The 60,948-nt window shown below is 47.2% G+C and overlaps 1 protein-coding gene across 1 annotated transcript; it reads right to left on the bottom strand.

Moving 5' to 3' along the window:
- Positions 1-27,265: 27,265 nt before the first annotated feature.
- LOC146195360 (uncharacterized) lies at positions 27,266-48,026 on the bottom strand. Its single transcript, XM_084597792.1, has 5 exons — positions 47,837-48,026; positions 46,554-46,718; positions 44,144-44,332; positions 32,499-32,635; positions 27,266-29,133 (listed from the first exon to the last, which is right to left on the bottom strand). Exons 2-5 carry the CDS (start codon positions 46,708-46,710, stop codon positions 28,723-28,725), a joined length of 894 nt encoding a protein of 297 aa, XP_084453918.1. The 5' UTR covers positions 46,711-46,718; positions 47,837-48,026; the 3' UTR covers positions 27,266-28,722.
- Positions 48,027-60,948: the final 12,922 nt, after the last annotated feature.

Here is a 60,948-nt window from a genome sequence, read left to right on the forward strand (position 1 = left end):
CGCCGCATCTCCACACGTCGTAGAGGCATGATGGAGGATGACCTCTGCCGGCTAACACAGGCATTCCTCGTTAGCAGGATAGTATACTCCTATCCCTACTATCACCTTCGCCGAAAAGATGAGGAGGCAGTTAACAGCATCATCCGCTCGGTGTACAAAGCTGCCCTAGGGTTGCCACAATATGCTAGCACACGACACCTCCTCCAACTGGGGATTTACAACACTCTTTCCGAACTTATAGAGGCACACAAGACAGCCCAAATTCATCGCCTCTCCAGGACAAATCACGGCCGTCTCGTCCTTGACCGGTTAAACGTCAACCCAATAGGCGATCCCCATCCCACAGCCCCCCTCCCGACATGTGTACACAGCCGCCTCGTTGTCAAACCACTACCAAAAAACATGCTCCCTGGCCGACACGACGCGCGCCGTCAACGCAAAGCCAGGGCACTCGATGAAACCTACCATACCGATCAACACGCAACATACGTGGACGCGGCAAGGCAAGATGCAACAACATATGTGGCCTGTGCTACCACGCCGCAATCTACACTGATTTCCGCCGCCACGGTCCGTGCCCCCTCCCCCACCGCAGCGGAAGAAACAGCTATAGCGCTCGCCATCGCTGACCCGCGTACGCGTACAGTCCTTAGTGACTCAAAAAGAGCAATTCTAAATTTCTCGGCAGGCTACATCTGCCTTCCTGCTGCACGCATCCTGCGCGGCTGCACTCCCGACCACAAAATTAACCTAGTCTGGGTACCCGCCCACGCGGGCAACTCTGGAAACGATGGGGCCGACCAACTTGCCCGAGGATTAACAATCCGGGCGGTCGGTATCACGCATCTAGACGCACTCGCTGAAGCCCCCCAGACTTTCGCCGAAATTACCAATTTACACAAAGAGACGCGACGCCTTTTCCCGCCTCCCCACCCCGACCTCGACCGAGCGCAAGCCACCCTGCTGCGCAGATTACAGACCCACTCATTTCTTAGTCACTCCAGGCTATCACTAATTACTAACGGGGAATACGACCCCGCATGTCCAAATTGTAACAACGGAGAACCCGCCACTCAGGCGCACATCCTCTGGGGATACGTAAATAACCCGCCCCCAAGGGCCCTCCTGCCAGCTCCCTCTGCGGAAAGCTGGCACCAACTCCTTACCAAGCCAGACAGGAACACACAACTTTCACTCATTTCGTGGGCCCAGGATGTCGCCCCCACCTGGGGGCCACACAGGACCCATCTGCCCTAATTCACAACATCTGGGGCAAATAAAGTTGTCTCTCTCTCTCTCTTCTTCTTCAAGAATCCTGCGCGAATTTCTGCCAATGGGCATCCGTTGTACGCATTGTCAAGCTCTGATGACACGAATGCGGACACAGCTTCGGTGTTTCAGTGAAAGAAACTCTAACGGTGCAACAAGCACACTGAATGCAGAAGAAACTGCGTCCAGATTACCAGCTGCCCGTTCGGGACAACTGAGATTGCCTAAGCTTGAGCTTCAGAAATTCAGCGGCAACAAGCTCGACTGGCAACCGTTCTGGCAACAATTCCAGCAAGCAGTCCACGAGAATAACGGCTTGACTAGCATAGAAAAGTTCTTGTACCTGCGGACAGTGTTGACAGGAAAAGCGGCGGCAGCTTTGACCGGCGTCCAAGCGACGGAGAACAATTACGACTACGCTGTAAAGACACTCCAAGAGCGTTTCGGGCGTCAGGGCGTGCTCGTGCAAGAACACCTTACGCAGCTGTTAAGCCTTCCCCAGGTTAGAGCTCAGTGACGTGAACGCGCTGCGACGCCTCCACGATCATGTTCAGCGAAACATCGCAGGACTTGAAACTTTAGGTGTCAAATCGGACAGCTATGGTGAGATGCTGTGCGCGGCTTTGCTTCGAGTATTGCCGGCCGAATGGGCTGTTGAGTACCATAAGGCCCACAGCGCAGACAAGGACGTGCTCGACAGCTCGAGTCTCCAAGCCATTCTGCAATCAGTTCGCTTGGAAGTGGAGAGCAGGGAAAAGGTGCACAAAGAAAGCACGAACGCTCCTCAGCAAACGCGACCTGACCGCGCCAGTGAACGGCGTCCCAACAGTGTCTATGGCAAGGGCTCAGCGGCCAGCCTCCAGGTGGGTGCCAAATCGAGCAAGGAAAGATGCCCTTTCTGCGCTTCAGAAAGGCATGAGATTGCAGATTGCAATGTTCCGATATGAATTGATGAAAAGAAAACTGCGAAACGAAGGGAGGTGCTACCGATGTGCGCAAAGAGGGCACATGACGAAATGGTGTAAGAACTGGACACTACGTTGCGCGAAGTGTGGCCGACGACACATCACCTCGCTTTGTGATCCACCGGCACCGAACGCCGAGGGCAAGACCGCTACTGGGTTACACTCAGCAGCGTCTCTTAGCAACAGCAATAAAAACGCCGTGCTGCTTCAGACGGCGCAGGTGTGGGTCGACGGACCGAAAAGAAAACGCCTCGCTCGCTGCCTGTTTGACAGAGGCAGTCAACGATCGTTTTTATAACAGAGAAGCTCTCGCGAATACTGGATCTTGAGGTGACCGGTGAAGAGGAAGTGACCATATACACTTTCGGTGGCTCGACCAACGTTATGAAGAAAAAACGACGCTGAGTGAAGCTCAGGCTATGAAGCCAGTACGACCGCAAGGAGCACTGCGTCGAAGCCTTCGAAATTGGAAGAAATCTGCTCCGACCAACTGCTGCTTCCAGAAAACGCCCTTGAGATGAGTCAGGTGGCTGATTGGAAATTAGCGGATGTCACCATCTCACCAACTCGCCTCTTCACACAAGGCATCGATGTTCTAATAGGCTCTGATTATTACTGGACGGTTGTGCACGCAAAAGTAAAGAAAGTGCAAGGGGCCTTGGTTGCACTCAAGACTGACTTCGGCTGGACTTTGCAAGGACCGATACCACTGTCTGCTTCAGGTGTGTCGTGTTCCACCATCGTCGTTCTGCGCACCAGCATCTGTGACAAGAACGCCAAGCGAGGAGCAGCAGGTGAGAGAAGACTTCACTCGTTCCCTGACTTTGACCGATGGGCGATATGAGGCGAGCCTCCCTTGGAAGGCACTTGACCAAGGGCTAGCAAGCAACAAAGTTGTAGCAGGCCCGGCTGGGGCGGTGCAGTGGTAAGATGCCCGACTACTGTGCCGGAGTACCCGGGTTCGATCCCGACCTCGGCGGCTGCGTTTCGATGGAGGCAAAACGAAGAGGCGTCCGTGTGCTGTGCGATGTCAGCGCACATTAAAGATCCCCAGGTGGTCGAAATTACTCCGCAGCCCTCCACTACGGTTCCTTTCTTTCTATCCGCTTTCACTCTCGCTTTCCTCCCTTCTCTTACGGCGCGGTTCAGGTGTCCACAGAAACAAGTGTGACAGATACTGCGCCTTTCCCTTCCTGTGAACCAATTATTATTATTATTAAGAGAACGCCTGGCCAGGTTGATGCGGCATCTGAAACCCAACAAGAGCAGGCTAATGGTACATGATACAGCAGTCCGTGACTACCTAAATAAAGGCTTTGCTGGAAAGGTTCGAGCCGACGAAATCGACAGCACCGCGTCTCGAGTGTATTATATGCCTCATCGTGCTGTTTTCCGTTCAGAGAGCTCTACCACCAAAGTTCACATAGTGTTCGATACATCTTCGAAAGCACAAGGCTGCTTGTCACTTAGCGATGCCCTCAGCACCAGCCCGAGCCTAAACCCCGACCTGCTGCGGCTTATTCTGAATTTTCGATGCCACGAAATTGCATTGACCGCCGACATCAAGAAGGCCTTTCATCACGCACTGCGATTGCTCTGGTATTCTGCGTCATGTGAGGGCTCATCAGAGGGTGATATAGAGGTCTGGCGCATGACAAGAGTGCCTTTTGGCGCCACAAGTAGTCCCTTTATGTTGGCTGCCACCGTACGACATCACCTGGCTAACGTCTCCGAGGACCTCTCTCACTCCGCACAAATCTTAGGCAGCTGTCTGTACGTCGACGATTTGATAACCGGAGTCAGCGACGCGGAAGAGACGACGAAATTTTACGAGGAGGCAAAGCAAATAATGAGCTCAGCAAGAATTAAATTGCGAAAGTGGAGTTCCAACAACGATCTCTACAACAACGGTTCGATGCTGACGGCATTGGAAATGCCTGCGCTGATACTGCTACGACGACTTCAGCCATGACAAGTCAGTTGGGGCTCGAGTGGGACAGAGAAACCGACGAGCTGAAATATTCCCTGAAAATGGCGCTGGAGCTTACTGCCAACAGGAACACTAAAGGCTTCGTGCTCCAAGCCTCAGCGAGAACCTTCGATCCACTCGGTCTCCTGAGCCCAGTGGTACTTGGCTTAGATTGGGATGAGCCACTGCCACAAAGTGTGAGTGAAGAATGGTGGAAAGGGTCCAAATGACTTGAGGGGTCCCCAACATCCTGGTTTAACACAACGGCTGATATTTCGACCGAAAGAGCCGACAATGAAAGGAAAAGTAAAACGCTAGCGGTCAGCCATCTTGCAGAACAAGCACCTTTGCCGATGATATAAATTACGCGCTTCAGCAATCCTAATCGCCTACAGCGAGTCACAACTTGGATGCAACGCTTAGTTCACAACGGTAATCGGAAAGAGGATCGACTTGAGGCCCCGTTCAGCGCACCCGAAAACCAATAGGCGCAGAAATGTTTGCTCCAGGAGATGTTTCCTGGTCGAGATGAAAGAACGCGTTCCTGCATGATCCGTTTGCCAGGTGGCACTACAGTAAGACGGCCAATCAACGTTTACATCCGTTGGAAGCCAGAAATTAATGAGCTTGCGCTCGAGCATTCGGCGGGGAGGATGTTGAATATTCCTGGGGCCGCCTCCGCTACTGCGGTCTTCACGGCACGATATTTGGGCCATCCCACTGACAACGGGGGATTGACGTACACGGGCGGGAATCACGCATTCTTCACCGCGGGTTACGGCTGTGTGCGCGTGTGCTGCGTGGTGTAGTCGGTGAGTGGCGCGCGTCAGGAGCGCTCCCATCAAGGCAAAGAAAGACTCGGCGTATACGGAGCAGTGCGGTTGTGCATTGAGACGCTCTCCGACCAGTGTCCAGAGTGAGTGCAGTTTGGACAATAAAAAGTCATGTTGTTGTTGTTTTAAAAGTTCTCCCCAACGTCTTTGAATATCGAACAGCGTGTTTCCTACAAATAGGATTCTCCTTTTATTTGGGATGGCTCGGTGGTGGCTTGTCCGCCGCTTCGGTCCTGGTATCGAGAACAGCAGTTAGCCTCGAGTTGTGGTATTTTGCAGTGAACCATCCTCCGTTGTCTAGTGTCTTCTGTGAGGGGTTGGCAGCGTTCTCTTCGCGTGATGTATTCTCGTGAGCCGGTATTTTCTCTCCGGTTAACGACGCCGCGTTGTCAGCAGCCATCCTTGGCGGCTCCCGCGTGAGCTTGAGCAGCGTTTCAGCTCCATGCCGCTATGCTTAGCGCGGTGTTCTCCGCTTCGAATTTGCGAACGGCCAGAAGATGGTGAAATCTGGACTTACAGATGAAAATCTGTTATGAGCGGATTCAGGTGGATTGGGGGAAGCCAATGAAGTATCCCACGTTCTGTAACGTTGAGGTTTTCCGGGTAAAATGTGCCGTCGAAGCAGGAGCTCATGCGAAGCGCGTCCGCTCCATCTGGCCCCTAGCGGAGGGCGTATCTCCTAAGTGACAGTCACACGATGTGCCTTCAGAGCCTGGCATGCGAGGTAACGGGCTCTAAAGAAAAATTTAAAACCTAAGGACAGCTCGATTTTTTAATAAGGAAGCCGGTGATTTTGTTTGAAGGAACACATGAGTGTACGCGCACACACACAAACACACACATACACGAGCGCGCAATTGTTGCTTCCTTGAACTTGCACCACCTCGTTCTGTGTCATGGTGCGCCCAGCGAACTATTTAGTAACAGAGGGCGTGCCCTCTCTTCAACGGTATTGGAATCTCTATTTCAAGAAATGTAAGATCATTTGCCGAACTACTACGGTATACCCTCCGCAGACGAATGGAACTACATCATGGAACCCGCGAAGCCACCCGCTGATCTCCGCCGATGTAACCTAGAAACTGTGTGCCACCTCAAGCCGTGCTATGACCCGTGTGTGTTATCACCGTGAGCCACCAGGATTGCACTTCTTTTCGGCGGGGGTAATTGTAAACAGGAACATGATCTTCAGCAGCAGCTGCACCATGAGGGCATGGCAGGAGATCGAGTTGTTTGCATGAAAGGCTAGGACGGTCGCTTTTACAAAGTCTCTGTCGGATCCTATTCGCTACTAGAAACCCAGTTACATTCTATAATATTTCTCAAGGCCCTTGCTGGAATAGGACAGACTACGCAGCATCGCCAGATTTTACCACTTCTATAATATTTCCTAAGGCCCTTGCTGGAATAGTGTACACTACGCAGTATTGCCAGATTTTACCACTTGAAGTTGCTCTCATATATTTTTTTCTGCCTCGTCGATAACAGTGCTAAGTATAATCATGTAGTTAATTTTTTTTCTGCACCAGTGAATACCGTCTAAGTAGGTGGGACGCCAACGGATCATGTAAATAGGACAGGGACCTTTTATCTTAGCTTTCAACTTTCCTAGAGAGCAGGGACAGCGCCGCCGCGATCATGTTTTCCGTCGCGGTGGCACCGTAGGGCGCTAAGCTGCTGTACCAAAGGATGCGAGATCGAATCTCTGCATCCTTAGGCACAGCAGTTGAGCTACTGAATTGTTGAGAGAAACAACGCAATGATGCTCTCTAAATAAATCTGTTATTTCTTTGTATATCATAGTGGAAAGTTTCAAGACAAGCAATCATTTAGATACTTTTATGAAGACATAAGGTTGTTTCATAGAGATATCACGAGAATAGTGTCTTTATTGGTATGTCACATCGACGCCTCATGCAGGTTAGCAGATTAACATCCCAGAGATATTTCTCAGGATTCTTCTGATAAGCTCTGTGCCTGACCGCGCGGGCAAAAAGAAAGTATATTTACGAATAATATGATGTAACGAAAGGTAATACATGACTACTTGTGCGCAAAAGTATTTGCTGTCAATCCAAATAGAAGGCGCCCGCGTGCTGGGCGATGTGAGCAGGTGGTTTAAAGTCTTTTACAGTACGCCAACTACAGCGCATCCCCTCTGTTCTTTCTCTCTTTTTTCCTTCTTTCCTTTTTCCTTATTTCTTTGCCACACAGCGTAGCTGAGATGTCCACCGAGATGTGAGACATTTACTGCGCGTTTGTTTCCTCAAAACTATTTTATTTATTTGGCATCCCTGGAGTAGATCCTACACATAAGTGCATATAGCCATCTTCATAACGCTCGGACCGCTACACGTGACATGTTGCTGCTTCATGCGCTGCAGTTCCATCAGCACTTTTTTCTTGCAGTCTCACAGGAACTCTCAGTTTGTCGTCATGGTTGACTTCTATTCCATTTTCTTGGAAGTCCTATACCTTCACCACACGATGGCTAATGCGCTCAAGGCTTCGTGTGCGCAAGGTATTCCTGGGCATGGGCTGCCACAAAAGTTGTACAATAACAATGGGCCCCTTTTCAGTACATCAGGTTTCAAAAATTTTTGGGAAAGCTAGACATTGTGCATGTAACGCCAAGTCCCTATTGCCCGCTTTCTAACAGCGTGGCTGAAAGAGCTGTTCAGGAGGTTAAGAGACTGCTGATGAAATGCTCTCTTCTTGCGGTTGGTCAAGGCGTCTTGACCACCGTGCGGTTATTCAAGAAGTATTGAATGTAATTGTAACTCGTTACCCCCATGCTGTGTCTTAATTGATACTTGTGCTAATATGGCTGAGTGTTTGACTTTGTCGAATGCACTGTGTAAATGGAGCCCCATAATTACTTCGCTGTCTTGTGTCTTGTCGACGATTTCTTGTTTAAGATGTAGCATGGCGTCTTGAGTGGTGAGTCTGCGACGGAAGCCGATCATCGTATCCGGATATAGGCCTTCCTTCTCCTAGTATTCCTGCCACTGGTTGGCAACCACATGTTCCAGCACCCTGCCCACACAGAGATGGTACGCAGGTTACCGACGTCCGCTGGATTGCCAGATTTCGGAATTAATCGTTTTTGCCGTTTTCTACTGTCGGAGGAGCTTGCCCGAGCGTTAGCATTCGTTGTAATAACGGTTTAAGGCCTCGATTTATGCATCGTTGAGTTTACGGAGCATCTTGTTGGTAATGAAATCAGGGCTGGCTGGTGAGCCGGTGGTGAGCTCGTGCAGCGCTACCCGTACCTCTGACATGGTAATGTCTCGTTCGAGCCACGTAATGAACAGTCCCCTATACTGCGGGTGAATTCCTGATGGCGTGTCCGGCAGATACTTGGCTTCCAGGCTTTTGATAACGGCGTCTTTTTCTTGTTGTGAGGTGGTGTGCATGAGGCAGGCCAGGCGGTCGCGCAGGTGTGACTTGGTCTTGGTTTCGTTTAGGAGGTGCCGAAATAGATTACATGTGCAACCGCGATGCAGTTGTCTATACCTCGGTTACAGATTTCGTTCCACTGCTGATGACACAGGACCATGCAGTGATGTTGAATGACCCTGTTTAAGTCGACTACCTTCTTAATTCGCGATTCAGCCGTTGCCACGTCCAGCGCGTCTTTTCGATCTTTGGCCTCGATCAGATGGGCCAGACGGCAGTCCATGGCTACGACGTTCTCATCGGTTTCGGCGGTCTTGGTGGCAAAGTGCACTGCATCGCAGAGCTCTGCAGTCCAGGTTTCGATGTCTGTGATGTCTTGCGCTATGGCAGGTCGTACCTTAAGAAAACCATCCCAGTCGGTCCACGTGTGTGTAATGGTGTTGTCCCGAAATTGCTTGGATATCGCAATTTCAATGATGTAGTGGTCGCTGGCCAGATCGACGCCGGTGTTATGCTACTTTGTCCGTGTGGTCGTTCTTGGTGAATGTAAGGTCTGGTGTTGTTTCTCGTGCTGCGATGTTACCGATTCGGGTAGGATGAGCGGGATCCGTGATAAGTGTAATGTTGTGGTTCAGGGTATTCTGTAGTAGGTCTCGTCCCTTGGCCGTGTCTTTCACGTAACCCCACACTCGATGGGAAGCGATGAAATCTCCTCCAATCCCCAATTTGCTGCATTTGCATTTGGTGCTAACTGTATGTAGAAGGTTCTTGAATTTTTGTGATTGGTGCATAGGGTTACTCTAGACGTTAGCGATGAGCAGGCTGCCTTTTTATTGTTTGTTGGGGATGATTTCGGAGAAGGTGTAGTCGACCCTGCTGCGGCCGGTTTGAGTTGGTGCTCAATGAGCGTGAGCCCTTTGCAGACGAACGTGCAGACGACTCGTCCCTCCACTAGGCTAACGTGAGCGCAATAGCCAGGGAATGTGGGAGTCGCCGTCATCGTTTCTTGCAGCAGAATGATGTCGGAATTCTTGGTTACCGTGATGAGGTGTTGTTGCAGCACTGCTCTCTTGTTGCAACTGTGGCAGTTCCACTGCCAGACCGCAAGGCCTCGTAGCGATCCTAATGTGGCTTGGGGCTTGGACATGGTTGTGAAGTAGCTGGGGCTTGCGTCTGTTTTGGAGGTATGGGTGGTTGGCGAACAGCGCAGCAAATATGGGGCTGCATACTATGGGCTTGAGGGTCTGCTCAATTAAGTCGAAACGTGATTGTATGGTGCGGTAGGACGTGGTGATTAGCTCCTGCAGCAGCACCAGTCGTTGGTCGGTGACTGCAGCCATGCTGGCATAAGTACAGGCGAGCGCTTCAATTTTGGCTCCGAGGTGAGTTTCCGATTCGGTGAAGTCCTTGCGATGTCGTGATGACAAGCGTGCTCATTTCTTGGGGGTTGGGTCAGTGGTATTCTCTACATTGGGCTCGTCTTGTTTTGTGTCCATCGATTGTGTGTCTTGGACTGATGTGTCGGTGTTCTGCTCGGGGATCGCGACGGGTGTAAATGTCTCGGGTGACTGAGCAGGGCCAGTGATTGGCTGGACTCGCTGTGCTTGGAGTTCTTTCTTGACGTCGGCTAGCTCGTGGACAAGCCGGCACGTGGTTTCTAACAGTGTCGCGTTGGCTGCGCGGAGTCGTTCTTATCACGAAATTCTAAAATGTCCGCAATTTTTTTCTGACATATCTAGGTTTTTGTTATATACAGTTTTTGCTTGAAGACTCAAAAGAACGGTGCAGAACTAAAACCAGATTAAGAATTTATTGCAAGGGAAACCATCTTGAAAACATTTACAGCAAGTCAGAATTATTCGAGGTTATAAAATCGGTGAAACGTTTCGGCAACGGCAGCAGCCTCCTCCGATGCTGCTCGCACGAAGCGTCTACGAAGAAGCACGGAGAGGTGGTAGAGAAGGAGTCAACCTGGGGCACAGTCAAGAGCCGTATATCCTATTCGGAAAAGTTTGGAGGAGGGCGGAGCCAACAACCACCCAAATTTAGCGGCGACGCTTTCCACAAATTTTGTGCCGAGGCACCCGAAGCTTGCCTTGACGACCGAGCTAGCGCTGGGTGTCTGGCTAGCTTTTATCCAAGAAAATAACCGCAAATAACTTGCGTTTTTGAACGTGTTCACAGAGAGGCAGGTTTAAAGAAAGAATCTTACATGCGTCAAGGGCAGGCCTGTATTTGAGAGGGGCTGAGGCTGATAAAACTTTATTCACGATAAGTGGGAGGAATAGGGGAGGTCAGCTAGCGTGCCGCAGGCCGTAGAGACTTTTGGCCATGCCGGCCCATTCGATGGCCTTGAACTGAATTCCAGGGTCATCGCTGGACCTTAGCTTGTCCCAAGCTTCTTTAGAGGGATCAGGCAAGAGTTCTGATATGCACTGTGCGCGGCGGCTCGCAATAGAACTGCCACTGTGAGCTGCATCTCAGTGTGTACCACATTTGCGCCCTTCCAGTTTACATTAGCAACAAGAATCAAATAAAAACGCCTTTCAGGCGCTGAGATACGTACCTTCGGCGTTTTGTTTTGTTGGGCATTTATAGAACTGTTGTCGTTAAAGGTTTTGACGAAAATTTTTATTCGTTCACTTAACTGCATGCCTTCTCATTTTTCGCGTGTCCGATTTGACAACACCGCCAAGTGTAACATCAAATTTTTTAGGTTTTTTTTTAACACGTTCATTGCTGGCCAGTGAGAAAGTGAAGTAGGGTTGAGCACTGACCAAAATATAACGAATTGTACTTCAGCGCACACCAGCACCCGAGTTTTTAGAGATGTGCAGTGATAGAACATTTATCACTCGATTTTTCTTCGTAATAAAACCTGATGACTATGCATTTGAATGGATTATTTGAACTTTTCTCAGGCTCAATAAAGTCATTAGCAAATGGGATTATCGTGAAAAAAAAATGTACAAAGCAAAGCATGAACAAAAACGCTAATCAGTGAAACAGTCTTATCTGTAGTTACAGTGCTGGTAACGAATGATAATTGTGACTTGTCTCAGTGAGAGCTGCTCGACTCAATCGTCTATGGTCTGATTATTAATATAATTTGCAGTTTGTAACAGGTATTGCGCCACATTTTGCGGTCTATCGGCTGCCTATTTTTGTCGCATTCATGGCTTTTGCATAAACGAGATGGGCATGTTTATTTGCGTATTCACTTATGTAGTAAACCTAAAGGGCATTTCAATAGACTGCCGAATCTAGTGGGCTGATTTCAAGATATAAAAAACAGGCTGTTTGATGGCTGCCTTTAAAAAAGAAGTTACAAAATGGCACACACAAATTCGAGTTACAAACTGTGTACAATAATTGAAGTACTCATAAGTCTGTCCCTTTTTATATGAACAATGAAGACAATACTGCGTTCAGTTAGCAGTGTTGGTTGTCATTTGTATCTACCAAATTTCTCTGCTCTTGCAAAACAAAAGCCTTAACAATATTATCCAACTTAGGTTTAACATTGGATAACAATGTACTTTGAATAACAACATTATCCAGCTTGCACGAATAGCTACAAAGCTGCAAAGGTCGGTCACTAGAAGAGCACAACTGCCGACTGCAACTCTACAGGCACAACACTGCGAGGAGCTATGCACCATAGAGGAGTCTCGGTATAAAATGTGGAGCTAGCCATCATAGAGGAGCCTCAGCCCTAAATAGCGTCGGCGCGGCGGAGGTGCTATGTTGGCAGACGCCACTGCAGTAGTAGCCAGACTGGCGGCGAGATCAAGGAAGCGTCGAACTGTCTTATGGAGGATATATGGCTCTGGCACAGCCAAGTCTGCTCACTGCCGCCGTGACCTCACGCGTCTTGACGGAGCTGCGCAGAAACGGGAGGCTATGAAGCGCATATCACCGCATCCCGTGAAAAGAAGGAACGGTCGCGGCTAAGTGCCACATGTGTAATAGTTTTATTGTGCCGTTGCATTTTGATTGGATCTGTTGTTAGGACTGCATAATGCTTTGAAGTTCGTGCTCCTTTATCTGTAAGGTAATTTATTATTTCCCTAAATATAGAGATTGGGCGCCGTGGAAAGTGTTGCCGATTTATAAGAGTAAAGTTCTATGGCTCAACAAAGTAACGAAATAAAAGAGGCAAATTTAACGGGTCTTTATTAACGCACACGCTTGCCACATACGCACACATACACAGTGTCTAGAAAGCGCATGGAAACATTTATTGCTCATTTTTCAAACTTCTGCAATTTCTTTTTTGAGTCGACGTTTTTACTCTTCAGAACATCAGTCTTCATAGAAACGTAGTTTTTCAGAAGTGTTTGCTGCTGCTACAAATATGGCTAGTTGGCTAACTCTGTGCCAAAAATTTTACAATTCCTACTCCCCATTCGCTAGTTATGAATGTTCGCATAACAGCAAAGTTTGGGCAATTTCTTGTCAATAAAAATGCCAGCATAGTTTCTTTCACTCTTTTTAGCTTTTGAATATCATATAAAATGGAGCTTTATAAGGTCAATGCGAAATTAAAATGTTTTGGTCTAAAGTTAAAAAAAAATTGAAAAAGGTGGTCACATACCTTATCTCAAGCCTCTCGATATCTTTCGAGTGGAGCTTTGCTCGGGTCGACGCAAGCAAAGGAAACGTTAAGTAGAGGATATCGTTACAACTTTGCAGGTTGAAAATTTTGGCAATGGTGGACTAATATGCATGACAAGACACTCGTGAATTGGCAGTGACTGGGTCATAATTGTTGTTCCACTGCTCAATCTGAACTAGCAAGAATCGCCACGCTATACTGTACGTTCCCGGCGAGATGATCGAAATGACTCAAATTAATCGCGTTAATCACGGACGAAATCACCAATATAAGCAGCCGATGGTGCTGCTACAATTAATTTGCGCACATTACGCGTGTTGTATATGCGGCTGATGGCGTAAAGTGGCCATGACAGGGTCGACGCATTGCACGTTAGGACTTATTTTAATATTAGAGAAGTATGTGATTCGCTATACTCTCAAACTCTTCGTGCTTGGGGCAAGCTGTATGTTACAAAATAGGGCGTAGAAATCGGGATCAGGAAACCCATCTCACCCAGAGCAACCATCACATTTCAATAATGATCACATTGCGGAGAGTCGTGTAGCGGTCACGGGGCTGGTGCGAGCCAAAATAAAAAAATCACATCCACACAGAACGGAGCTACCGTTTTATTGTCTTAAGAGAAAGGAACGAGACGGGAGAACGCTGAAGCGGAGAACCGGAGAGAGAGTGTGTCCTCGGCATCTGACGGGAGCCGGTTGAGACCCGCTCTCCGGGCGGTCATCTCTAATGTCCGACTAGCGAGAGAGGCGCGGCGCAGAGAGACCCCCTGCAGCTTCGAGCTGCCAGCCAACCAGCGCCGTAAAGTCGCCTCTTGTTCCCCGGCTTGTGCCACGACGCTTCTTGCGCGCGTGTCCCACAGTCGCATAAACACTAAGCTACTGTGCCAAAGGACATGTCCTTTCCTTTCGTGAATAATTAAGTAGCGGTTATCCATTGCGCAGGAGTACTTCCAAACATGTTGCTATGTAAAGACTATAAGAGTATTGTATATTTATGTCATCAAAGCTAAGCCATGACCACTCATTGGGCTGGGCGTATGCGCCTTAGCTGATCAACGCACTGATCTGTTTTTTATATCGGTGACAACGATGGCGTATCATCGTAGAGGGAGCTTTTCTGGCCCGCAAGCCCAACAAAGCCGATCTGTCTTAAGCAGATCGGAGGGTGGGCAAGAACTTCAAGCCGGAAGAGGCAATGCTCTGAACAGGTGCACTTGTCGGTATCTCAACTGCGTAAGAGGCGCATCATTTAGAGCGTTTGATGGTAGGGGTGAAATACGGCCACACAGCACACTGTCTCCAAACCAACTCGCCCACTGGCCTCTTCTTGCTCAATCTCTACTAGTCCCCCTGGGCTGCTACTGAGTCATTTTGTTCGCAACAACTCTAAACAACTGTATTAGATAAACATACAGTTATAGTAAATGACTTAACACTAACCTGCCATGCACTTTCTCAAGAATTCAAGTGAACGCCGGCTCACCAGTCTATTCCGCGATCCGCATAGGCCTTGGTGGTGCGCTGGATTTAAACCTGAGATCTCGCCAATAGCGAAGAGCGTATTCACAAGTTCAACGGTCCATGAGATCGTCGAGCGCAGTCCTAGCAATGGGGATGCCAAATCAATGGCTACTTACAACACAGGAAGCGTGAACATCGAGCTGGAAACGCCGAAGAGACACTGCATGGCGAGCAATACTGAAGGCATTCGGTAGTACCGCTTCTCGACGACAGATGCGACCGCATTATTCAATGCAAATTGTCATCAGGTGTGCTTCTGGATTGAACAATTTAAAAAAAAAAAAGAGAAGCCAACCATATATAATGTACACTCTTGGTCAAAAGTCCTGAAGCGAACAGATTTTCGCCACAGTTGTTAAATGTAACCCTGAAGCCATCATTAAAGGCCGAATGAGCCTAAAAGTGTTGGAAAATCGTTTCTTGTCGCAGCAAGAAACTGTCTCACAGCATTTCACGGCAATTTAATTTTTACCGATTATAGGACAGCCTTATTTTTCGACAAAGACAGAAAAGTTCGCTGTGGTTTAGCTCTGGTTAACTCTAGCTGAATTGCGAAAGCAACGACTGCGCGGCTACACTTGTCGTTGTAGCTTGTGGTTAAACGTTTGATTTAGCTCTGTTGTATAGACAAGACAAACTTTTCAGGTAACGACTAGGCTTTTATTCTTTATACCAATAATGGCGCTGCGATGACAAGTGAACTTGGTTTCCACTTCGTTGATGACGTGCTCTGCATCTGCCGAGGCTCTTTTTAAAACCAAGTCTAAACTGCTTCCTCAATGTGTGGTGATTTCTTTGACGTTAGTGCTGGCTCAACTCGAGTAGCAACCGCTGCTCTGCAGGTTGAACGAAGGCGGAGTTCTTGTCTTTATTAAAGTACCCCGTCACGACAACTAACTTTTTTTCTCAGTTCAGCAAGGCATTCCGGTAGCCAGTACATCCAACACAGTTTCAATGCTGGCCTGGGGAGATGTATACACCCCGGTTACTACGACCCCCATCTCGCACAGTTTTACACAGCGATGGCAGCGGCGTCGACGGTGGCGCAATCTGTTGGAGCGCGTTCCATTGAACGCATCGAAGTTCACCGTCGTTTTAGTTTGTAGTGTTAAAGTCGTTTATTGCATCTAAATATGGGGGACGCGTAATCTCAGCCTTTAAGGTATGACGCGATGGCGACGCTACCAGCCCACATATAAAGCCCCGCTTTAGCCAAGCAGTATTCTGACATACGGATGAAACTGATACTGATACCGACATAGAGTTTCTTACTTTTACCTAGAGGGAAAGCTGTGCTGCCGTCTATGGGAGTTTACATGGAGTTTTCAGACGGCCAGTTCAGCCACCATGGGCGCTCAAAGCATCATGGACCGGAGAGCTACCGAGTGCAGAACTACAACTTTTGGCCAAAACTAATGAAAAGATAAACGTTGTTCTACCGTAAATAATGCCCTAAGATTGAATATTGTGACTATAAATTACAAAAAGAGAGAGAAACAGAATGCCAGTGTGAGATTTATCCAATATAAGCGATGGCTCTTTCTCCTATTGGCCTACTTTTGAGCAGCACAAATACCAATATTTCGCACTTAATAAGCAAACTTTGAAATAAAAAAATGTTATGAAAATATTTATGGTTGTGCAATCACTTAAGGAAGTTTTTAGTGGCATTTCGGGAAACAGAAACCATTATTTGGCGGTCTATGTACGCACCTTCAGATGATGATGATGACGAAAAAGAAACATCGCAGTAACGCCACTCCACGTACTCGAGAAAAACCGACTGTCCCGCAACAAGTAGCCCACCGGCCCATGATTCTTAGCGCGCCCATGGTGGCTGAAGTGCAGCGCCCTCAGCTTTCCCTCTAGGTAGTGCAAGGAACTCTATGGATACCGATACATACAGGCTGATTCTGACAAAACCGTCCCATGTCAGACGAGAGACCTACGTTGGCAGCTCCTGCCACGGTTTCATAGCGCCTGCACTTTGTAGCTAGGGAATAGGAGCATACGCGACCAGCCGAGCTGCCTTGCGTAGTGTTGCTCTCGCAAAAACAATCATTTGGCTTTAAGCCTTTTCACCAAGACTGTACATGAATGATGTCTCTATTCAGTGTCAACAAGCTGCGAATATTCTCAGGCATAACGTCGCATTCTCGGTGCGTCTCGCAGCAGTGTGGTAGTGTGCAAACAAATAAAGCTACAAGTGACAAGAGAGTAGGGAATAGTGTTTTTAATAATCACAGCTGTGGTTGCGTTTTACACCGTGTAGGAGAGCAGTGATGCAGCGATTTGTATACAAAGCTAGGTAAGCAAACACACCGGGCGCAGTCGTCACCCGCGAATTGTCGCATCCTTGCGAGATATTCGGCTTCACGCATAATATGCTAAATAGTGTATATTTACCTTCAGCCACTTATATAAGTGTACAGACGAGGTATTATCTTAACAAGCACCAGAAAAAGAAACGGGTGGTGCTTCGGGAGTCAGCTACAGTCGAGCGCGCCGCTGCTGGTGGGGCAAAACGATGACACAAGGATCATCCAGAATTGGATGAGGTCCGCTTCTTTGACGTCAAGCCGTTCGAAAATGCATTGGGTTAGCTGCCAAAATTGTAATGCAGAAAATATATGTATGAGTGCTCGTACACTGTAGAAGACATTATCTAATTGGGCAACATTCGGCTATTTGCTCCGAGAAAAAGGCTTATTTACTATAGCCACATTATTATATCAGAGGCCCGAGGGTTATCAGGCACTGCAAAAAGGGCGGGGTGGATAAAGGAAGTGCGAGATTATATGATTGCCGGGTATACGTAGAGATAACGCTCAAGATTAGCTTGGGATGTAGGACTTTTATTGTGAAAGCAATACTACTCTAGGTTTCGAGCCTTCAGCGTAGCGTGGCAGGTAGCCACGTCTTATTCACGTGATGCTGTGACGTCACACCCCACGTGACACTAGGGTGAGAGCTGAGCCACCAACGCAAGCGGTCGGCAGGAGCTGCCAACTTGGGTCTCTCGTTTCACGTGGGATGGTTATGTCAGAATCAGCCTGCTAGGACCTTGGCATTCACGTTACCCCTATAGGCCACTATGGCACGTTCATACGGCTTGGCTAAAGCGGGGCTTTGTATGTGGGCTCAGGAAGAAGAAAAACAGAAGAAGAAGAAAGCCAGGTCACCCGCAGCTAATGCTTTCTCTCAATATTTGGTTCAGCAGCGTTGAATCCTTGTAATTGTTTTTAAACTTAGGTTATTCAGAAGCGCCCTGTGGGCCTATTGGGATGCGTGTGTGATGTTTTTATAGAGTTATTGAAGTGACAATGATAATGCAAATAAGAGGAAAGCTATCGGCCTCTTCACAAAGCCAGCAATGAGTATTTCTTTGTCGTCTGAGCATAGAGTGCGCCCATCCATCGCACCTGTAGAACAGATATCACCAGATATTTCTGGAAGCTATAGAGTGTCTTCAGTTGGCAGTGAAGCACAAAGGCGTGCTGCTTTTCGTTTTTATGCTTTAAATGTTTGTCCGAAGAAGGAAGAGAGCGCCTCCAGACGATGGTCGCGCAGTATCGATCGCTTCTCAAGTGGTTCTTCGGGTAACGATGCCGACAGGCGTTGTTGATAACGATAAGCTGTGGTAGTGCTGCATACATACTCTCACCTTGAGGAAATAGCGTTAGCAATGCTGTTATGGCGGCTAGTTGGTTTTCCATCATCATGTAGGCGCGCTGCACTTTAATTCGAGACAATTCACCAACACAAAACAAGACTGGTACGTGCGCGAACTTTCAACTGTTTATTACAAGTACTTCTCTCCTTAAATACACACATACAAAGAAAACATGTACAAACACGTGTCAAAAACAAGTTTATAAATGCAATTCATCAACCCGTAACACCTGAAGCACCGCTTTCCATTACACTGCCTGTTAACAATTGGATCTCTCTGTTCGTCAGGGCTATCTACGGATCGCTTACGCATTCCGTGGAACCTGCCCGTGCCATTTCATATGCTTCAAAAATTATTCTTACGCGCCGGTCTGTGAAATGTCCGATTACAGCAGTTTCTTCGAATATTATGACTCATTTTTTACAGCTATTAACGTGCTTCGCGAGGTTGCTTGGGTCGTTATTTTTGCCGCAGTTCCTTCGATGCTCACCCAATCTTATGTTTATGCATCTTTCGGTCTGGCCCGCGTAACTCTTGCCCACTTATCTTTGATCCTTCTGGCAATATGTGGGCAAGAGGTACGTGGGCCACACCGAAAGATGCATAAACATAAGATTGGGTGAGCATCGAAGGAACTGCGGCAAAAAAAGAAAAGAAAAGATCCGCGCAACTTCGCCAAGCACGTTAATAGCTGTAAAAAATGTGTCCCAATATTCGAAGAAACTGCTGTAATCGGACATTTGAGAGACCGGCACGAAAGAATAATCTTTGAAGCATATGAAATGGCACGGACCGGTTCCGCGGAATGCGTAAGCGATCCGTTTATAGCGCTGACGAGCAAAGAGATCAAATTTTAACAGGCCGTGTAATGGAAAGCGGTGCTTCAGGTGTTACGGGTTGATGAATTGCATCTATAAACTTGTTTCTGACGCGTGTTTGTACATGTTTTCTTTGTATGTGTGTATTTAAGTAGAGAAGTACCTGTAATAAACAGTTGCAAGTTCGCGCACGTACCAGTCTTGTCTTGTGTTGGTGAATTGTCTCGAGTTAAAGTTCAGCGCGCCTACATGATGATGAAATAGCGTTGTATACTTTATTTTCTATGCTTCAGCAATTTGTTTCACTTTTTGTATTACGCGAAGTGCCCAAACCAAACCTCATGGAAAAAACCTTATTTTGTCATTATTTATCTCCTTTTCCTGTCATATGCAGCACAGGTACACTGCAACTCCCGCGATACACTGACCAAAGCACGCAGGGCACCTGATGCTCAAGACGACCAGACAAGTTGTGGCCAGCCTATGCGACGCTAAAGCTTTGACAGAGGCCATTCGGTGTTCTAACGCGGTGATTTCCAATGCGGAACTGGTACTAACAACTGTGATCGAAGACGAAGGCGCATTCAAGAAGATCAACGTGTGATGGCGTTTTTCCGCACGCAACCCTTCCCTAAACTAGTTCATTAATTGTATTTCTCGTTGCTTTCCTGAAGTGCAATTGCACACTAGCCGCTATAGCAATTTTCGCTAGCAAGAAACGGGACGAATGACTGAAGTCTTAGTCTAGAACTTCTTTTAAGGAGTTGTAGCTATGTAATTTAAGCTATTATTTAGACACTCTTAAATTATGTGGCAAAGAAATTGTTTGGTTTTAAATCGACGGCATAACACATACGAGTATCTAAAATTGCTTTCCGGGTAGTGTACGACAGGTGAACTGTTCTGTTTAACCTCGAAGGCTTTAATTTCTAGCCATATTTGTGCCAGTCCGTCCATGAAAAAATATCCTAGGTGTTCAGAACAGGATTTGGTCCAGATAAATGTGCGATGTCCACTGACCGAAAGCACAATACGCGCAAAAAAAGAAATGGCCGAACATTTTGTTATGCTCGCACTCTCCACCTCTATCGTATTTGTCTCTTTCCCGCTTCCGGAGCTCTAAGGTGTACACCCACCTAAAGACTAAGTGCTGTTAAAGACTCACCTTGTGTATACCTGACAAAAAGTATTTGTCTTGCTTTTGCGCATCGTGTAATGTGTCGACGATGGATCTTCGTCTTTGTCGAAGTCAAGTCCACTTGTCGAAATGTTGCCTCGACCTGCGAACTGAGGCTTCCCCGCCTCTGCCCTTGTTCGGTGCTCTTTTATTCCTGAAGATGTCCTTGCTGTAAAACTTATTTCCATAGACCACAGAGCAGTATATCTAGTTGTTCTTAAAATAAAAGTTTGTAAAGGGTAAAAAGCGTCATCAATTAGTATGTAAATACGAGAGGCGATGTCAGAGAATAATTGGAACATGACTGTATGTGATCCTAAATGTGTATTCCGACTACATGACTCGAGATATCATCTGTTAACGGCAATGTTAAACACGCACGTGTTAAACACTGAAATTAGTCGAGAAACTTTACCGTGCAGTAGATACGTTTACATTAGCATTGTCACTTGTATTCCCACACAGTGCATCAGCAAAAGCAGTGCTTTTTTGACGCCATACCTTCACATGCCAAGTGTAGTAGATGCTGAGTCTGATTCACTAGCAAGAAGCTACGCCATACTTCCTTGATTTTGTTTCGAATGAATGCCGTTTGGCCAACCCGCATGCACGAAGAGCGCCGTGCTCTTCACAGCACTTATTCTGTTGCCCACAAGCAGGCCTAAGTAACGCGTTATGTCCACCATGTCAACTTAAGCTAACGATGCCCGAATGCCAGTGATGTACACGTCGTCAATCCAAAAACGTGTGACATAGTTGGAAGCTTCGTAAAGCCCGAACAGCTCTGTGGGCCGCATCATGTACGCTGTGCCTGCGCAGTACGCAGGGTACTTGTCGGGCGCGGACTCTTCTTTGCTGACGCACCACTTGGACTTTGCTCTCCTTCGCGAGCGTACATTTCTGAACAAGAAGCGATGAATTCTGTTGTACTGCACGGCCATGCCCCACGCTCGACGAAAGGGTGAACACGTTAACAAGAATGTCGTCGTCCATTTTGACGATCATCGTGTTGGAGCTCAGGAAGCAGTTTTCATTGACCCACTCCAAATTCAGCGACAAGTTCCGATACGTGCTTGTGAAATTAAACAGGACGATGTCACCTTATTGAGCGGCCTCTCGCTCGACTAGTTCGTGTTCGCTTTCTTCAGGCGCCACGCCGATGAAGAAAAGAATGCGGAGTTTACAAAAGACTCCATTCGCGAATCGCCAATTACCTTCCTTAACCACACGTGGTTTTTCACGTTCATCGGAGCCGTGTGCACAAAGTAGAGTATCCTGAGGCCAGGCGGCGAGAAGCCGACGTCATTCCTGTCCATCCGGTGTTGCTTTATTCTGTCGACAACGGTGGCAACTTGTTGGCGATTCCTTTTGCAGTATTTGCAGCCGTTCTAGTTGCGACTGTATCAGTTTTGCGGACACGCCCTCGCCAAGCATTACGATTTATGCAGTCGATGAAAAATAGAAATGCCGCAAGCACAAGGACCCAAATAGTAAAGGCCAAAAAAGCCACATGGCGTTCTCCACTGACGAAACATAGCAGGCGTGTTGAGTGGTATACACAGTGACACTGCATCACCCGGATTTGCTTTTCCGTGTCATGCACGATAGGGAACATTTGTCTTGCGTACCTTTGTCAAGGCTATCTAAAAGCACAGAAGAAGAGCGCTACACAGTGGTGCAGGGCTTTACGAGGTGGTGAGGCTTTCCAGAGTGTTATTGAAACACATCATTAAGATGCCTACACGAAACACTGCAGCAGTCGTCGCAGCTGTTCGCAAACGTTTCTTGTTGCCACGAGACGTGGTACAATTGGATTATGATGGGAGAGACGTGGCAGCGCGAAAACTAATTTATAAACTGGATCGCTATTGTGTAGTTTGGTGTTGTGGCTGAAAGCGATAAATCAAAGACAAGGGCCTGTTCTTTCGAGAAAGAACTGATGCACCCAAACCTATGCAATTATGTGAATTTTTATTTAGCTTGCCTGTAAGAATTGCATTCAAAAGACTGACCTGTTGAGTTTTATCTGATTCTTTAACAGAGGGATACTGCATTACTTCACCAGAAGTGAACGTGACTCTATCCGTTTTTATTTGCTGAACATAGAGCTTTTCTTTGTGCCCAATCCAACTGATTGATGTTTTTGTTTTTTTGTTACGTGGGTCCCAAATTACTGCCACATATTCGACATTTCATCCAATAAATACATTGTAAGCTAAGCACGGAATCTTGTTTCAATCGGAGCCGTTTTAAATTTCTGCTTGATAAACAACAATTATCTTAATGAAGAACTGCCGTTATCTGATATGTGCCAAGACCACGAAGAGTATTGGTGAGTGTAACACCGAGATACTTATAGGACGGCATCCTCATGTAACTAAACTATCCTGAGCCCTATAAGAAACAATGCTCGGTGTCTTTTTCTAGCAATCCGTAATAGCATGCACCATTTTCTCTGCATAAATTTCCACACCCCATATCTTGAACCAATTGTCGATCTCAAGAAGTGCGCATTGCAATAGAGTATAGCCATCTGTGGATCAAACTTGTTTAAATACAGCACAATCATCCGCGAATAATTTTACACACTCATTCTTATGCACTACATCAACAAAATCAATGACATAAATTAAAAACAAAGTTCACTTCCAGGAATCCTTCCTGTCCTGATATTTTCGACAATATTGTTTGGATGTTACCTCTAAATTGCTCCTCTGCGCTGATTTTTACGAGCTAATGTTTATCGCACGGAAAGTTAGAAGGAGCACGAACCAACAATGTGGCTTGAACAACGTATAACCTGGCACCTAATTGGCTAAAGTTTCTGAATACTTCCAAATACTAACTAGCTTAATTCTCTAGAATACAAAAGCTGATTTCGGCCCGTTGCTCAATAAACACCGTTAGTGTTCAAAAATGTCTCAACATACCACAATTTGGTGTTTATTTCTCTTGAGCATTACGTGGACTAGCATAACACATCTAAAGTATTATATACACCTTGTTTTATAGGTATCGTTTCTTCAAAGCTCGAGGCAGTGTGAAACATTTCTTGCTGTCCTCGTTTTAACGGCTACACAAAAATACCCAGTTACACCATGGAATTGAAAATTAAATAAATAAGGAGAGTCTCGTTTGGTGTCTCTTCCTAAGCAAAGAAAATGTTTTAGATATATAGAAATGACGCACTCCTTCTATTCTTGAAATGTGAATATGCAGTGAGATCAGTATTTGGTGCAAATCCCTTTCTTTTCTAGCTAGCATCATAATCAGTAGAAATACGTGAAGTAAAACGTAAATAAAACCAAGTACCCAGCTTTCTATTATAGCTGTATGTTCTGCCAGGGGGATACTTATAAGAATAGATAAGATATAGAGAAAAATGTGATCTTTCTGCATGTATGCCTGCATTCTAAAGGACAGAGATCTTGTCTGACAAGTAGAACCATGGCTAGTGTGGTGCAATGTGCAATATGATGCACTTGCGACAACAAACAAAGCTCTTCTCTACAAATGTGCTGATTGTACAGTGACAACTAGTGCCACAAACTATGTGCAAAATGTCATACATAACTTTAATCACGACAAGGAACTTCATTGTACTATGACATCGTCACCTTCCATTTGTACTCAAAATTTCCTTTATTTCCCTTTTTACGCTTCCCCAGCGCGGATTAGCAGGTCATGGTCTTTTACCGCAGGCCGACCTCTCCGCCTCTCCCTTCATTAAATACGTTTTTCTTTTTTACCGACACTTTTTTCTATCGTTCCATTCACCCGCGGAAGACTGCAGTATTTTCCTTGTGAAGTGGCAATCGGCTGAAATTTCGGAAAGTATATGAAATATAGCTGCATTACAGAAAGTTGCCGGGCCAGTTGGTACATCATTTTCAACACAAACGGCGCGCTGAAACAGGACAGAGAAAGAATACAACACACACACAGCACTGTGTCTGCGGTCTAATATAGCTAGGTCAAGGAGCCGAAACTGCCCGCTCTCAAGACAACATTTATGGACACCTCGCGTACTTGTGAGCCAAGCTTTTTCTTTTCTCGCGACAATTATAAAAGTTTCAGAATATGGAAGAGGTAACCTGACTATCAAATATGAACTAATTCACGAATGCGCACCCCCCCCCAATCACTTCTCTTTCTCAAAGGCGTTTTGCCGAAAATATGCAACGCCTAATTTCAGTCCATCATGAACGAAAACCAGAGTATATGTCCCGAAGAATATTTCGGTGACATTTACCGGCAAACATTCTAGGTTGCTAAAAGGTAAGCTGCCAAATATATAAATGAGCAAGCACGCATCTATAAATTTCACTGATATCAAGCTTTTCGTTTTTTAGCCTACTTAATTGATCTGAACGATACGAGGCACAGCCCTTTGGCGTCTGTATTTGTCCGCTATTAGCTTCATAGTTTGGACGGAAATTTCGAGATAGACGGTATTTATCATAGAACCTACACAGATGTACGCAGGCCTAAGCAAGCATACTTTGATCCATGCCTGCGTGTACAAGCACCATAGCGTGGATATAGACTGTCACGCCTTTTATTTCTTGTGTCCAGATCCTTCTGAAAAGCGAACACTTGAAAGCTTTCCATACCAACTACAAAACTCCATCTCGGTAAGTGCTCACTTATTTATTGATGTCGAAGCATGGAGTATCTGCAAAGCAGGTAAGTTTAACATATGACTTAAGCTTGCGGTCTTATATGCTGGCTGCATTTTCATTCAAATAATACTGTAATATTTCGAAAAACTGGGATATTTCTAAATAACCAGGCAAGACCACGCGTTTGCCAATTCGATCATTGTTTTCTCGTAGTTTTGTAGCATGCCAGCCGATATTTCGATGCGCAGCAAACAACCTCGCGTCTCTGTTACGTAAAGTTTTCAACGAGTTCATCTGCATTTTATTGCTTGCCGTAAACCATAATGTAAGCAATTATAAAATGGTGATTCCTCCAAACGCTCCACGTAACAGAAAGGGACTGCCCTCTTTCTCCGACCGAACAATGCAAATCGCCTGATATGCTGATGGAATCCATGAAAAAGCTGCCCGTATGGTTCGTGCACTTGTTAATTAAAAAAAATATTTTTGTTTAATCCTGCTGCAGGCATTTTGTGCAGATGTATGCATCTATAATCACTTGCACTTGAGAGTTTCTTGCCGACGGCTAAAACAAGGCAGTAATAGAAACCTTTATGCTGATGAAAATGTGGTAATGGCTAAGACGAAACAAGAATAGTACGTAATGAAGGAAGCGTAATAACAGATTCAAATGCGGAAAACTTGCTTGCGGAAAACGATCATAAATAATTTCAATATTCAAAACATGGTCCTGATCGGATAATAATAAATCCTATTAGGCAATGTTGGCAGACCGAGCCGTTGCCTTAAATTACCCAGTGAATGCGTGATATTTTTGGTCTGGCTGTCTTGCCATTTCATTGTAGTTTTTTTCCTGTCTGTATACGAAGTTGCATCTTTTTGTTTATGCATACAGAGCGCCTATCCTAGGTTTAGCGAAATCTTTAGGGAAGTAATAATTCACTGATATGTGTTAAACCAGCGGAACATTTATTTGCCGTCATTTTGGTCAGCTACAAGGGCTACTTTTCTTAAACGTCGAAAATTTAATTATATCCTTTGCTTCTGCAATTTGGAAAGAGAAATTTTAGATCCCAGATCTTGTCGTAAAGCTAAAAAGAGAGAGGGCAGAGGGAAAGGAAACAGCTGTTGCAGTTTGCTGTACAACGTTCCCGTGGAGTCAATTTGTTCGGAACTAAGCAAAGCCCACGACACGCATGAAAAAAAAAAATATAGAGCAACGCATGACACCGCCCTTGTGGTAGTGTAGTGTATATAGTTCTGTGAGTCATGTTTATTACGCAGCTAACACATTTTCATTTCATTGTGCTTGTATCTATACTTCCCATGTGCCGTCTCTTAATATGTAGATTATAATGGCTTCATAATTATGAGCAACATGTCTGAGCCCCATCATGCAGCCTAGTCATATTTCTTCAATTAGCACTCTCCTGTTGCAACTTCAGACACAGTATATCTTCAAGCTTGCGAATCACATCTGCAAATCTTTGCCCGCCCCCTTCAACCTCGCTTTTCTTTGGTAGTGTACGTTTGGCTGAGTTAAATTTGATTATCCTCCCTCCTTACTACTTGAAAGATAATAAACACACGCTGTAGGATGGGGCTCGAATACAGTGTAGAACGAAGTTTTTTAAATCTGTATTTGTCATCCAAAATCTGTATCAGTGTGCTAAACATTTCTGTTCAGGAACATTACAGTTATGCTCACTTCGTTGAAAAGAACGCTTTGTTAATCACACTTTTTTTTAATGTGTAAGTGGCAGCTCAATGTAGGTCCCCTTTTACCGCCAGCTGTCCGCCTTGGCCTTACTGTTCAACATGGTCATCTTGGAACACCATTGCTTATACCAGCTCGCTTTTTTTTTTTTTCAGCGTTAAATTCAAGTACACGGCTACTTTTTGCTCCGTGCTATATTCTCGTCCGGATATCTGCGCGCTTTCTAGTGCAAACGCATAATAGGTAGGTTAAAAGCCTATAAAAATCGTCTAACGCTTGTATGTTTGACAAAAAAATCCTCAACTTACGTATCAAAACTGTGGCGCAACAGTGATGTGTGTAGCGGTTAAGCTTCATCGCATACTCATATTGAAGGCTAGTTAGCAATATGGATTGGAACAGGAAACCATCTCTCTCTCTCTCTCTCTCTCTATAAATATATATATATATATATATATATATATATATATATATATATATATATATATAGACTGGCACGATGGTTGACAAAGTTTGACGGTGGTCTTCACCGGAATAAAGGTTGGTTGGTTTTGAGGAAAGCTGCATATGCTTTCTCACTTGTCGGCAGACCTCCAAACTTACAATTAATGACATTCTGTTTCAGGTATATATATATATATATATATATATATATATATATATATATATATATACCGTCAAACTTTGTCAACCATCGTGCCAGTCTCAGTGAAAAACTGTCAAACAACGCCAAATAATTCCAGACGGTGTTTTCATATGGCTTAACCGGTTTAAGCGGAGTTAAAGCGGAGATAGTTTCCTTTCTTTGTCATACCGGCCAGCATTCCAGGAAAACGTTTTTGCGCTGCGCCACTCCTCTACGACTTTCGAGTTGGTTGGATTCTGGACCTTAGGTTATAACGTATGGGAGTTTCGTACATCAGCTCTTTCTAGTCCTACCAGCAAGTAATGACAGCTGTTTCACGCAGTCCTGTGTCCAATACAGCAGCGCCATTTCATGCAGGCAAATGGAGAGCTTATGTCGTGGCAAAAACGTTACCAAAGATAAGCTTATGACCTAAGTGTATTTTTCGTTTTTCATCATTTGATAGGTATCCTTAGTGGGTGTAGGTAAAAACGTCTCCGGAAGAAAGGTGCCCGGAAGATACGTCACCGGAAAAAACGTCCCCGGAAGAAACGGCCCTTGAAGAAGTGACAACTAGGAAAAAACGTCCCTAAGGCCAAAATCGGCCCTAAAAGTGATTTCTTTCAGTAGTAGTAGTAGTAGTAGTAGTAGAACTCACATGAAAACATAAACATATTTTATGCAAATTTTTCTTGGCTTTGAGTTAAATGTAATAATCATTTGGAACCTGCGTCCTCTGGGGGCCCGAAATGTTTACAAAAACAGAGTAAAAACATGGTGAAAGAGCTATCTGGCTCTTTATACGTTGCGAGGTTCCGAGCTCCGCAACTCGTTAAGCAATCACATAAGGCAGGTCTAAATGCTGCCCACTGAGAAAGGTACAAGAGGATCGGCGTATGGCACTCTCAGGGAACCGCCCAAAGCAGAAGACGTCACAAGAATTACTTTTCATACCTTCTGGTGACGAGGTTCAACCGTTCTTCTGATGATGGTGTAAAATTGCGATAAAGGTGATGATGGTATAAACAGGACGAGGCTTAACCGGTCGAGCATATTGGCCATATTAAGGCGTCGCTCCAAGCTTCTCCGGTAAAGCCGGTGGTCAGCTTGCCTTTTCCCCGCAAGCAAAGCGAAGATGAGGCACTGTCGCTGTAATACCGCTGCCATTTTTTTTTTTTTTGCTATGAATGCCCGCATCAGCTCGATGTCCGCGGTCAATTCTAAGCCGACAGGTGAAACCACTGTAATAAAGTTTATATTAACATGCACCATTCATCATTGCAGCTCGCCACGGGGAAACGCAGTCTACATATTGCAGCGCAAGACTTCAGCCCCGTTCGGGGACAATTTTTTCCTACTTCGTTAATAGGAACTTTCTGTCTGAGGACATTTTTTTCGGGGACATTTGCTCCGGGGACGTTTTTACCGGATCCCATTCTCAGTATGTACATTTTACTCAGCGTAGACCACCACATGAACAAATATAAGCGGCGCACTTTGCAATACTGCTGTCACAGCTTATCATAGAATGAGCGGGAGAGTCGGACCGTCTCCTCCAAAGAGTACCGTGGAAGCCAGGCGAGAATCTCCCTAGCCTCACCGTCGTCCAACATGGCTCCCTTATAGATGTAGCGGACGTCTGACGGCTTCGGCAGCACAAGTTTTCGAACGCTGGGAAACACAGGTGCGATCACCCGCACGACACCCAACGTGCACTGCGCTGCCGCCATCATTACACGATAGGGGACAGGACGCCTGTAGATTCGGATTCCGTGTCCTTCTACGAGGGGTCTCAGGAAATCGATGCCGTCCAAGGGTGTGTCATCGCAGGCAACTAGACAGCGGCCGGAGAGCGTCGCATCCTCGCACAGCGCATCCAGCGCGCGCACGTGGAAAGCAGCAGCGTTGCCAGCGTAAATGCACTGCATGGAAGTACAAGGGGAGAGCGAGACACGATCGCCAACATATGACATATTCCCCGAAGTATCGGGGAGAGATGTAGTACGTATAGTGCCTGAGAAAACTGATGTGGCACTGAAAGGCCCACTGTCCACCCTCCGGTCGAAAATATTTTCTTCCCCGGTGACTGTGAGACTTCGCCCCTAGAACGCAAGGCCGCAAAATGTTTTTGAAAAGAGTAACTAATAACGCAGTTACACCCACCGCAATCACCCGATTCTGTCATGCCTCTCTCCTTCCGTTCCCTCGCAAAGGTTTTTCACTTTCCTGCCCGAGGTCGTCTAGCCTCCGCAATACAAATTCCCCTTCTTCCCCCGCGTTTGGCGGGAGGTGGGGCGTGGCTCTCCGCGAGCGCGAAAAAAAAAAAAACGGTCGAGGGGCGCGCGCCGCTGGATTCAGTCTGGCTGTGGCGAGGGAAAAGCGCGCTGCGAGCGGTAGACACCCATCCTTCTCCCGTCAGTCAGCGAGACGGACCAATGGACGTCGTTCGCGGTACGTACGTCATTACTGGGGCCCGTCGGGCCAGCGCAGGAAACGGGGAAGCTGGCTTCCCAAAGGAGAGCATGAGAGAGCTTTGAATTGTATTTTCGATGCTTTGCGGCGCGCGTGTCACTGTAGCATTTTGCACAGACTATCTCCGGTACCTGATCGAAACACTGGGCTCCTTTGCTTAAAAGGGCCTTCCCTGGACAGTGGCCCTTGAAGGTATACGTAAGTGTACAAGTTATAGTTTTCCGTAGCTTCAACGCGAAAGTGTTACATTTCACGTTCAGCCCAGGTCTTGGCGAGTGCAGAAAGAATCGGCATTTGTCGGAAATGATTAACGTCACCCGTGAAGTGGTGTAATTTCAAGCGATAATGCACTGAATAATTAATTGCAATTACAAGCTATAGGAACAAGGCTTTCACACAGTTAGGATATGAATGTTAGGCAAAGGAAATTCGCGAAAGAAAATTTAGGATGTGATGGGAATCAAGCCTGGGGACTTTGCATACTGAACCAGATACGCTACATTATGACACAGGTACCGTACAATCGTGAGCAAAAGTGGTATATAATACACAGCAGCTAGCGGAGCTCGTAAAAATGCACTTACACGCCACTAGCAACAACTATCTGGGATCGAGACAATCGTGCCGGCACTCAATTTTATCGACATGCATGTGTCGCTGACCTTATCATAGATTTGATTTGATAGTTTAAAATGCTAAATATTTGTTCAATGAAGTTACCGTAAGACAAAAATGTCCAGTTTTTTTGCAACAAAACTTTATTCTAACCAGTTGTGCCACGTATAAAATATTCTCGACATTTTAAATACGAAAATGCTAACTCGCATTGCGAGCCTTTGCTGTATACCGGTTAAGTACAATACGTACAGTTTATATTTCGCCTCGCCGCTTTATTTGTCTCAAAATAACAGTTTATTACCGCTAATATCAAGGAAAAAGAGTGCATTTGGATGCCTCACGGTATATTTTTGTGCGTTTTTGGCCGTAAAGTTAGCCACATAACACTTATATAGACCTCGTTCTATGCTTACAAGAACTCACATTGACAAAATGAAAGAATACGAATACAATCTACCAGTTCTCAGTAAGAAGTTGCAAAACGGACTGGTCACGTGAAATTGTGATAGTTGTGACGATTGCTTAGTTTCACAATCTACACGGTAAAACAAATTTTGAGGACACTGAGTTCCATCTTTAAAGGTATCGCGTGTGCAACGCTATTGGCTCCCGTCTAAGCTTCCCTCTTGCGGATCCATGCTCGAATTCATGTACTCTGCTACCCATCCAATCAATAATACATTGGTTGGTGCCTCCATTATACCATATATGTACTCATTAGCATGGAGTGATAAGCTCCGACAAATTGTGAAAAACAACCCGACATAAGTACAAATCCTCGCTTTAACCCCACCGTATGAACATGTCTGTGTGGCATAGACGTAGCGTGGCTGCAGGCTCTGGGATCCAAGTATCCTGGAGGGCCTAATTCCCAACGGCGCTCCCACCAACCGCCTGAGTTGACAGCTCCTGCCATTTCATGGGGTTTAGTGACTTCGCGAAAACCGACAACCAATCAGCGTCCGGCAATGGCCCTTGCCAGCCACAGAGACATACCCGTGATTTTTTTCTCGCAATGTAAACAGCGACAAACCGGACTCATATTTTCTGCAGAACGCGACTTTTAATGCTCTCACGTTAAAAATCTTGTTGCTCCCTTTCCCTTCACTACTTTCAGTATCTCTGTCAGCTTTCGGTGGAAGCTGCTACTTTTAGCTTACACTGGGAACGGTGACTTCATCGCCGGAGGCGAAGCTCTTAAGGCACTCGTGTAATGTGCGACTTCGGTGCACGTTACCAGTTGTCCGAATTTATAACGAAGCCCTTCAATCGCCGCCTGCTATCCTTTTTCTTGTTTCACTCTCACTTTAAACTCTCCCCAAGGCGACGTTTAATGGTTAAGAAGTGGTAAGATTGGCGTCGGAAAGCACAGAACCAAGGCAGCGCAGGCACGTTCGCAAGGCTTTGTTTTAAAGCGGGAATTCATATCTATGTTGGTTGGCGTTCCACATAAAAACGTTTCTTACGGCTGTGTGGTGATGTGCATGCGTGCGTGGGATAGTATATTCACGCAGTAAACTGTAATGACTAAACGAGTAGCGAAACGAATGTAGACGACCGAGGGTTCGCAAGTAGAGAGGCAAACAAGCCTTTAACTAGGGGTGTCCCCCCCCCCCCCTCAACTTTTATGCGTTCAGTGTTCTGGCTCAGTACACAAGTACTCATTGGCAGTACATATCTGTAAAAATATCACTGCATGTCTTGTCCTAGCCCACACAAAATAATTGTCCTAATGCTCCTTCACTAAGCCGCTCTCGTGCGTGCTATTAAAAATAAATGTCAAGGGCAAATAGGTTCACAGTCTTGATAACTTTAATCCCTTCGGAGCCCAGTTCTACGCTGAAAGCTCTATAAACTGGCGTTGACTATCTATATGATGCCATCTTATCTTTTTGTGTCATCTGTATTACGTACAGTACCCTTGCCTAACCCTTGAAACTAAGGCCGCACTACTCACATATAAGTTAGGTAAACAAATAAAGTGTGCTTACATTCACAATGAGGACCTTTCGGCTGAAATTATTTTCTTTCTTTTATGTCCTTCGTTTTCTTTATAAATTTTCTTTTTTTTTTGCATTTCCCACCACTTCCCCTGCAATGCGTTTTATGCGATTAAGAGCAAATAAAGCGAAGTTAAGGTAAATGTTTTTCCGCCGCTGTGAATTAGGTAATTGAGCGGAATTTTTAGAAAGCTTACCTGAAACCCCGGTCCGAGTCTAAACAGAGTGTTGAACGTCTTCCTCGACCACTTTATGTACGAACCAATGAAGGCGTGGTCCAGCTCTCCGTACAGCGGCAGCAGACGCGCCACGAAAGTGCGCAGCCGATGGACACCTGCACGACAAATACCATATTCAGACTAAAGAGAAGAAATAAACCTGGGTGTACACCTAATGAGCCGTTGAAAGAAGATACCAAAAGTGCAGATCAATTTCTCGTATTGCGTTTAGCAAAGGAAATAACAATACGGAAATTATGTATTTAATTTCCATTCTCGCGCCTAGCAGTGACCAACGGAGCACGTCTTTCTTGCGGGTACCACCCGTGAGCATTGTAAGAGCCACGTGGTGTTACCCGAAAGGGGCTTTCGTTGCTTGCCACATGTTGCTGCGAAGAAGGTGGGCTGCATACCGAACAGAAGATTGCGGCACATATAGCCTCATTTGACATCACTGCTGTACTGCCTGCGCCATGGCGGAGGGCCAGCTGCAAAATACACAGCACAACCGAACCAGGCTGGCGTGGTGACGCGCGTGAGGAGTGGAATGCGGTGCTAGTCTGATCTCTTTCGTTCCTTTCTTTTATTGCACCGTTGATCAACTGATCGGTGCCCCTTCATCGCTTCCTAAATCGCTTCATAAAGTAAAATGCGATGGCAATAAAATGGACATTCAGTTTATTACTTTAATGTTTTATGCCATTTCTTGGCATTTTCTTGTGATTAAGATTGTTTCCTTTCTTCATGCGCACTTATTAATATTGTTGGGTGGAGCTTGCCATCCTATGGACGAAATCTGATCTCTGCACAATTCTGTTTTTTTCGCTGCAGCAGCCAAACCGCTGACCAAGTTGGCATCCTAATTACGTCATTGATCGAATTCATGACGTCACATGTTCACGTGACATGGCCGAGAGCTTATTGGCAGGCGGGGTATGTAGCATCACGCCTCTCAACCAATGAGATAATTTCATGACACAATACTGTCGCAGCTTTTTCTCGGAATGTACGCGAAAGATTATGGTATCACACTGATAATAAAACCACAAATATTGCGGCTTAGTATAACTACACTAGATTTAGTTGTTTTGTTTGTGGGTTTAACGTCCCAAAGCGACTCAGGCTATGAGACACGCCGTAGTGGATGACTCCGGAAATTTCGGCCACCTGGGATTATTTAACCAGTAGATTTAGTAACACACGTACAGTGTAGTATCATCGCATGGCACAACCTATTTTCGGGCATATAAGTAAGAGGAATTACACTTGTGCGCGTGAATTTGCGTACTGTGGGCATGAGTGCAATTTTTTTTTGCACTACAGTGCAGCCGGCTTAGTCTCCGTCGCCGAATTACCTTATCGCTCAATGGGGCCAAATAGACGCCTAGTTGAGAAGTCAGCTAAAGAAGATCTAGAGGGCACTTTGGACCCCTAAAGTGCAATAAGGCGAAAGCCATTAAAGCACGGTGGATCGCAGCCCTCCACTACGCCACCTCTATCTCCCTCTCTTCTTTCACTTCATCCTTCCACTTTTTAAGCTGTATGGTACATATGTCAGCAGATAATTGTGACATACTGTGCGGGGGAGCTGGTGAAGGGTGGCTGTTCTTGGCCCTACGGGGCTGTTGTGGTGGCTATAGGAAGAAGGAAAAGAAAATGCACGGGCCTGCTACTGGCCCTGTAGCAGAGCCACCTCCACTGTTGTGGCTGCAGGAAGAAGGAAAAGAAAATGCACGGGCCTCCTACTGGCTCTGTAGCTGAAAACTGATTTATTTATAGGAAGGGAAAGGCGCGGTAACTGTCTCACTTGTTTTCTGTGGACACCGCAACCGCGCCGTAAGGGAAGGGAGGAAGGTGGGAGTGAAAGTGGAAAAAGAGAAAGAGGAGCCGTAGTGGAGGGCTACGGAGTAATTTCGACCACCTGGGGATCTTTAACGTGCGCTGACATCGCACAGCACACGGACGCCTCTTCGTTTCAACCACCTGCTGTGGCTGTAGGAAGAAGGAAAGGAAAATGTACGGGCCTGCTACTGGCTCTGTAGCTGAGCCACCTCCGCTGCTTCGTGCAGACAGAAGAGAAAATAGAGAAGGAAGAAAAGGAAGAGGGAGAGAAAAAAGCTGAGCCACCTCGGCTGTAGCGGTGCGCCACCTGATTGATTGATTGATTTATAGGAAGGGAAAGGCGCGGTAACTGTCTCACTGTTTTCTGTGGACACCTCAACCGCGCCGTAAGGGAAAGAAGGAAGGTGGGAGTGAAAGTGGAAAGAGAGAATGAGGAGCCGTAGTGGAGGGCTACGGAGCAATTTCGACCACCTGGGGATCTTTAACGTGCGCTGACATCGCACAGCACACGGACGCCTCTTCGTTTCGCCTCCATCGAAACGCAGCCGCCGAGGTCGGGTTCGAACCCGGGTCATGCACCGCCTCCGCTGCCTCGCGCAGACAGAAGAGAGAAAGTACAGAAGGAAAGAAAAAGAACAGCGAGAGAAAGGTGCGCAGCGACAGCCGTCGTCCACCACCTAAGCGGTGGCGGGTGCAATGACGGCCTACAACAGACAAAAATTTGGTGGATGGCTAGCCCCAGCCACACGCGGCGTTGACCTAACGCCCCAGCCCCGTAGGGCCAGAAACTGCCACCCTTCCATTGTGTGCCACCTCCGCTACCTCGTGCGGACAGAAGAGAAAATAGAAAAGAGAGAAAAACAATAGGAAGAGAAAGACGCGCGCCGAAACAACAGCCGTCGTCCACCACCGAAGCAGTGGCGGGTGAAATGACGGCTTACAAAAAATAAAATTTGGTGGCAGGCTAGCCTCCGCCGCAAGCGGCGGTGACCTACCTGTTCCAGCCCAATCAGGGCCAGGATCAGCCACCCTTCACCACCTCACTCCCCTACGAGGCTGGGACTGGTAGGTCAACGCCGATTATGGCGCCGAAACGAAGAGGCGTCCGTGTGCTGTGCGATGTCAGCGCACGTTAAAGATCCCCAGGTGGTCGAAATTATCCGTAGCCCTCCACTACGGCTCCTCCTTCTCTCTTTCCACTTTCACTCCCACCTTCCTCCCTTCCCTTACGGCGTGGTTGCGGTGTCCACAGAAAACAAGTGAGACAGTTACCAAGCCTTTCCCTTCCTATAAATAAAATAAAAAATAAGATTGTGGCGAGGGCTAGACTGGCACCGAATTTTACCTGTTATAGGCCGTCATTGCACCCGCCGCCGCTAAGATGGTGAACAACGGCAGTTGCGGCGCGCGTCTTCCTCTTCTTCCCTTTCTTTCTTCTTTACTTTCACACCTCTATCCGCACGAGGCAGCAGAAGTGGCTCAGCTACAGAGCCAGTAGCAGGCCCGTGCATTTTTTTTCTGTCTTCCTACAGCCACAACAACAGATACTGTACCTTTTCTATCCTGTAAATATATTTCAAACGTCGCTGATGCCGGCTGTACGCAAGCCTCCTAGGCATATTGTGGTGGTGGTGGTGGTAGTGGTTATTTTATTTATATACAAAAGAAAGGAAAGATGTTTGCCAGCCCCGGTATCTGCTATCTGATATCTGAAGCACTTTAACTGGGGTGGCGGAAATAAAGGGATAACGAGGAAGGGGTAGAGGACATCAGAGGTGAGCGGTAGGGAGAAAAGAAGGGGCAGATAAAAATAAAAATAGAAATATATACACTATAGAACAATACACAGTAGTTTGCTTGAGGCAAAACATATGGGTCTGCTCCTGTTTTCTGTGTAAAAACTACACATATGGGTCTGCTTTTGTTTTCTGTGTGGTGTGGCGTTCGAGGAAGGGTCAAATCAAAGGCGCTGCACGGACGCCTGGATCGGACGACCGGAGGGGTCAGCTTCATATATGCATGAATCGCCTGATGACTTCATGACCTGTCTTGACGGTACATGGTGCGCCCCTAGTCGAACACAACCAGCATTTCATTGACCACATCAAAGTTCATCGGCGTTCCTATATAATTCATTTAGAGGAAAGGAAATGCGCAGTGTCTCTCACTAGCGGAATCCTCACGGTAGACAAGGGGAATTATGAAAAGTGTTTCACAAACCAGGGCTTGGCTTGTTAGCGTATGCAGACGACGTCTCTGTATTAAGCGATGATAAGGGGGCACATGCCAAGCTTGTGGAGTTAACTGGTCGAAATGCCTCGGACTTTGGCATGGAAGGTGGCCTACGCCTGAACGGTTTGCCAGTGTACGTTGGACGACGACATCAGATAGGTACTAGGGGGTTCCGCTTAAGGCTTACCTTGACAGTGAACAGTATTAGAGAGGGCAAACTAAAGAGACAAAGGACAAATCTGAAGAGTGAAGAGGGTCTAGTTAAGTTTAGTTTATGGGGTTTAACGTCCCAAAGAAACTCAGGCTATGAGAGACGCCGTAGGGGAGGACTTCAGAATTTGCGACCACCTGGGGTTTTTTAACTGCACTGAAAGAACCCCAGGTGGTCGAAATTCTGGAGTCCTCCACTACGGCGTGTCTCATAGCCCGAGTTGCTTTGGGAAGTTAAACCCCATAAACTAAACTGGTCCCTCTCCACTTTTCAGATTTGTCTTTATCTCTTTAGTTTGCCCTCTCTAATACTGTTCACTGTCAAGGTAAGCCATAAGCGGAACCCCTAAGTATCTACCTACCTACCTACCTACCTACCTACCTACCTACCTACCTACCTACCTACCTACCTACCTACCTACCTACCTACCTACCTACCTACCTACCTACCTACCTACCTACCTACCTACCTACCTACCTACCTACCTACCTACCTACCTACCTACCTACCTACCTACCTACCTACCTACCTACCTACCTACCTACCTACCTACCTACCTACCTACCTACCTACCTACCTACCTACCTACCTACCTACCTACCTACCTACCTACCTACCTACCTACCTACCTACCTACCTACCTACCTACCTACCTACCTACCTACCTACCTACCTACCTACCTACCTACCTACCTACCTACCTACCTACCTACCTACCTACCTACCTACCTACCTACCTACCTACCTACCTACCTACCTACCTACCTACCTACCTACCTACCTACCTACCTACCTACCTACCTACCTACCTACCTACCTACCTACCTACCTACCTACCTACCTACCTACCTACCTACCTACCTACCTACCTACCTACCTACCTACCTACCTACCTACCTACCTACCTACCTACCTACCTACCTACCTACCTACCTACCTACCTACCTACCTACCTACCTACCTACCTACCTACCTACCTACCTACCTACCTACCTACCTACCTACCTACCTACCTACCTACCTACCTACCTACCTACCTACCTACCTACCTACCTACCTACCTACCTACCTACCTACCTACCTACCTACCTACCTACCTACCTACCTACCTACCTACCTACCTACCTACCTACCTACCTACCTACCTACCTACCTACCTACCTACCTACCTACCTACCTACCTACCTACCTACCTACCTACCTACCTACCTACCTACCTACCTACCTACCTACCTACCTACCTACCTACCTACCTACCTACCTACCTACCTACCTACCTACCTACCTACCTACCTACCTACCTACCTACCTACCTACCTACCTACCTACCTACCTACCTACCTACCTACCTACCTACCTACCTACCTACCTACCTACCTACCTACCTACCTACCTACCTACCTACCTACCTACCTACCTACCTACCTACCTACCTACCTACCTACCTACCTACCTACCTACCTACCTACCTACCTACCTACCTACCTACCTACCTACCTACCTACCTACCTACCTACCTACCTACCTACCTACCTACCTACCTACCTACCTACCTACCTACCTACCTACCTACCTACCTACCTACCTACCTACCTACCTACCTACCTACCTACCTACCTACCTACCTACCTACCTACCTACCTACCTACCTACCTACCTACCTACCTACCTACCTACCTACCTACCTACCTACCTACCTACCTACCTACCTACCTACCTACCTACCTACCTACCTACCTACCTACCTACCTACCTACCTACCTACCTACCTACCTACCTACCTACCTACCTACCTACCTACCTACCTACCTACCTACCTACCTACCTACCTACCTACCTACCTACCTACCTACCTACCTACCTACCTACCTACCTACCTACCTACCTACCTACCTACCTACCTACCTACCTACCTACCTACCTACCTACCTACCTACCTACCTACCTACCTACCTACCTACCTACCTACCTACCTACCTACCTACCTACCTACCTACCTACCTACCTACCTACCTACCTACCTACCTACCTACCTACCTACCTACCTACCTACCTACCTACCTACCTACCTACCTACCTACCTACCTACCTACCTACCTACCTACCTACCTACCTACCTACCTACCTACCTACCTACCTACCTACCTACCTACCTACCTACCTACCTACCTACCTACCTACCTACCTACCTACCTACCTACCTACCTACCTACCTACCTACCTACCTACCTACCTACCTACCTACCTACCTACCTACCTACCTACCTACCTACCTACCTACCTACCTACCTACCTACCTACCTACCTACCTACCTACCTACCTACCTACCTACCTACCTACCTACCTACCTACCTACCTACCTACCTACCTACCTACCTACCTACCTACCTACCTACCTACCTACCTACCTACCTACCTACCTACCTACCTACCTACCTACCTACCTACCTACCTACCTACCTACCTACCTACCTACCTACCTACCTACCTACCTACCTACCTACCTACCTACCTACCTACCTACCTACCTACCTACCTACCTACCTACCTACCTACCTACCTACCTACCTACCTACCTACCTACCTACCTACCTACCTACCTACCTACCTACCTACCTACCTACCTACCTACCTACCTACCTACCTACCTACCTACCTACCTACCTACCTACCTACCTACCTACCTACCTACCTACCTACCTACCTACCTACCTACCTACCTACCTACCTACCTACCTACCTACCTACCTACCTACCTACCTACCTACCTACCTACCTACCTACCTACCTACCTACCTACCTACCTACCTACCTACCTACCTACCTACCTACCTACCTACCTACCTACCTACCTACCTACCTACCTACCTACCTACCTACCTACCTACCTACCTACCTACCTACCTACCTACCTACCTACCTACCTACCTACCTACCTACCTACCTACCTACCTACCTACCTACCTACCTACCTACCTACCTACCTACCTACCTACCTACCTACCTACCTACCTACCTACCTACCTACCTACCTACCTACCTACCTACCTACCTACCTACCTACCTACCTACCTACCTACCTACCTACCTACCTACCTACCTACCTACCTACCTACCTACCTACCTACCTACCTACCTACCTACCTACCTACCTACCTACCTACCTACCTACCTACCTACCTACCTACCTACCTACCTACCTACCTACCTACCTACCTACCTACCTACCTACCTACCTACCTACCTACCTACCTACCTACCTACCTACCTACCTACCTACCTACCTACCTACCTACCTACCTACCTACCTACCTACCTACCTACCTACCTACCTACCTACCTACCTACCTACCTACCTACCTACCTACCTACCTACCTACCTACCTACCTACCTACCTACCTACCTACCTACCTACCTACCTACCTACCTACCTACCTACCTACCTACCTACCTACCTACCTACCTACCTACCTACCTACCTACCTACCTACCTACCTACCTACCTACCTACCTACCTACCTACCTACCTACCTACCTACCTACCTACCTACCTACCTACCTACCTACCTACCTACCTACCTACCTACCTACCTACCTACCTACCTACCTACCTACCTACCTACCTACCTACCTACCTACCTACCTACCTACCTACCTACCTACCTACCTACCTACCTACCTACCTACCTACCTACCTACCTACCTACCTACCTACCTACCTACCTACCTACCTACCTACCTACCTACCTACCTACCTACCTACCTACCTACCTACCTACCTACCTACCTACCTACCTACCTACCTACCTACCTACCTACCTACCTACCTACCTACCTACCTACCTACCTACCTACCTACCTACCTACCTACCTACCTACCTACCTACCTACCTACCTACCTACCTACCTACCTACCTACCTACCTACCTACCTACCTACCTACCTACCTACCTACCTACCTACCTACCTACCTACCTACCTACCTACCTACCTACCTACCTACCTACCTACCTACCTACCTACCTACCTACCTACCTACCTACCTACCTACCTACCTACCTACCTACCTACCTACCTACCTACCTACCTACCTACCTACCTACCTACCTACCTACCTACCTACCTACCTACCTACCTACCTACCTACCTACCTACCTACCTACCTACCTACCTACCTACCTACCTACCTACCTACCTACCTACCTACCTACCTACCTACCTACCTACCTACCTACCTACCTACCTACCTACCTACCTACCTACCTACCTACCTACCTACCTACCTACCTACCTACCTACCTACCTACCTACCTACCTACCTACCTACCTACCTACCTACCTACCTACCTACCTACCTACCTACCTACCTACCTACCTACCTACCTACCTACCTACCTACCTACCTACCTACCTACCTACCTACCTACCTACCTACCTACCTACCTACCTACCTACCTACCTACCTACCTACCTACCTACCTACCTACCTACCTACCTACCTACCTACCTACCTACCTACCTACCTACCTACCTACCTACCTACCTACCTACCTACCTACCTACCTACCTACCTACCTACCTACCTACCTACCTACCTACCTACCTACCTACCTACCTACCTACCTACCTACCTACCTACCTACCTACCTACCTACCTACCTACCTACCTACCTACCTACCTACCTACCTACCTACCTACCTACCTACCTACCTACCTACCTACCTACCTACCTACCTACCTACCTACCTACCTACCTACCTACCTACCTACCTACCTACCTACCTACCTACCTACCTACCTACCTACCTACCTACCTACCTACCTACCTACCTACCTACCTACCTACCTACCTACCTACCTACCTACCTACCTACCTACCTACCTACCTACCTACCTACCTACCTACCTACCTACCTACCTACCTACCTACCTACCTACCTACCTACCTACCTACCTACCTACCTACCTACCTACCTACCTACCTACCTACCTACCTACCTACCTACCTACCTACCTACCTACCTACCTACCTACCTACCTACCTACCTACCTACCTACCTACCTACCTACCTACCTACCTACCTACCTACCTACCTACCTACCTACCTACCTACCTACCTACCTACCTACCTACCTACCTACCTACCTACCTACCTACCTACCTACCTACCTACCTACCTACCTACCTACCTACCTACCTACCTACCTACCTACCTACCTACCTACCTACCTACCTACCTACCTACCTACCTACCTACCTACCTACCTACCTACCTACCTACCTACCTACCTACCTACCTACCTACCTACCTACCTACCTACCTACCTACCTACCTACCTACCTACCTACCTACCTACCTACCTACCTACCTACCTACCTACCTACCTACCTACCTACCTACCTACCTACCTACCTACCTACCTACCTACCTACCTACCTACCTACCTACCTACCTACCTACCTACCTACCTACCTACCTACCTACCTACCTACCTACCTACCTACCTACCTACCTACCTACCTACCTACCTACCTACCTACCTACCTACCTACCTACCTACCTACCTACCTACCTACCTACCTACCTACCTACCTACCTACCTACCTACCTACCTACCTACCTACCTACCTACCTACCTACCTACCTACCTACCTACCTACCTACCTACCTACCTACCTACCTACCTACCTACCTACCTACCTACCTACCTACCTACCTACCTACCTACCTATCCTATCTATCTATCTATCTATCTATCTATCTATCTATCTATCTATCTATCTATCTATCTATCTATCTATCTATCTATCTATCTATCTATCTGTCTATCTATCTATCTGTCTATCTATCTATCTATCTGTCTATCTATCTATCTATCTATCTATCTATCTATCTATCTATCTATCTATCTATCTATCTATCTATCTATCTATCTATCTATCTATCTATCTATCTATCTATCTATCTATCTATCTATCTATCTATCTATCTATCTATCTATCTATCTATCTATCTAATCTATCTATCTATCTATCTATCTATCTATCTATCTATCTATCTATCTATCTATCTATCTATCTATCTATCTATCTATCTATCTATCTATCTATCTATCTATCTATCTATCTATCTATCTATCTACCTACCTACCTACCTACCTACCTACCTACCTACCTACCTACCTACCTACCTACCTATCTACCTATTTTTACAAGGCAATTTGCAACTTGTTCTTTATCAATAAGCCCTGGTATTTTATGCAGGTGTTGCACTGTTCACGGTTAAATATTCAGAAGCTGCACAGGAATTTCGTCGTATTTGTCTGGGCGTCTGAATGGGAGCGCTGCAGCCGGACACCATCGCCGCTTGCATCGGGGACTTGTCTGCCACTGAATTTTTCTGTTGTAGGCCGTCACTGCACCCGCCACCGTTTAGGTGGTGGACAACGGCTGTAGCAGCGCGCGTCTATCTCTCCCTCTTCTTTTTCTTTATTTTCTCTTCTGTCCGCACGAGGCAGCGGAGGTGGCCCAGATACAGAGCCGGTAGCAGGCCCGCGCATTTTCTTTGCCTTCTTCCAACAGCCACAACAACAGCGCTGTTCTTCTTTCAGAGGACAGTTAGCTTGGACGCTAAAAGGCATCCTGTCTGAAACACGTGCCCCCGCCGGGGTGGTGCACTGGTAAGACATCAGACTACTGTCCGGAGTTCCCGGGCTCGAACCCGACCACGGCGACTGCGTTTTGATGGAGGCGAAACGAAGTGGCGTCCTTGTGCTGTGCGATGTCAGCGCACGTTAAATATCCCCAGGTGGTCGAAATTACTCTGCAGCCCTCTGCTACGGCTCCCCTTTCTCTCTTTCCACTTTCACTGCCACCCTCATCCCTTCCCATACGGCGCGGTACAGGTGTCCACGGAGCAAGTGTGACAGATATTTCGCCTTTCCCTTGCTGTGAACCAATTAAAAAAAAAAACGTGTCGCCAAATAATAATAATAATAATAATTTCACATTATTGGCCCCATTTATCTCTGTGGACACCTTAGTCAAGGAAGGGAGGAAGGTGGGAATGAAAGTAAAAAGAGAGAAAGTAGAGCCGTAGTGGAGGGCTACGGAGTAATTTCGACCACATGGGGATCTTCAACGTGCGCTTGCATCGCACAGCACACGGACGCCTCTTCGGTTTTGCCTCCAACGAAACGCAGCCGACGCGGTCGGGATCGAACTCGGGTACTCCGGCATAGTAGTCAGGCGTCTGACCACTGCACCACCCCGATGGGGATGTCACCAAACAACAGAAATAATTTTGGGGCAGAACTGCCCTCTCGCAACGCTTACCGTCCCTGAGAACGCACCCGCTGGCCTCGCAAATGATCCTTTCCACTTTGGCCTTGCTTTCAGAATAGGGGCCCTCATGATGAAACTTGCCATCCTGAGATTCTTCATCCTTGATGACTCCCGCACTTCCGGTGCAAACAAGGTACTGCACGTTCTCCTCCAGGCAGGCATCTACCACGTTCTGTGTTCCTGTTGTTTGAAATTGCACATAGAGACCACTGTAGATACCTTGAAGCAGAAGGGACGGTGAGCTCATTGCTCGAACCAGCTTGCAATACAAGTCTGGTCCACGCAAAAGACAGTAACGGGAAAATACGAAGAACCAAGAATACTCACACCCATCCCACCAGGAGTCCCAGAGATTAACATAACCGCCTCCTCCCCCCCCCCCCCTTTTTTTTTAGCCGATGGCCCGACTTCAAGACAACATTAGGTAAAGAAACGCGGAACGAGCGAAAAACAAAAAGGGTTTATGGGCAACCTTAGGTCCCAAGTCAACGTTTCGAGAAGGGGACTCGGACAAGTCATCTTGCTGCGTGCTGAGCCTTCCCCTAAATTCTTACTTGCCTCTCTCAAACAGTGTACAGATCTTCGTCCCCTCCTTCTACACAACAGAAACTTGGATCACGTTACCGGACAACACATCACTTCTCACTACTGACCACTACGATAACGATACAGGCCACAAACCTGCAGCGCATTCGTCAGTAGAAACAGCTGCATGGATTTGATTTCACTCAATCGAGTGCTGCAGCAGAAATTAGCGGAAGTCTTTTAATGTTCTGTTTATGGTTGAGACACTTTAATAACCCTTTGTCCATGATAGGAGTGAAGTCATATAAAAAAATAAAATAACTGCCCAGCACCTGTTCATGAGCTAAATGAAATAAAATTTCTCAAGAGACCACTACAATCTCCCCATAGGGAATCATGGATGAGCTCTGCATTCCTGTTCCCTTTGAATTATATACAATTCGAGATTCTTAAAAATTTCGTTATTATTTGAAAAGTGACTTGAATAGCATGGTCGCGAGTCCTTTGTAGTTTTTCATGGCCGCCTGGCACCTGAACTGTTACACTGTATAGTGAAACAAACACAAACATTCAGATAACTGTCTCTCAGGCTTTTTTTCTGCACTTTCTGCAATTTGTCGAAGGCAACTGCGATCAATTGTATGTTTTACCGTTTCATCGTCGACACAATACACGATGCTCAAAAATAAGAGTAATATTATTCTATCAGGTTGAAATAAGGTGTCTCCAACCCAATATTGTAGCGTGTGCAACAGCAGCCGCTAGGCGGCTGCTCATTGAGAGTCTCGTGCGCGGACTCGAAGAAGTGGCCCCGTGGCGTTCGAGAAGAGGCTGAAGTCGGCGGCTGTCACTCGGTGCTTTTTATACCCTGCTCTTCTGTGCCTACTAGGTCAACCCCTATTAAAACCAACCTTCTGGTTACGGGCCTAAACGACTACGTGGCAATATATTCTATGTGTGTGTTCTAAGAGCCGCCGAAGCATGAATGAGGATACATGCGAGAGAAATGGAGAAGTCTAAGCGCACCAAATGTTCAACCATTTGTATTTTTGCTCGTATTGTGTTTTTGCTAGATGACATCACAGATAAATCTAGGCCAAATCCGGCTCTGAACACCTGGAACACTGTTTCGTGGACGGACTGGTGTAAAGCTAGCTAGAAATCAAAGCCCAGGAGGTTGAAAAGAAAAGACGCCCTTTTTGTAAACTATCGAGAAAGCAATTTCAGATACTCGTAGATGGACGCCGTTCCATTTAAAATCAAGAAAATGCTTTGTCACATGTTTTCATCATCTTAATTGTCATCATCATCGTTGTCGTCCTCGGAAAGAAATGTCCCTCAAGCTGTTATCGTTGTCGTAATCAGCAGCCGCATTATACCAACTGCAGGGCGTAGGCCTCTCCCATATTTCTCCACTTAACCCGGTCCTGTGCTAGCTGCAACCACCTGACCCCAGCGAGCTTCTTAACCTCATCCGCCCACCTAACTTTCCGCCGGCCACTGCTACGCTTTCCTTCCCTTGGAATCTAATTTGTTAACCTAAGCGAACATCTTCCATCATTCGTCCTATCTATGCACTACGTGCCCTGCCCACGCCCATTACTTCTTGATTTCCACTAGAATGTGATTAATCCGAGTTATTTTTCTTACCCACTCTGAACGCTTCGTGTGTTTTAACGTTGAACTACCATTTTTCTTTCCATAGCGTTCTGCGTTGTCCTCGATTGGCTTAACTAAAACTCTTTACCTTACGCTCCACGTTTCAGCCCCATAGGTGAGTGCAGGGAAGATGCGCAAGTTTACTTGCGCAAGGCGATAAGAAATACAATTGATGAACCAGTTTCAGTAAGGGCTGCGGGTGGGCGAACGCCGATACCTTTTACGTTGATCCTCTCGAATGCGTCTTCGTCTTCCATCACAGTCGTTGGTACCAGTGCCGCACAGTGAATCACTGCGTTAGCACCCCGAACGGCCTCTTTCAGAGCTTTAGCGTCGCATACGCTGGCCACAACTTGTCTGGTCTTCTTGAGCATCAGGTGCCCTGCGTGTTTTAGTTAGGGTGATCTCGAGCACGGCAGCGTACCTGCACTACATTTAACAGCAACAGCAAGAAGAATGGCAGAACAAGGTTTCCTCCATGAGGTTCAGTTTGGGTGCATTGCGTAACAGCAAAAATGAAACGAATGTGCCGAAGCATAAATAAATAAAGTACAATGCAATGTGATCAAGGTGACACAAAGTGAGTCGTACTATCGCATCGTATCACTGTTATCAATAATACGTCTGTCGACATCGGGAACAGAAGAACCATTTGAGGTGCGACCGATACGTTGTGCGACCATTGTCTGAGTTGCTCTCTTCCGTCTGCGGACAAACATCTAAAGCATGGAAGCAAAAAGCAGCAGGCTTTTGTGTACACTGCAGACTGAAGGCACACTAAACAGCTTCACACAATTCTTGATCATATCTAATCTTCAAGCGCCATGGGCTGGATACTGACTGCTCAGGAGACAAAGAAAAACTGGTTCCTGACTTTCTCAGAAGGCCGATAGCTTTCTGTGTGCCCCACCGGGGTGGCGCAGTGGTTACGGCGCTCGGCTACTGTTCCTAAGGAAACAAGATCGAATCCTGGCTTTGGCGGCAGCTTTTCGATGGAGGCGAAAATCAAGGCGAACGTGTGCTGTGCGATGTCAGTGCACGTTAAAGAACCCCAGGTGGTCGAAATTTTCGGTGTCCTCCACTACGGCGTCTCTCATAGCCTGAGTTGCTTTGGGACGTTAAACCGCACAAACCAAACCAAATCATTATCTGTGACACTTCACGAACTTCATAAAACATCCCACACGCATCCCAATAGCTCCATGGACCACTCCCGAGGAACCTAAGCTCAAAGTTAATGCCCTGCATTCCAAGTGAATCTTGAGCGTTACCTCTACATATGCCTAACAACCATATCTTCTCAGACTTCCCTTACTCGTCCCGTCCCTTTTTGCAATTCCTGAAGACCCTCTAGCTGCTGATATAATAAAATGGCTATTTTGAAGCAAGCGCTTTTCTACCTGAGCAACTAGCTTAATGTTGACAAATAAAGCTATATCTATCCTCCGGTTTACCAGCGCTCATGCATATATTTTCTTTAGTACAAGTTTAGCAGCTCACCCAATGCATTCTCGAAGGGCTTGATGTCGAAGAGGCGGATCTCCTGCACATCTGGATGATCCTGAAGCTCGCGTACCACATGATGTCCGAGCAGCCCGCTTGATCCGGTCACAAGGATGACTCGGAGAGGCCGGCGCTCGTCTTCGTCGCTGCGTGAAGTAAGTAATGTTACAGGTTTTGTATTGTGAACGCGTACATTACCATGTCAATCGTTTGCCAATACTGAGCAGTGCACTGATCAGAGTGCTGCTGATCAATATTTTAAATAAAATTAGATTCGACTGGTATGATTTTATGCACGTGAGCGAAAAGCAACAAAGAGAAAAAATATCGGGAGGTACCTAAGCTCCACATTAAAAGGTATCACGCACAGCGCTAATGGATTCCGTTTATACGGCTCCCCTTCCGAACCTCTTCACGTACACGCAATTTGTTACTCGCTCACTGAATAATCCTCTGAATTTGTCTCTGCCTTCTGTTGTGACCGTACATGGTCCGCGCTTGCGCGCACTATTGTGCGCCTGTAAGCATGGTATTGATATGTGCTCTTGATGCAAGGGCTGTAAGTGAGCCTGTTTCCATGAACCTTTTGTGTGAGCATGCTTTGCTTTGTCGTGACCCTGCAACTGCCAAGTTGGCCCTGTCAAGGGAACGTCAAGAAAAATACAAAGAAACGTCGCCCTGGGAGAAATAGCCGGGAGTGCTTTTGTTCAACTGTTCACCCTTCCTGTCGAGAGGCGCTATTGTCAAGTGAGGAATGCCTATTGTCCAAAGGAGACGATCAGAGTGACACGTCCGCTGACGTACAGGAGAAGAAATGAGCATGAGAATTACGGCCATTAGAGGATTTCCCGTGAATGCATGAAAGAGTTGCAATTGCCGTAAAGAGACAATGCTGGGAGCAGTATTCGTGGCGCGCACGTACACTTGGGTTTCTGAGAAGGAAATCCACTTGCCGGAACCAACATAGCGAATCTTTGCAGAAGAATCGAAATTTACATCCTCGCCGTTCCCAAGCTCTACCCGCCAACAAGTGACCACACCCGACGAAACAATACTGGACCAGTCAGTGCATCAGACCATCAGTGCAGTGATGTGATCGATTGGTTGCCGATATCTGAGGGGTGTGCCCTGGAACTGATTAGTCAGCATCTTCAGAGAGGGGCTGGACATAGGGGGATTTAAGGACGTTGCAGAACACGAAATGAGGCTCTGAGCCTTGGGTAAACGGCTCATCCAGATGCTTCTCCCTATGAACTCTTAACGCTTGCCATTTTGCTGATACACCCCTTTTTTTCATGTAAATAAGTTATCTCAAAGTGCCATTAAACCTGCTTGTATATATTTTACCAACTTCGAAGATTCAATCCTTCATCAACCCGGAGTCTCTGCACGCTACCAAGTGAAGACCGGGTCAACTTAGTCGCAGCGTCACGACAACTGGTGACCAGCGCTGGAATCTGAATCTACAAGCCACAACATCTGGTGCCTTGGAGGTGGATCTGAATCTACAAGCCACAACATCTGGTGATTGGAGGTGGATCTGAATCTACAAGCCACAACATCTGGTGATCGGAGGTGGCATCTGATGCTACAAGCCACAACATTTGGTGATCGGAGGTGGCATCTCCAGCAACAAGCAAGAGCAACAATCGGCACCCAAGAGAGCAGCTCGGAACATCGATCGCATGTGTGGGTGAGTCCTTGGCTTTTCTTCTGATGTGGAGCAGGTTCTAGAACAGGGTTAGATTTTAGAACTGGTAAAGAGTGTTGAAACGCCTTTAGGTTTGGTAGTTTGCACAGTTGTTTTGGAAGTAGCCGACACTCGGAGAGATCATGGACCTACAAAAGCTGCAGAAACCGGAACTGTTGCTATTGTGGGAGCAATTGGGAATTGATACAAGTGGTTTGGCACGAAAGCACTTGATTTTAAAGGCAATCACTGATTTGGGAACCGGTGATGAGGAGCTCAGTGAAGCATGGAACCTCATCGGGCATAAAAAGAAAGAGCGGGAAAAAGAGGAAAAGAGGCGTGAGCATGAAATTGAGAGAGAAGCAAAAAGGCTGGAGCAAGAAATTGAGCTCCTGAAATTAGAAATATAGAGTTGAGCAAGAAGTCGGGCAATTGTCCCCAGCTAGCGGTACCTCTTCTCAACAAGGAGGCAGATTTCAAGATGTCAAAGTACATGCAGCCGTATGTGATATCAGGGGATATCGGTCTGTATCTGGCTAACTTTGAGCGAACCTGCGAAAAACTGTCCTTCCAGCGAGACGCTTGGTCTCGGAGATTATTGACGGTTCTGCCCTGCGAGGCAGCGGAGGTTGTCGCGCGACTAAGCAAGGAGGACGCAGACAACTACGAGAAGGTCAAGGCTTGCCTTCTGAGAAAGTATAGGCTTAGCGCCGAGGCGTTCAGACGTTTTCGGAACGCTACTAAGTCCAGGGACGAGAGTTACCCTGAATTCCTGTACAATTTAAGAGTCAATTTGGGCGAGTGGCTAAAGAGCACTGATTTCTACAGTGATAGGGACGCTGTAATCGAGCGAATTCTTTTGGAGTAGTTTTATAACTGCCTCCCAGGAAAAGAAATTGGTTGCAGGACCGAGACGACATTAAGTCGGCAACTGAAGCTGCCGAACTCATTGAGGAGTACGCTTCGCGCCGACAATTCAGCAACCCAGCAGTGGATAGGCCCCGCAATCCCAAGTTGAGTGTGAATAAACGTCAGGAAAGGCACTTTACTAGAGTTGCAAACGAAGAAAGGAAGGCTTCTTCGGGCAAACTCCCTAAAAAGGACGGCAGTGAGAAAAGTGGGGAAGTGACCAACGCGCAGAACACAAAGAACAAGCTTGAAGCTAGGAAGCCGCTCACATGCTTTAGGTGTAATGAGCAAGGTCACATTACCGTCAACTGCCGGAAAGAAAAGATTGCTTTCTCGTATGTCAGTGACTGCGATGAAAACATGAAGCTTTTGGAACCCTATATGCATGACCTAGTGGTCAACGGGAAGCCTTGCAAGGTAATGCGCGATTCGGCCGCAACGATGGATGTTGTCACCCCGGCGTATGTGTCGCCTTCCGACTATACAGGACAGTGTGCATGGATCCGCCAGGTAGTGGCGGAACAGAGTGTGTGCTTGCCAGTCGCCAACGTGGTCATCGAGGGCCCTTTCGGCGAGTTAACAACCGAGGCTGCCGTTTCAGGAAAGCTTCCTAAGTGCTATCCGTATTTGTTTTCCAACAAATCGGACATGCTGCTGCGAAAGAGGGGCATTTTTTTCGGAGACAGAGTTGTGCAAGCCTTAAAACGTTCAAAGGCGCGAGAACTAGCTACACTGCTCATTCCAGAAAATTCCACAGCGGAGGAAACGGCTGTTAAAACAGTGGTCGATGCGAAAGATAGCGGGTCAGCAAAACTTTGAGAGCGAGGCATCTCCGATAAGTCAACTTGAAAGTGAGCTTGATGAGACGCAGAATGAGGACGTTCTTGAGAGTAACCTCCTGCCGCCAGTATCTAGTAATCTCACGAGACTTCTAAGGGGAACCCGAGAGGACTTAGCTATGGAGCAAGCCAATGATCCCAAGATACAGGAGATAAGGGAGTGCCACCGCGCCACTACGACAGCAAAGAATATTTCTTTCGAGATGAGAAAGGGAGTGCTGTATCGCTTATTCAAGGATAAGCGCTGAGTAGAGCGGGACCAATGAATGAATGAATGAAAAACTTTATTTACACAAAGGGAATTCTCCCGGCGTTGGTGGGGCCCTCAGTCCAGGGCCCCAGTGGCCTTTGCCGTCTTGCGCGCTCTGTCAATCAGCTTGAGCTGGTCGTCAGGCGTCGAGCAGGACAGCGCAGCCTCCCCTGCTCCGGTGTTGGTGTGGTGTTTATTGGTGCTACCTGTGTTTCTTGACAGGCCCATGTAACCTGGTAGAGTGTAGCGGGTTCTGCGCATAGTGGGCATTTATTTTCATATCTAGTGGGGTGGATTTTACTGAGTAGACTCAGATTGGGGTATGTGTTAGTCTGTAGCTGTCTCCAGGCAACCGACTGCTCTCTATTGAGGTCTTCGTGGGGAGGTGGATAGATCCTCCTTAAGGCTCTTTGATGTTCAGGGATGGCTCCATAGCGTCTAGTGACTGCGTCCGGTTCCCCGTCGTTGTGCGCCCCCCGGTTGGCGTATGCTCGGGCATTGGCGTCGGCACGTTGGTTACCTTTGACAGTCTCATGGTTTAATGTCCACGTTATGAAGCATCTCGAAAAGCTGATTTTTCTTGCCTTGAGTATGCGGATGGCCACAGTGGATATGCGTCCGCTGCTATACCTTCTACATGCTTCTTGCGAGTCCGTAATTATTTTTGTGGTAGCCTCCTCACCCTGGTGGGTGATAGCGAGAGCGACTGCCGCTTCCTCAGCCTCGAGAATGTTGTTGCTCTTGATCGAGGCGCAGTTGACTTCTTTAAGCTGGTGATCAACCACGCTGTCTACCGCTCCGCGTTGTTCTTTGTATGTGGTCGCGTCGACGTACAATATGTTCTTTTCCCTGCGAAGCTTCTTTCGTGTGCCTCGGATCTTGCCTCTCTTCTGGCCTTGTGTATTTTCGGATGCATGTTTTTCGGAATCGGGTTGACCTTAATGATCTCTCTTATTTCTTTCGGGATGCTGCCCGTGCTGTTTATTTCTCTGCAAGAATCTCTCATGCCCAGTATATTTAGCGTGTTCCTTCCCGTTTGCGTCTGCATGAGTCTTATTTTCTGCGCGAGAAGGTGGGCCTCGATGTGCTCTTGCCCTGTGTTGTTTATGCCCAGTTTATTGAATTTTTCGGTCGAGGTGTTGACCGGTAGTCCAAGAGCGCATTTGTAGGCTTTCCTCAGGATTGCCTCCAGTTGTACTTTTTCCTGTTCGAACGAATTTGGTAGGGGACGCCATATACAATTCGGCTTACAACGAGGGCCTGTACTAGCCTACATGTGTCCTCCTCGGACATGCCTCGTCTTCTGTTGGAGCTATCATTCGCGTGATCGGCGCGGTAGTACTTGCTAGCTGCCTGATTGTTTGAGCTAAACGGCAGTTGCTTTGTATCCGCATGCCTAGGATTTTTATTTGCGACACTTCCGGGATCTTCTTTTCCCCTATGTAGATGTCTATGGAGTTGTGCAGGTCGTACACTCTTCTGTGGACTCTGAGCACCTCAGATTTCTCCGGAGAACATTCGAGGCCGCAATGTCGAGCGTATGCATTGACAGCGTTTGCTGCTCTCTGCAGACAGTCTTGCTTTTCTCCTAAGGATCCCCTGGTCACCCAGATCGTGATGTCATCAGCATAGATAGCATGTCTGGCTCCTTCAATTTCTTCGAGTTTTTTTTTTTTTTTTTTTTTTTTGCTAAGCCGATCATAACAATGTTAAAGAGCATAGGGGATATCACTGAGCCTTGCGGTGTTCCCTTTTTGGGGGTCGGGAAGGTGTCTGTCCTGATGCCGCCTATTCCAATGGTGGCGGTTCTGTTACTCAAGAAGGCTTTCACGTAGCTGTGTATTCCCTGCCCGCAATCTAAGTTGCAGAGCCCGTCTAGCACTGCCCTGTGACTGACATTGTCGAATGCCGCTTTGAGGTCGAGCGCGAGCAAGATGTTTTCTCCGTATTTCGGGACCGTGTTAAGCACATCCTCCTTGATCTGCAGGAGGATGTCCTGTGTTGATAGATGTTTCCTGTGTTGATAGATGTTTTCGGAATCCGAACATAGTGTGCGGCATGAGGTCATTGTCCTCCAGGTGGGTCTGCAACCTCTGAAGCACAATTCTTTCGTATACCTTTCCCAAACATGACGTCAATGAAATGGGTCGTAGAATTTCCAGGCTGGGAGTTTTTCCGGATTTAGGAATCATGACTATTTTCGCATGAGACCAGTCTTTCGGGATGGTCCCCTGCTCCCAGTGTATGTTGATGAATTGAGTAAATCTGTGGATTGAATTCTCGTCCAAGTTCCTAATCATGGCGTTGGTAATGCCATCCTTGCCTGGGGTGGTGTTTTTTTGTGGCAGACATAACAGCGTGTCTGACTTCTTCTATAGTGATGGGTTCGTCAAGAGTGGGATTTGCTTCTCCCGTGTATGGCGAGCTGTAGTCGGCGCCCGTTTCGTCACCGATGTATCGCTGCTTGATGTTCTCTAGCAGTTCCCGGTCTGTACCTTGGAATTGGTGCGCGATCCTTTGGATTGTCTTATGGTTTTCACATTTGGTCTTAGTTGGGTCTATGAGAGCCCTTAGCAATGCCCACGTCTTGGCCAAACCTAGAATCCCCTGTATATCGTTGCATTTCTGGTCCCAGTCCCATTTTGAGAGCTGCATCGCATATTCTTCGGCTTGTTTTGTGACCTCGGCGATCTTTAGCTCGAGCTTTCTGTTGTGCTTCTGCCTTTTCCATCTTTTTAGCAACCCCCGTCTAGCATCCCAGAGGTGTAAGAGATGTTTATCCACGTTGGGCGTTTTGTTGGTGAGAGTGACCTTCTTAGTGACTTTTTCCCAGTCGGATTTGATACCCTCTACCCAATCCTTAATGTCCTTGATCTCTGTATCCTCGGACTCCGCCCTGGTCTTTCTATAGGCTTCCCACTGTGTGACTCTAGCTTGGCCATAATTTTTCCTGATCGGAAGAGTTTCTATCTGGATGCGCAAGATGCAGTGGCCACTGCCTAGCGTCTCCCCGTCGTTTTCCCATCTTGCCTGCCTTATTCCTTTGACGAACGCTAAGTCTGGGCCCGAATCGCGGTTGATGCTATTTCCCACTCGCGTTGGCTGGGTGTGATCTGTGATTAGGCTGAGGCTTCTGCGATCAGCTTCTCCGGCTAGATCCTTGCCTTTCGGAGTTTCTCTGACATAGGCCCAGCTTTTATGCCAGGCATTAAAGTCCCCAAGGATGAGAAGACCCCTCTTGCCTGCTGCTTGTTCTGCCTTGCCCAGCAGGTAGCTGAAGCTAGCGTTCTTTTGGCTGGGCGGGCTGTATACGTTAAGCAGGAAGATGCTTTCTTGGCTTCTCTTTTGGGAATGACTTCGATAAGAACGTGGTCAATGTCCGTTCCGTCGATGTCGTGTCTGATTGCGGTGATAGTGTGATAGTTTTGGCAACCAGCGTGGCGACCTTGCTTTCCCTTTGCCCCTCATATGCTGAGTAACCCGGGAGAGTGGGTGAGCAGCCGGTTTCCTGTAGGGCGATTATGTCTGGCGGTACTGTAAAATTTGTGATATGTTGTTTAAGAAGACCCCGCTTTTTGCTGATCCCGCGGCAGTTCCATTGCCATATTTCAAGGGTTTCCAACTTGACCGAGCTCTTACGGTTCTTCGCCATGCTCTGCCAATAACCTCCTATTATAGGGTTTGCCTCTGGATTTCATGCTCGTGAATTGTACTAGGCGTTCTCTATCTTTTTGCGCCTCTGCTTTGATGTTAGAAATGAGACTACTAAGATTAGCTAGTGAGTTGTTCATGGCTGCCATGGCAGTTGCGAATTCTTGCCGCCCTATGGTGGCTGGCTGAGTTTTATCTGTTCGCGCGTTCGTGTTGGTCTGCCCTGTTCTCTGGGCTTTGAGCTCTTCTATAATGTCGTTAAGTTTGTCTCAGTTCAGCATTTTCCGCCCTGAGTGTCTGAATGGTTTGTCTTAGTTCTTGTGCTTCGTTAAGTTGACAACTAGTGTTTTTACTGAATTGTGCCTGCGCGTTCGTGTTCTTTGGAACAGTGGGAGAAGTAGAGAAAAGCTGCGCTGCCCAGCTCAACTTACTCTGTTCCTCCTTTTTTATCTTCTTCTGCTGCTGCCCCTTTTTTGTTTCTGGTGGCTCCCTGGTCCTTGATCTCGAGCGCGACGCCGACCTGGACCTGGATGGCGAAGTAGCAGCTGAGCTGAACCAGCGTTTCCGAGCCCGGCCGCGTCCGCCCGTGCCGCCATCGCCCTTTGCTGCGCTGTCGGTTTCCTCTTTCGTTCTGGTCCGTGGACTCCTCGGTTTTCTTAGGCGTTGCTTGCACTCCTTTGCCCCTGTGGGATGCGCTTCCTTGCACAGCGCACACCTGGGCTCACACGAATGACCGTCCTCGATGACTGGTTCACCGCAGTTCGAGCACACAACGGTATCAGGTGTCGGGCATACGTCCGCCCTATGCCCAGGCTTGAAGCATATATAGCAAACTTGGCGCGATGATCGGTAGAGGTAGCAATGCGTCTCACCGCCGTAGTAATAAACGTAGCGGGGAACGATCTTGCCTTCGAATGTTATGACGGCGCTTTGAGATTTTCCAAGCATTCGTGCATAAAGGATTTTCACTCCTTGGGTGCGTACCCTAAGATGGGACAGCAATTCGGTAGGTGTTGTACCGACATCCAGTCCGTGGATCACTCCTTTGCATGAATTGTCCGGCGCGGCAACGTAAGCCGTCACAGCGTAGTCTTTTGCACCGAAGCGTAATCTCGGAATGTTCTGTACAACTTTGGCAGTCTCCTTGCTTGGCGTGCTGATTATGGCGATGTTAGATCCGTTGTGCAGCCGTGTAAGTAGGCTGCCTTCGTTGCAGATGTCTGGGTGTCCACATGCTTTAGTTATAGCCCGGGCCATCTGATGCGTGCTCAGCTGGCTGATGTCGAGCCCATTCTTTGGTCTAATAATGATTTTGAAGTCTGCTTTCGGCAGTGGAGGTAGTTTGCCTTTGCGAATAAGAGTTTCCTTTTGTTTGGGCTGGTTCGGTGGTGGTTTGCCTGCCGCTTCGGTCCCGGTCTCCGGAACGGCAGTCAGCCTCGATTTGTAGTATTTTGCGACGAACCATCCTCCGCTGTCGAGTGTCTTCTGTGAGTCGTTGGTAGCGTTCTCTTCATGTTTTGTCTCTTGAGTCGGTGTCGTGGCTTCGGTCGATGCCGCTGCGTTGTCAGCAGCCATCCTTGGAGGCTCCCGCGTGAGCTTGAGCAGCGTTTCGTTGGGCCGACGGCCCGAAGCTGCTAGGCTTAGCGCGGCGTTCTCCGCTTCGGATCTGCGAACGGCCAGAAGATGGGGAAATCTCGACTTACAGATGAAAATATGTTATCAGCAGATTCAGCTTGATTAGTGGAAGCCGATGGAGTATCCCACTTTCTTTAGCGTTGAAGTTTTCCGGGGACCAAATAGTCGTTTCCCAAAAGTACCGCGAAGACTTACTGCGACTTTCCCATGGCAGCTCGTGGTCATGTCACCTTGGAATAAGGAAAACAAAGCAGAGGCTGTTGCAAAAATACTATTGGCCTGGATGTTTTAAGGACACGGAAAATTTTGTACGGTCATGCGACACGTGCCAGCGGGTTGGAAAGGTGCAAGATAAGTGGAAAGCTCCGATGGTGTTAGTACCAATCATTACCGAGCCGTTTTGCCGGTTAGTAATAGATGTAGTTGGGCCACTTCTTGTGACACAGTCAGGGTACCGTTATATCCTCACTATGTTAGTATGTCCAGCCACAAAGTTTCCAGAGGCTGTTCCGCTGCGCGAGGTGACGTCCGAGAGTGTAGTGGATCCGCTGCTGTCAGTGTTTGCACGAGTGGGATTCCCTTCCGAGGTCCAAAGTGATCAGGGTAGCGTTTTTACAAGTGTCCTCACCACCTCATTTCTCGAGTGATGCGGCATTAAGGTAGTGCACAGCTCGATCCACCATCCGCAGAGCAACAGCGTAGAAAGATAGCATTCTGTTCTCAAACGCGTCCTGAGGGGACTGTGCTATGAAAACAAGCGCGAATGGGATACCTGCCTGCCTGCGGCACTTTTCGCTTTGCGGTTAGTGCCGCACGAATCCACTGGATTTAGCCCAGCCGAGTTGGTGTATTGAAGGTCACTGCGCTCACCTTTGCGAATGGTGGACGAAGCCTGGGAGGGGCGCGGAGAAGACCCAACAGTAGTAGAATTCATTCCGAACCTCCTGAATCGCTTACATAACACTAAGGAACTTGTTTAGGCCAGCATGAAGTCAGCCCAGGCTCGTTCCAAAGTGTACTATGATAAGTCAGCCCGTCAAAGGACGTTTCGTATCGTGGACCAGGTGATGTTGCTGAGAGGTTCAAGGCAGAATAAGCTCGAAGTACAGTGGAAGGACCTGCTGAAGTCGTTGCAAAGCTTTCGAACACTAAATACGCAGTGAAAATCTCCGGTAGGCGTAAAGAAGTGCGCATTTATCATTGCAATCTTTTAAGCCTTATGTGCAGAGGGGAGCCGTGGTAAATCTAACGTTAAACCTTCCCGAGGAGATGGGTGACAACTTGATTTGCCTCAGCGGAGAAGAAAGCAGCGCTCAGGAGCTTCTCAAAAAGACGGAGCAGAGAGGGCTTATTGCGCGTCAGAGAAAGAGTGCGCTTGCATTGTATGGGTAATTCAAAAATCGCAGCGCTATCTTGGAGGGGCCAAATTCACCGTAGAGACGGACCATTGTCCCCTGGCTTGGCTGCAAACTGCGACATCGAAGAACAGTCGCCTGCTGAGGTGGAGCTTGATTTTACAGCAGTACAATTTTGAGATAAGATACAAAAAAGGGGAAGTTAAATAGGAATGCGGACGCGCTTAGCCGCTGTTTCTAAGCGGTCCGAGGTGCTCCTCACCATGTATCCAAATTGATACTCAGTTTTTTTTTCGTGCGCTTGTATATGTGTGACTATGTAAAGCAGGACGTTTGGTTCTCTAGGCATACTTGGGTCCTGAGCGTCTTGAGTGTGGGCTTTTCTCGGACAAATGGCAGTTTTCTTTTGACCTGGTCTCTTCAGACGGGGGCCGAGTGCTTGCTTAGACATACGGTTGAGTTTCAGAGACAGCTCAAGCAATTTGGCCTACGTCAATCAAGACAACGCAACAAGCGACAGCGAGCTTCAAACGTTCATGAGCAGGCCATTAAGTCGTCTCTTCATCCAGCAGCTGCGACTGCTGCTCTCCGTGACTCTTCTGGCGGGGGAGGAGGCTGTTGTGACCGTGTATGGTCCGCGCTTTCGCGCACTTATTGTGCGCCTGTAGGCATGGTATTGATATGTGCTGTTGGTGCAAGGGCTCTAAGTGAGCCTGTTTTTATGAATATTTTTGTGTGAGCATGCTTTGCTTTGTCGTGACCCTGCAACTGCCAAATTGGCCCTGTTAAGGGAACGTCAAGAAAAATACAAAAAAAACGTCGCCCTGGGAGAAATAGCCAGAAGTACTTTTTTTCAACTGTTTACCCTTCCCGTCGAGAGGCGCTATTTATTGTCAAGTGAGGCATTCCTATTGTCCAAAGGAGACGATCAGAGTGACACGTCCGCTGACGTACAGAAGAAGAAATGAGCATGAGGATTATGGCCATTAGATGATTTCCCGTGAATGCATGAAAGAGTTGCAATTGCCGTAAAGAGACAATGCTGGGAGCAGTATTCGTGGCGCGCACGTACACTTGGGTTTCTGAGAAGGAAATCCACTTGCCGGAACCAACATAGCGAATCTTTGCAGAAGAATCGAAATTTACATCCTCGCCGTTCCCAAGCTCTACCCGCCAACAAGTGACCCCACCCGACGAAACAATACTGGACCAGTCAGTGCATCAGACCATCAGTGCAGTGATGTGATCGATTGGTTGCCGATATCTGAGGGGTGTGCCCTGGAACTGATTAGTCAGCATCTTCAGAGAGGGGCTGGACATAGGGGCATTTAAGGACGTTGCAGAGCACGAAATGAGGCTCTGAGCCCTTGGTAAACGGCTCATCCAGACGCTTTTCGCTATGAACTCTTAACGCTTGCCATTTTGCTGATACACCCTTTTTTTTTCATGTAAATAAGTTATCTCAAAGTGTCATTAAACCTGCTTGTATATATTTTACCAACTTCGAAGATTCAATCCTTCATCAACCCGGAGTCTCTGCACGCTACCAAGTGAAGGCCGGGTCGACTTAGTCCCAGAGTCGCGACACTTCACAAATTAGCCCACATGCTTTGAATAGGGCCACCCGACGAAAAAAAATCTAGAGGACACTTTGCACCACTGAAGTGCGATGAGGAGATAGCCTTTATTTCAAAAGCTCTGATTCCGGCTGTACTGCGTCTGCTCACACTGTATGATGTATGGTGCAGCTTTCGAGGAAGCGCCGGGCCAAACATAAGGCTCAGCACAGACACCTGGATCAGATACCCGGCGGGGTCAGATTGATATATGCCTGAATCGCCTGGGGATTTCAGCGGTCGTGGCCAGGCACGACGTCAAGAACGGTTGTGACATCCTAATGACGCCAGTTCCGGTTTATATACATGACCGCACGTGACGACATGATGGCGTCAAATTCGGTCATGACGTGACGTACGTTCATGGCCGAGGACTTTATAATCCAGTGATACCCCACGGATTCTCGCTAAGAAGTAATGCACTTCTCGTGAACGCACGCAGGCGCGGACGGACACTCATGAGCCTATAAAGGCTTTCGGCTCATTATATAAAACATAATGTGCCCTGCCAACTCATGTCTAAGGGACCACGTATAAGCTGATTGCCATAAATGCATACCCCATTATGTGGAAAAACATCTGACGATTAACATTCTCGTTGTAACCAAGCCATACGAGCGCGCCTTTGGGTCCGATTCGGAATCAAAGGATCGTGGGTTCGATCCCTATCATGTAATGTGCTTTAAAATAGGTCATGTCTTGGGGTCGCTACTGTAGAGAAAAGGCGGTACAGTCCCTTCTTTCAGTTATCAGTGTAAAGAAAGCTGTATGCAAATCAAGGATGCTCCGGCCGAAAAACATGAGCATGCACCCTTCCCTACCTTCTTTAGTTTCACCAAAATTCTGGCCGCGATCGAACGATATCTACGCATCCGAACTATCCGCCAAATACATGCATATTGTAACACAGGACTCGACTTCCAGCTTTACTAGCTTTCTTTAAAGCAAAGCCAGCCTATAACTATTGCCTTAAATTTGTTCGGAAAGGCAATTAAATTTGAGTGATAAAAAAAGAACTAAGGTGAAATCAAGCGATATGCAATATGACGGGTTGTTTCAGGTTGCAAGGTTTAATTTAGAACGGATGTTTCGCCACGCCTTCCCCAGCGTACTGTTGTAATTTGCAATGAGCGTCCTTAAAAACATAAATATCGAAAAATACAT

Source organism: Amblyomma maculatum, chromosome 3, assembly GCF_055883805.1.
Source record: "Amblyomma maculatum isolate TAMU_Amacu chromosome 3, ASM5588380v1, whole genome shotgun sequence".
NCBI lineage: Eukaryota > Metazoa > Arthropoda > Arachnida > Ixodida > Ixodidae > Amblyomma > Amblyomma maculatum.

Bases quoted from the DNA above. Each gene is read 5' to 3' on its own strand.
- LOC146195360 (XM_084597792.1), bottom strand. From the start codon at position 46,710: ATGCTCAAGAAGACCAGACAAGTTGTGGCCAGCGTATGCGACGCTAAA. The intron at 32,636-44,143 runs GTAAGCGTTGCG...TTTGTCGTGCAG, and splicing joins CGGGTGCGTTCTCAGGGACG to GTGTCCATCGGCTGCGCACT. The intron at 29,134-32,498 runs GTAAGCTTTCTA...ACTTCCATGCAG, and splicing joins GACTCGGACCGGGGTTTCAG to TGCATTTACGCTGGCAACGC.